Below are 67,464 nucleotides of genomic sequence, written 5' to 3'. Positions count from 1 at the left end.
TCAGAATTTTCTCTTTATCTTTGACATTTGGCAGTTGGAGTAGTCCTATTAGACCTACTATGAATATGAATAGGCCTATTGGAGTAGGTCTATTCACATTTATTCTGATTGGGGTGCACTCTGCTTCCTGAACATGCAAGGTCATTACTTTCATGAGGGTTGGGAAATTTTCAGCTCTTATTACCCCAGATACTCTTTCTGCCCCTTTTCCCTTCTCTTCCCCTTCTGGAACTGACATGACATGCTGTGGTTGTGTTTTCTGTTATCACTCAACTCCCTGAGCCCTTGCTCAATTTTTCACATTCTTTTCTCTTTCTGTTCTCTTCTCTCTTCCATTTCTGCTGTTCTGTCTTCTGCATCACTTATTGTTTCTTCTATCATTTCAAACTTGCTGTTGTATGCTTCTAATGTTTTTTTTTGTTTTTGATTGTTTCCTATTTGGGAGGTACTGGCAATTGAACCCAGGACCTTGTGCAGTGTAAGCAGGTGCCCAACCCCTGAGCTACATCTGCTCCACAGTGAGAGCTTATTTTTTCATTTGTTGCTTTTAGAAGGTGCCAGGGATCAAACCTGGGACCTTGTACATGGGAAGTAGATCCTCAACCACGTGAGCTACAACTGCTGCCCTCTAATTTGTTTTTTATCCCACTATTGTGTCTTTCATTCCCATGAGTTCTGTTACTTTTCTATTCAGGTTTTCAAATTCTTCTTTGTGCTCACTTGGTGTCTTCTTGATATCTTTTATTTTTTGATCCATATCATCTTTCAGTTCATTAATTTGATTTTGGAAGTTTGCGTGCATCTCCTTGGTTAGTTGTCTGAAATCCTGTGTCTCTTCTGGGGACTTTGATACATTCCTTTTCTTGGGACATTTCTTCTCTTTTCTCAGAGTGACTTGTAACTTTTGCTGATGTCTAGGCATCTGATTTGGATGGTGAATTTACTCAGATGCTCACTTTCCTTTCATAGGGATTTAGTGGCAGGAGGCTGTGTGTTACTGGTGTCCTTGATTCTTGTTTCAAATTGTTCTGGGTCTTTAGGATTGCCCCTGTTAGTTGCTCAGATCTGGGCCCTGAGCAGAGTAATGTGTTGCAGACCTGCTTCCTAGCGCCTTGGGGAGGGAGACTGTAAAGACCAGAAAATGCCTCTCTTGCTTATTTATGTCTGTGTTCCCCACATGCTTTTCCTTGGTCCACCAGCAGATGGCACTCTTTGTCAGCCCTTCAGTTCAAAGTGTGGTCAGAGTGTGTTTGCAGGCATCAGACCAGATCACTTGTGATAGAGAATCCTGCCTGGAGGCTAAGAGCCTCCTAATTCTAACAATTCAGTCCTGGTCAATAGAGACGGCCATTGAGAGGGTTGGATCCCCTCAGTCCTGGATCTCTTTAGTCCCCTGCTGGCTCCCCAGGCAAACAATGGCCGGAGCTCAAGGGCACAGCAGAACAAAGGTGTCAGTCAAAAGCAGAGTCATCCTTAGGCTGTGGTGCTCTCTCCTCACTTCTCCTGGGAGGTGGGTCCCCCTTTGTAGCCAGTGGCCCTGAGGCCTGAGAATTTAAAGTGTCTTATGGTGGGGGGTAGATACTGGCAACTGCAGCATGTACTCACAGTTTTGACATCATAGTTCTTTTCCATTGCCCCTCTCTCTGCTGGGTGGTGTCCAGCCTTCCGCTGGGGTCCTGAACCCTAGAAGTTTCTTTCCAGGCCATTTCTGCCTGTCCTCTAGCTATTTTTCTGGAAGAAAAGAGAGTCCTCTCTCTTGCTAATCTGCCATCTTCCCAGAAGAATCATTGTAAAGTAATGGAAGCCATTTGAGTTCACAAGATTTTAATAAAGATAATAATAATGCATATGTATTCAGGCTATTTCTACCCCATCTTTCCATAATCATTTTTTAGTATAGGAACAAAATACATGTTTATAGAAATAATTAAGAAATTGTCTTGAAACTAAAGTACTAAAGAATTTAAAGCCATAAAGAAGACAAAAGTAAACATTCTCACAAAGAGAGTTAATACAATATTGTATTAAATTTGACTGAATTTCTTAGTTTTCAGAGCAAAGCGAGAATTGTGGACATTTGAAATACTGATTTCTAAAGTGATTTTTCACTTAATGATTTTTTGAATTGCTTTATGCGTCGCATTGGAAAGGTGAGTGGTCAGAGGGTATCACTGGTGTTGGGGATTGCATAATGTCCCCCACAAAAGGTATGTTCAGGTTCCAACCCCTGTTCTGTGGATGTGAACACTTTTGTAAATAGGACCTTTGAATATATGGGCCTTAATCCAGTGTGGCTGAAGTCCTTATAAGCAAAGGAAATTGGATGTGGAAAGGAAGCTGTGGGAGCAGCCAAAGCTGGAAGACAAGGGAACCCAGAAGAGAAAGAAGATGCAGCCATCTGCATCAGCACATGACAGAAAAGCCAAGGAGCACCAAGATTGCTGGTGAGTTCTAAGTACTGACTCTGGGAGGAAACACGCCTTCTAGCCTCTGAAACCTTGAGTCTGTAAATCCCTGTTGGTAAGCCAACCCATTATTTGGAATCTGTTAGAGCAGGTAGGAAATTAACACAGGAGTCACGGAGCAAACTGAGAGTACACAGTTCTGACCCTCGGCCCCTTCCATCATGGTAGCCCTGCTTTTCTCATTTTTGTTAAATAGTTTCTCAGGCCAAAAAGCAATTACGTATTTGTTTTTCACAGGGAAGAAAACATACCATTCTTAAGAAAAAGTTTTCCTGATGCAAGAATGCTGAAAGTAGTAGCTTTTACAGGGGTAATTAAATAACATATAACTGTTATTAGAGATAATGAATAAAAAAGAACAATAATAAAAAAGAAATTTTTTTTAGCAAATAAGAACCCTTTCTTGGTAAATAAAAAACAAAAGTATAATTATAAAGTATCACTTGATAAAGACATTTTGGCAGGAGGTTAAGCTGTGGTCCAAGTATGTAATATTTTAGTGGTCAGTGGAAAATGAAGAAGCCAATATATATGACTTATGTCAGGGATTCTGCACCTTTCAATTATTGAATTCATTATAGTCTCCCAACAGAAAGTGTCGATCTTTATTGTATATGAAAATCTTGTAGGAAACAGATTTAAAATACTATTTTCTATAACTTATACCCAGATATTTTTATCTGTGATTTGGTGTGGAGAACCAGAAATCTGCATTTTATTAAAATATATTAGTTTTCTTGATTAGGTACATGAACATAATGAAAAATATCTATCTAGGATAATCTCACGATCACTTCTGTCCCTTCAGCCTGGTTTACTCTGCCACTCTTACAAATTATTATTATTATACATTTCTTAACTCTATCCAGAAAGTTTTTCCTAATGTAACAAGTCATTTTAAACACAGCCCTTTTTTCCTATTATTATATGTATTGGATGTTTGAATTGTACCACATTGATTGCTTTCCTTTTCCCATATGGATATATTGTCATTTCCTTTTCCTGTGTTTTCCATGGGGTTAAAATGCAACATCCTAAATAATAAAATCATATTTCATTTGATACTAACTTAACTTTCATGACATGTACATATACTTTACCTATACCTCTACAAACAGAGAGGGAGATTTCATAACAATAAAAGGATCAACCTAAGGGAAAGATATGACACCTGTAAATATATGCTCATTTAACACCTAAGATTCAATTTAATACCTAAAGTTAAAAAAAAAAATGGATTCCTATCTGAGGGATAGCCCTGTCAAGGAGGAGGGGGAAAGCTTGCTGTTGATTGATCTCCCAAACTCAGGTCCTTGCACTATGCTCCAAAATTCAGAGCACTTACCCTGACTGTTTTAATCATATGTCTACAAAGTTTGGCTTTGTAGCGTGTTCTCCCCCTGAATGTAGAGAATATACTAGTTGATTTCCAATGATTGTTTTGGAGTGTATGAACAAATGAATGACTGAATGAATGGGTGGCTCACCAGGCAGAGGTGAAGAAATAGGAGAGTAGAGCATATTGTCGGAACTTTAGGTTTTTCCAAATGCTTTCAGTAACATTTCCTAAACTGAATGCCTTCAGATGTTAGTAGCTATTCGATGAAAAACAGGAGTTCAGTACTCAAACTTTATCTTCTCTGTTCCTTATTTGGATATCCCCAATGCCCATTACTGTGTTTATTTTTTTAAATATACTTTTAAATTTAAAAAAAGATACTTAGACTACATAAATGTTACAAAAATTATAGGGGGGATTCTGATATGTCCCACTTCCAACCCTTTCCACATTTTCCCACATTAACAACATCCTCCATTAGTATGGTATATTTGTTACAATTGATGAACACATTTTGGAGCATTGCCACTAATGTGTATTATAGTTTACATTGTAGTTTACACTCTCTGTCCATCACTATTTTTAAGTCCATTTCCCCATGTTCACAAACTTATTAGACCAGAATTTTATTAATATCTGGAAGAAGTGCTCCTTGGAACACTTTAGAATATGCTGACCTTTAGTGTAAGAGAATTCTGTTGGGTGATTCACAGATGAGTTGTAGAGGTGGATCATGGCCAGTTTGGAGATTTCTGTTCTAAAATGCTGGATGGATTTCATTTTTATTATGCAAACTATATAAATAACTGAATGGTTTTAGATAAGAAATATTTTGCATTTTATACATGTCATAGCCACAGTGTAGAAGATAAATTTGAAGGAGGCTGGACCAGAAGTGGAAAAAATATTTGGAAGCTTGGGACAATAATCCAGGCTATCAGTGATGCAATAATGGACTAAGTCTACAGTGAGAAATGGGGAACTGGGGTGGAATTGAGAAGATATATTTAGGAAGTAGTATTGACACATCTTCAGATTAATTGTATTTAAGAATGATAGAGTGGGAAATATAAAGGAAATCATCCAGTTTCTGTCTTAGAGAATTGGGCAGGGGGTGGTGACATTCATACTGAAAAAGAAAATGGTGTAGAATGGGGTAACAACCTTAGTTTGAGGGATCTATGAAAGACTAGTGTGAAATTCACATGTGTGACTCAGGAACGAGATCTGGGCTGGATATGAAAAGTTAAGAGTCCTTGGCATCCTGCTTGAAACAATAGGTTTGGGTGTGGCCACTGAAATAGACTATGGTGAATGAGAAGGAAAGTGAGAAGAAGATTGAACCTTGTGGAACATCAACATGTAAACAGTTAACAGAGGAAGAGGACACTGAGATGTATGAAAGAAAATTAGCAGGGAGCCCCACCAGGGAAATATGGTGAAGCCAAGATAGCAGAAGGGGAAGAACATAATTAAATCTGTAAAACTGCTGAAAACTCAGGAAGGAAAGTTCAAGAATGACCAAGAAAGTGGCATTTGCATGTGAGAATTTGAATGTAATTGGAATACCCATAGGAGAGTTGTTCCACTGGAATGGTTGGCTAGGGTTCAGCAAGTTGAAACACACAGAGGGCTGAAATAGAGATGAATAGGTCTGGAGAGGGACTGTATGGGACTGTTTCTAAGGAGCTTAGCCCTGAAAGGACAGCCAGAGGAGGCTGTATTGGGATCTGCAGAGAAACTGTCCTGATGTCACCAGGGAAGACTGTCATGGGGGAGACCAGCAAGGCTCTATACAACAGGGCTCTCTAGCTTTGCTCTTTGTATAAACAGAAAGTGCTAGTTGTCCTGTGTATTAATGAAAGGGCCTTGCTGATGGCAGGCAAAGGAGACCAGCCCCTGTGTTCTGGCCTCTCTGTGCCCCACCTGGGCCTACAGCAAGCCCAGAGGATCAAGCAGTGCCCTGACCTCACCCCTCCCCTGCACAGGAGCATGTCAGGGCACAATGGTGGCCGTCATGCCAATAGAGGGCCCCTGTGCCCACAGCCTGATGGGCTCATTCTCCTAAGTGTTTCTTTCTGCCCTTGGGAAGCAGGATCCTGCCGCAGGCATCAGAGGAAACCTCCCCCCATGGGTTCCCCTTTCCTCAAGGCAAGCAGGGGCACTGGACTTCTGCAACATCTCACCAAATTGACCTGCATGACAGTCATAGGATCTTGGGAGAAATCTGTTGGGACTGGCAGTGTCTGAGAATTTCATGGATTTTCTGTGGAGACATTGATCCCCCTCTAATACAAGTCTTCCTGGATGGGGTTCTCTCCTGGAGGTGGCTCATGACTGAGTCTCCTTCCCCATGTGGCCCTGCCCTCTCAGCACTTGCTTCCCAGGCCCGCTGTCAGAAGGGAGCCTCCACAGTGGGAGAGTCCTTCTTACAGCTGAAGTGGCCACCTCTTATTTTATTAAACCCCATGGGAATTACAAATGTTGGAGGGGATGTGGAGGAAAAGTAACCCTCATTCACTGCTGGTAGCAATGCAAAAGGGTGTAGCCACCGTGGACCACAGATTGATGACTCCTCTGAAAGCAAAGTATAGAATTATCAAATGATCTGGCAACTGGACTACTAGGTATATACCCCAAAGAATTGAAAGCAGCATCTCAAAAAGATATTTGAACACCAATGTTCATAGCAGCGCTATTCACAATTGCCAAATGATGGAAGCAACACAAGTTTCCCTCAATAGATGAATGGATAAATAAATGTATAACAGTATAGACATACAATGGAATATTATTCAGCTGTACAAAGGAATGAATTCATGATACATGGACAATATGGATGAACATGGAAGACATCCTATTGAGTGAAATAAACCAGACACAAAGAACAAGTATTGTAGTTTCACTTTTTTGAAATATATAGAATAAGTAATCTCATAGCATCAGAATGTAGAGTATTCATTCCTGCGGTGTGTATACAGAAGTAAAGGTTTAAAATCGACAGCATTCCTATTTGGAATGATGGAAACATTTTGGCAAGTTATGGTGTTCCATCAAGGTGACAGACCCTCCTTAAGAAAAAGACCCCCTACCAAGTTCATCTAACTTCTGGTACTATAACTAAAGTACAGGATGTTGAACTATGGATGCACATTTCTCAACTAAGAAAGGCCCAGCTGGAGTCCTGGAATTTTTCTAACTCTGGAAACTTGAAGAAACTCAAACTAGTTGCCACAGTGTTTTTTTTTTATTTCTTTATTGCAATAATGTAAGAGACAAGATGGCAAGAATATTTGTTTATTCAACTGTCTATTTATCTCTCTAGCAGATGGACCAGTACCTAACTCATTTTATGGTGCTGAGGTTTGAGTAACTACTTAATATCATCTCTTTTCCCCACTGCAATTCAGATCTTAAAGGAAGACAAAATGACAGTTCAGCAGATATCTGAATTTTTTAATTTGACAACTTTTGGAGCAAATTGTTTAATTGTATACAAAGAGGTCCCTAACACTGTACCCCATCAACAAGCAGACGTGACCTTATCATGCATTACGTAGCCCTAACTGAGCAGCTTCTTTCTCTTAATATGAATTTGTGATGCATCCATGTTCTTCTGTGGCAGGATAACACTTTCCTTTTTACTGCTGAGTAACTCTATGGGCATAGTTGTACCACAGTTTGGTTATCCATTCACCTAGTGAAGGACATCGTGGTTTCTCCTACCTTGTGGCTATTGTAACTAAAAATTGCTATAAATATATCAGTGCTGGTTTTTCTTATGTAGACATTAGTTGTCAACAAACTTGGGTGCATGCCTAGAGTGTGATTAATGAGTCACATGCTGAAATATGTTTACCTTAGTAAACCATGCTAAAATGCCCACAACAACACTCGTTCCCATCGTCATGACACATCCATTGGATTTCATAAGTACATCTTTGGGCACCTCTGCACCTCATAGACAATGGTTCACATCATGGCCCATACTCTCCTCCATTCCATCCAGTGGGCCCTGTGAGGATTTACAATGTCCGGTGATTACCTCTGAAGCACCATCCAGGGCAGCTCCATGTCCCAAAGACGCCTCCACCTCTCATCTCTTCCTGCCTTTCCCCATACCCATCGTCCACCATGTCCACTTTTCCCAATCCAATGCCACCTCTTCTATGTGGACATTGGATTGGTTGTGTCCATTGCACCTCTATGTCAAGAGGAGGCTCAGATTCCACATGGATGCTGGATGCAATCCTCCCATTTTCAGTTGTAATCACTCTAGGCTCCATGGTGTGGTGGTTGTCCTTCTTCAACTCCATCTTAGCTGAGTGTGGTAAGTCCAACAGATCAGATTGTAGGTGCTGGAGTCTGTTGAGGCTCAGGACCTGGCTATCACATTGTCAGTCCAGAGATTCAAATCCCCTAAATATATCTTAAACCCCTACAGTAACTGCACCTCCAGCACATTAGCATGAAAGTCTTATGAAGGGAGATCCCATCTGAGTCCAGATTCATCACACATAAACACCATTTCCAAAGAGGGGCCATCTGCCCTGGTAGTTAACCCCATCGGCCATGACCATAACTCCCATGGGTCTCTTTAGCCCTCAAAGGAACCAATATCTGGGGGTTGTATCTGCTTTATCTGTCTCTCTGACTCTGCTCAGTTGTGCATGAGGGCAATCCTTCTGCCAGCCTCCAGACTCTTTTTTAGAAACTCGTAGCCATATAAACTCATTTCTCCTTTCCATTTCCCCCTTACTTTAGGTCAAACAGCATTTTAAAGTCATGGTATTTTATGTAGACATGGATATTCTGCTGATCCGCATTGAACCTTCCGTATAAGGTCATTTTCCAGTTGCATCATCAGTTGGTAGTTGATAGTGGTCCCTCGTTGCCAGGGAGGCTCATCTCCAGGTGTCCTGTCCCACGCTGGGGGGAAGGCATTGCATTTACATGCTGAGTTTGGCTTCAAGACTGGCCACATTTGAGTAACACGAAGGGTGACAGGAGGAAATTCCCAGGCACAATGTTGCTCTAGGCCTTGTTCTTATTTTAGGTTTATCAGCTCACAAGCATAGTCATTAGCATCAGGGGCTCACTGTTGAACCCTCACTCCCTCCCGGTCCCCGCCGCTGTACCTGGGAGACTGTTGCTGCTCCCCTAGGGACCACGACAGAGCACCACTGGCCAGGAACCCAGTACCCCCCCTACTGTGGTTTTTAATTGTTGCCACTATGAGTATATCCAAACATTACCATGCACCCTGGACATATGTTCTGTACAGCTCCCCGTCAGCCATATATCACCTGTCATTGGTATCCCATACCAGTATCCCTCCATTGCCATTGTTGAAACACTCTGTGATCCAGAACTCCCCGAAATTTGAAGCCCAATATAATGTCATGGTCCCTTACTAGGGAATGGCATATAGCGATGGGTTTAAAGGATAGATAAAGAACTTGGATAAAGTTAGATAAAGAACTTAGATAAAGAATGTTGACTTGAAGAAATTCCACATCCTATCTTTTTCTTTTTTTTCCCCCCCCTAATTATTCAGCTTTTCTTCACAGGAGTCCTAGACCACAGCAATGTATATATATAATATACAGCACTCCCACACATCCACCAGAAAACCTTTTCCCTTCCACAGTGATACTCTTACGCCCTATTCATATCATATTTACTTAAAGTGATGTACAGAGTCTGAGACATTAGCTTTCTAACAAGGTGACATCTGTGCTTACATTATGGTGCATACTTTAGGATACACAGTTCTTTACATTTTTAGTTATCCTATGTTTTACATTATGGTTTACATTATCAGTCTGTCATCTCCTATATGTTATGGTGTAATATTGCATGTTTTATATCCATCCTTGTGTACTCTCAAGAAACTCCTCTCTTACGCCCCATTTACTTTGGTTCCACACATTTAACGTCCATTTTCCCTTCCACCTTGGTGCCCACAGTGACAGCCAACCTCCATTTCCTGAGGAGCCACTTCCAGAGACAGATGGAATAGTGTTCAGGGCCTAACTTGCTCAACTGCCCCAATGCCCTGGGAGCCACCCTTTCTCTCGAGGGATACAGTTCCCTCTATTTGATGGCATTAGTCCTCCCCAGGATGTGGGTCCACCCCCACTCTCACTACTTGGGTTTCTACCCCATGGTGTCACCCACTCTGGCAGAATGAGCATTTAGATATTCCCCAGGAGCCCGTCCTGCATTGGACCCTCCCCTCCGAGCATTCTAAACAGGTAACCCTCTTTATTATATTTTGATATGATTTTCTCGGCATTTTACTCTCCACCAACACCTGACCCTCTACTGTATTCGTATGCTACCCCTCCCTCCCCCCACTTTTGGGCAACGTTACCCATCCGTCCCTCCCCAGCCACCCTCAAACCCGCAAAGCCCCAACCAAAGGCACCCCCTTGCCCCCCTTTTATCTCTTCTTTGTGTTCATACTTACCACCATCTCGTCTTAAATTCCACCCCTGCAGACATCGGCTCATATCCTTCCTCCACCCTCCGATTTCCTGTAAGCCTATCGTTCAGTCTCTTGCTATCTAGGGCAGCTTGTTTATTTCATATCATTGAGGTCATGTAGTATTTGTCCTTCAATGTCTGGGTTGCTTCACTCAACATAAGGTTCTCAAGATTCATCCATGTTATCACATGTGTTTGTAGTGTGTTTGTTCTTACAGCCGAGTAGTATTCCATTGTGTGTATATACCACATTTTATTGATCCACTCATCTGTTGATGGGCATTTGGGTTGATTCCAACTTTTGGCAATAGTGAACAATGCTGCTATGAACATTGGTGTACATATATCGGTTTGTGTCCTTGTTTTCAGTTCTGCTGGGTATATACCCAGCAGTGGTATTGCTGGGTCATATGGCAAATCTATGGCTAGTTTTTTGAGAAACCGCCATACTGTCCTCCAGAATGGTTGGATCCTTCTGCATTCCCACCAGCAGTGGATGAGTGTTCCCCTTCCTTCACATCCTCTCCAGCACTTGTATTCTTCTGTTTTTTTCATAGCTGCCAATCTTATGGGTGTAAGTTGGTATCTCATTGTAGTTTTGATTTGCATTTCCCTGATAGCTAGAGATTTGGAACATTTTTTCATGTGCTTTCTTGCCATTTGTATTTCTTCTTCGGAGAAGTGCCTGTTTAAGTCTTTTTCCCATTTTTTAAATGGGTTGTTTATCTTTTTATTTTCAAGATATAGGAGTTCTTTATATATGCAAGTTATAAGTTTCTTATCAGATATATGATTGCCAAATATTTTCTCCCACTGTGTGGTCTCCCTTTTTACTTTCTTGACAAACTCCTTTGAGGTGCAGAAGGCTTTAATTTTGAGGAAGTCCCATTTATCTATTAGTTCTTTTGCTGCTCGTGCTTTTGGTGAGATATTCATAAATCCATTTCCTATTACAAGGTCCTGTAGGTGTTTCCCTACACTGCTTTCTAAGGTTTTTATGGTCTTGGCTCTTATATTTAGGTCTTTGATCCATCTTGAGTTGATCTTTGTATAAGGTGTGAGATGGTAATCCTCTTTCATTCTTCTACATATGGCTATCCAGTTCTCCAGACACCATTTGTTGAATAGGCCACTCTCTCCCAGTTGAGAGGGTTTGGTGGCTATATCGAATATTATGTGGTTGTATATGTGAGGTTCTATATCAGAGCTTTCCATTCGATTCCATTGGTCTATGTGTCTCTCCTTATGCCAATACCATGCTGTTTTCACCACCGTAGCTTTATAGTATGTTTTGAAGTCAGGTAGTGTGATTCCTCCAATTTCGTTTTTCTTTTTCAGTATGTCTTTGGCTATTCGGGGTCTCTTTCCTTTCCAAATAAATTTCATAGTTAGTTTTTCTAGTTCCTTAAAGAAGGCTGCGTTGATTTTTATTGGGATTGCATTGAATGTGTAGATCAGTTTTGGTAGGATAGACATCTTAATAATGTTCAGTCTTCCTATCCATGAACAAGGAATAGTCTTCCATTTATTTAGGTCTTCTTTGATTTCCTTGAACAATCTTGTATAGTTCTCGGTGTATAAGTTCTTTACCTCTTTAGTTAAATTTATTCCTAAGTATTTGATTTTTTTATTTACTATTGTGAATGGTATTTGTTTCTTGATTTCCTCCTGATATTGCTCATTATTGGTGTACAGAAATGCTACTGAATTTTTGCGCATTGATCTTATAACCTGCGACTTTACTAAACTCATTTATGAGTTCTAGAATCTTCGTTGTAGATCTCTCAGGGTTTTCTATGTATAGGATCATGTCATCTGCAAATAATGAAATTTTGACTTCTTCCTTTCCAATTTGAATGCCTTTTATTTCTGGTTCTTGCCTCAGTGCTCGAGCAAGTACTTCTAAGACAATGTTAAATAGGAGCGGAGACAGTGGGCATCCTTGTCTTGTTCCTGAGTTTAGAGGGAAGGAGTCTAGGATTTCTCCATTGTAAACAATATTGGCTTTAGGTTTTTCATATATACTCTTTATCATGTTCAAAAAATTCCCTTGTATTCCAATCTTTTGGAGTGTTTTTATCAAGAAAGGGTGCTGTATTTTGTCAAATGCTTTTTCTGCATCAATAGATATAATCATGTGATTTTTTTCCTTCAATCTGTTTATATGGTGTATTACGTTGATTGATTTTCTTATGTTGAACCATCCTTGCATACCTGGGATGAATCCCACTTGGTCGTGGTGTATAATATGTTTAATGTATTGTTGAATACGATTAGCAAGTATTTTGTTAAGTATTTTTGCGTCTAGGTTCATTAGAGAAATTGGTCTGTAATTTTCCTTTCTTGTGATGTCTTTGTTTGGCTTTGGTACTAGGGTAATGTTGGCATCATAGAAGGAGTTGGGTAATGTTCTATCTGTTTCGATGTTTTGGAATAGTTTCAGCAGGACTGGTGTCAGTTCTTTCTGGAATGTTTTGTAGAATTCACCTGTGAAGCCATCTGGCCCTGGGCTCTTCTTAGTTGGGAGATTTTTAATAACTGATTCTATCTCTCTGCTTGTGATTGGTTTGTTAAGATCATCAATTTCTTCTTTTGTCAATATGGGCTGCTTATGTGTTTCTAGGAATTTGTCCATTTCCTCTAGATTGTCATTTTTGTTGGAATATAGTTTTTCAAAATATCCTCTTATGATAGTCTTTATTTCTGTGGGGTCAGTGGTGATATCGCCTTTCTCATTTCTTATTTTGTGTATTTGCATCTTCTCTCTTTTTTTCTTTGTTAGTGTCGCTAAAGGTTTGTCAATTTTGTTAATCTTCTCAAAAAACCAGCTCTTGGTCTTGTTTATCTGTTCAAGTGCTTTCTTAATTTCTATTTCATTTAGTTCTGGTCTTATCTTTGTTATTTCCTTCCTTCTTCCTGTTGGGTTACTTTGTTGTTGTTTTTCTAATTCCTTCAAATGTGCTGTTCTTCACTTTTTGCTCTTTCTTCTTTTTTGATATATGAATTTATGGCTATAAACTTCCCTCTCTGTACCGCTTTTGCTGCATCCCATAGATTTTGGTATGTTGTGTTATCATTATCATTTGTTTCAAGGTAGTCATTGATTACTTTTGAGATTTCCTCTTTGACCCACCGTTTTTCTAAGAGTGTGCTGTTTAATTTCCAAATCGTGGTGTGAAATCTGGGCTTCTGTCCCTTGCAAATCTCCAGCTTGACTCCACTGTGGTCAGATATAATGTTTTGTATGATTTCAATCTTTCTGAATTCGTTCAGCCTTTCTTTGTGGCCTAGCATATGATCTATCTTGGAGAATGATCCATGTGTGCTTGAGAAAAATGTATATCCTGCTGTGTTTGGGTGTAGCGATCTATATATATCTATTAGATCCAGCTCCTCTAATATACTGTTCAGATGTTTTGTTTCTTTGGTGATTCTCTTTTGAGATGTTCTGTCCAGAGTTGATAGTGGTGTATTAAAATCCCCCACTATAATTGTAGATGTATCTATTGTTTCACTTAGTTTTTCCAGTGTTTGCCTGACATATTTAGAGGCACCCTTGTTAGGGGCATAAATATTTATGATTGTTCGATCGTCTTGACAGATTTTCCCTTTCACTAAAATGTAGTATCCTTCTTTGTCTCTCACAATTGTTTCACATTTAAAGTCTATTTTGTCTGATATTAATATAGCTACTCCTGCCTTTTTTTGATTATTGTTAGCTTGTATGATTGTTTTCCAGCCATTCCCTTTCAGTCTCCATGCGTCTCTGGGTCTAAGATGTGTCTCTTGTAGACAGCGTACGGATGGGTCATATTTCCTTATCCAATGTCCCAGTCTGAATCTTTTGATAGGTGAGTTTAATCCGTTGACATTCAGTGTTATTACTATCAAGGAATTATTTGTGTTAGCCATATTTTGATTGGATTTGTGTTTGTCATATTTTGTTTGTATATATATATGTTTTTGTCTTTTTTGTTGTTGTTGTTGGTCTTATACTCTCCTCCAACTCTGCCTTTCCTGTTTTTTCCTTTCTTCCTGCAGAATTCCCTTTAGAATTTCTTGAAGGGGAGGTTTCTTGTTGGTATACTCTTTCAGTTTCTGTTTGTCTGCGAATATTTTGAACTCTCCATCATGTTTGAATGCTAGTTTAGCTGGATAGAGTATTCTTGGTTGGAAATTTTTTTCCTTTAGTACCTTGACTATATTATACCACTGCCTCCTTGCCTCCATTGTTTCAGAAGAGAAATCAGCACTTAATCTTATGGAGCTTCCCTTGTATGTGATGGTTTTCTTTTCTCTTGCTGCTTTTAGGATTTTCTCTTTGTGTTGAGCATTGGATAATTTGACGAGTATATGTCTTGGGGTGGGTCTGTTGGGGTTTATGACCAGTGGAGTGCACTGTGCTTCTTGGATATGTACGTCTGTCTCTTTCAGTAGATTTGGGAAGTTTTCAGCCATTATTTCCTGCAACACTCCTTCTGACCCCTTTCCCTTCTCTTCTCCTTCTGGAATACCTATAATACATATATTTGAGTGTTTTGCATTGTCATTCAGGTCCCTAAATCCTAGCTGGATTTTTTCTATCTTTTTATCGACCCCTTCTACTATCTGTTTGATTTCTGATGTACTGTCTTCCACATCACTAATTCTCTGCTCTGTCTCTTCTAGTCTGTTGATATTTGCTGCAAGTGTATTTTTGATTTCTTGAACTGTGGTGTTCATTCCCATCATGTCTGTTATGTTTTTGCGTATGTCTGCAATTTCCCCTCCCAGTGTTGTCTTCATTTTGTTAACCTCTTTCATTACTTCATCAAATTTTTTGGTAATAAATGTTGTGAGATCTTTCATTGCTTGTGTGAAGTTCTGCTCCCCTTCCTGATTTTTCGTTTGTTGATTGGATTCAGCCATGTTTTCCTGATTACTGATTTGGTTTGTCAATTTTTGTTGCTTTCTGGTCATCCTTTTATCTTGATGGGTTTAATCAGTTCCTTAGCTTCTTTGTCTAGTCTTGGAGATTAATTAGCTGTTATTTTTGTGTAAGTGTTATATCTTCTTTTTGTCACTTTGTTCTTCTTATTCTAATTTCTTGTTGCTGGTTAAGTTCACTTTAAAGGAAAGTATTAGTGCCAGGGAAAGGCAATTGTGTAAGCAAGGAAAAAGTGTAGAATTGTATTGGTGATATATGTTAACAAAGCAAGAATATGAAATCTGGGAGGATGGAGGTTAGATTCATGTAGATTGTGTAGAGTTATAGCTGTAGGTAGAGTACCTTTTATGAGGTAGATGACTGAATATGGGAGGAATATGGTATGAACTACAAAGCTATTGTTTTCGTGAGAGAGGGAAAAAGAAAAGAAAGGTAATAGTTTCAAGAGTGGATACCAGACAGAAAACAGAACAAGGGTATTAGAAATTAAGAGTTAGACACTTTGTGGATCAAAGAACGGGAGGTGGGGGGTGGAATATAGGAGAGACAGTAGATGATAGTGGATATCAAGATGCAGGGGAAGGGGGATAGTGTAGGTAGCCTAAATCAGTTCACACAGAAATGAGGCAGTGGAGGATGGGAAAACCCAGCAAATGTGAGGTGTTCCCTGTAGCACCTATTGTATACTTGAATTAAAATAAAATAAGTGGAAAATGAGGGACAAGAGGGAAAGAGAAAACCGAAAAAGAAAAACTAATTATAATAAAGAAAAAAAGGAAGACAAGAAGAAAGGAAGAAAGAAAAAGAGGATAGCAAACGGTGGGGAACAGATAGGGGGAAGAGAGATACAGGTATACACGTGTCACAATTGCAACACTATCTAAAACAACGAAAAAAACCCCTAAATAACTGTATAAAAAAAAAGGACTTTGGGGGACACGCTAGGAGAAAAGACTAGGGGATAATGCAATATTAGCAATCAGGGCATCAAAAAGAGTAAGAAATAAGATAAAGTGAAAATAAAAACAAAACAATATGAACCAATAAAGATAAAATGCAAACGTTAAGGTCCAGGGCACTCAAGGACCCCAGGTAGACCCCAGAGCGTGATGGATTCAGGGGTGGAAAGTCTGAGACACTGAAGACTCAAGAGGTGTGAGTCTGGGGTGTGGACTGCCAGAGTCCAGGGGACCCAGACCTGGCAACCTCAAATCTGGTCCACAGGAAGCTTAGGAGCCCCGCAGTGCAACACAGCCCTCAGGGATCCCTGTAGCTGGGTGCCAGCCCCGTGGGGGAAGCCAGGTCCGCTAACTCTATATTAAATGTCTGATCCCTGCAATTCACCTACTCCTCAGGGTTTCAGCCTTTGGACAGCTCCCTCCCTGTGCTCCCACAAAACGGCCACTTGAGAGCGCCTCTACACCACAGCCAGTTCAATGACCCAGATCCCAAGCCCCGCTGGGTGGGCTGGGCTTCAGCTGGAAACGCCAAAAACAGACTCTGAGACCGGAAACCCCAAACTTTGCAAAATATTCCCCAATCGGCTTCCAAACGTGTCCCCCTCCCTCACTGCACCCTACAACAGTCTCCCAATTGTGTCCCTTTATTGCCAAAAATCCAATTCCGTTGCAGATCGGCAGCCAGACATGTGGGGATGGAGCTCCAGGCGGAAGCGCAACCCCCCCTGTCTGGCGACCAAAACGTCCCCCGCTTCACAACAAAACACCGTCTGTCTCCCCAAATCGATCTGCAAAGGAGTCTTGTCCCATCAACCCCTCACCAGCCGGCCCAGTATCCGCGAATTCCTCAGCACCGCAAAGCCTCCAGAAAAAGGAAAAACAAACAAACAAACAAAAAAAACCCTGGCCGTGGAGGCTCCCGAGCTGCAGCAGCGCCCGATACCGCGGCTCTGCCCACCCAAGGAGGGAACTTCCCGCGCCCAGCTGGGACCTCCGTTTATATATTATAGACGTATCCTCTCTGTTACCTTCCCACCAAATTGACGTCCAGACACCTTCCAACCAGCAAAAATCCCCGAAACAGCGCGGTCCCAAAGAGCCTTCAACGCTGCCCAGCCGCCCCCTGCAGAGACATTACCAGGCAAGCTCACTCAGCCACCATCTTCTCCCCCGGCCTACTCTGAATTTAAATACCACAGTGGAAACTGAAGCAGAGGCACAAATGGTTTCTGACTCCTGAAATCCTGTTTGCTTTTTAAAGCTTCCAACTGACTGGATAAGGAGGCTCCCTACATTGATGAAGACAATCCCCTTTGCTGTGTGTAGATGCATTAAGTCAAATATAGAATCAATTAATTACAGATGCAAATCCATTTATGAAATACCTTCACAGTAACTATCAGGCTAGTGCTTGCTCCAACTAATGCTAGGAAACCATAACCTTGTAAAATTGATACATTTTACATCATAATGGTCAATATTTTAAGTACACTTACATCTGGTTCTTTTTCTACATTTCATTCTCCTAATAATATTCTACCAGTTTAATTTTTTAAACAAATGAATTTTATTGATACATATTAATGCATAGGATCCAATTTATCCAAAGTGTACAATCAATGGTATTGGTTCTAATCACATAGTAGTATGTTCATCACTTCAATCATTATTAAAGTATTTTCATAATAAGAATAAACAAAAAACCAGACAAGAATGTTGAAAAATCAAAGAACCTAGATTGATTACATATTATTAAATTAAATTGAAATTGGGAAGCGGACTTGGGCCAATGGATAGGATGTCCGTCTACCACATGGGAGGTCTGTGATTCAAACCTGGGCCTCCTTGACCCATGTGGAGCTGGCCCATGTGCGGTGCTGATGCATGCAAGGAATGCCATGCCATGCAGTGGTGCTCCCATGTAGGGGAGCCCCATGCACAAGGAGTGCGCCCAGTAAGGAGAGCCGCCCAGTGCAAAAGAAAGTTCAGCCTGCCCAAGAATGGAACTGCACACCCGGAGAGCTGACACAGCAAGATGATGCAACAAAAAGAAACACAGATTCCCAGACTGCTGACAACAACAGAAGCAGACAAAGAAGATGCAGCAAATAGACACAGAAAACAGACAACTTGGGGGGGCAGGGAAGGGGAGAGAAATAAATAAATATAAATATTTTTTAAAAATTGAAATTGTTTCCTATCTATTTTTTGTTGGGTTTTAATTGTATTTCATATTCAAAACCAAGCCACAGTCTCAGTTTTCAATAGGATTACCTATAATATAAATAGAACAGACAAAGCTAAGTAAAAATAGTACCTGGTTGTATCATGTGTTTACACATTGTCCTGGGAGGACAAAATGGAGAATAGATTTGTCTTGGGATGACACGTGATCATCTCAATACATGCACAAGAGGGTTTTGATAAAATACAACATCATTTCCTGATAAAAACCTTCCAAAAGATAGGAATAGCAGGAAACATTCTTAATACAATAAAGCCCATATACGAAAAAGTGAAAACTTTCCAGCTAAGATGAGGAATAAGAGACGGGTGTCCACTGTTATTCAATATTGTGCTACAAGTTCTAGATAGAACAATTAGGCAAGAAAAAAAATAGGAAAGGAAGATGTAAAACTTTCACTATTCACTGATAATATAATCTTATAACTAGTAAATCCCAAAAAAATCCACAACTACACTACTAGAACTAATTGACAACTTCACCAAAGTGGCTGGATACAAGGCTAATTGACAAAAATCAAGTGTTTATATAAGTTTTTAAAAAATTTCTCTCCCCTTCCTCGACTCCCCCAACTGTCTGCTCTTTGTGTCCATTCACTGTGTGTTCTGTGCCACTTGTATTCTTGTCAGTGGCAGCCAGAATCTGTGTCTCATTTTATTGCTTCATCTTGCTGCATTAGCTCTCCGTGTGTGCAGTGCCATTCCTGGGCAGGCTGCGCTTTTTTCATGCTGGGCGGCTCTCCTTACAGGATGCACTTCTTGTGTGTGGGACTCCTCCTTGTGGGGGACACCCCTGCATGGCACAGCACTCCTTGCATGCACCAGCACTGCACATCGGCCAGCTCATCACATGGGTCAGGAGGCCCTGGGTTTGAACCTTGGAACTTCCATGTGATAGGAGGATGCCCTAACTGTTCGGCCAAATCCGCTTCACTATATATACATTATTAATGACAAATCTGAGGAGAAAGTCAGAGAAAAAATGTCATTTACCATAATGTTTAAAATAGTCAAATACTTAGGAATAAATTTAACCAAGACCATAAACTACCTATATTCAGAATACTATAAAACATAACTAAAAGAAAGGAAGATGATATAAATAAAAGGAAGAATATTCTGGGTGCATATACTCCTGACACCATTCTGTCTGGTTTGGCTTTGAGGATTTTTGTTATTCCAGTAAGCAAAACTGAGAAGGTTTGGTTAATATTCATCAGGGAACCAGGTGCAAAGAGTAAACTTCTAAAATTAGATGAATAGAAAACTAGCTCAGTTATGTCTGGGCAGACCCAGGGCTGCTTAAGTGAAGAAATTTTTAGGAAGTATATATTCTAGCTATCACTCTCACTTAAGGAATCCAGTAGCAGTAGATCCATTCTAGGAGTGATCCTTTCACAACCTGCATGGATTGCTCTAAGTCTCAGGCATGCCCCAATTTTCATTTCCAAATTCCAGGTGCACTGCTCTATCCTGTGATGCTGGCCCTTCTCCTGACCCCACACTGCCTACTGAGCTTCACTCCTCACCTGCAGGGCTGTCTACCTCCAGGACACAGATGGAAATTGTCTATATCTTCCCAGATGCGAGAAGAAATTTCCAACATTACTTGATGACTGCCTTCCATCAACATACTGTGTAGGACCCTATATGTCAAATCCCTGGCTAGGTCTCTATTTAGAAAAACTGTAATTCAGACAAAAATGCTTGCAGCTTCAAGGAGGTTTGGTTATGGCTTTGGGGGAGGCAACAGAGTAGGAAGGACACCATGAATATTTGTGCATTCTGTTTGCAAGTCTACACAAAATGAATTATTTTTCGGAAAATATAAGCTTCTTTCTCAACTGTCATTCATTTTCCTCTGTGGAAGATGACATCTGAGATGGATCACTTGGCCCTTTGCCCAGAGACCTGAAGATCACTGGACCACTGAGTCATGTTTAGGGCATGCTCATGGAGAAGCTTCTGGAGACAAGAAGACATAAACTTGAGTGCAAGGGTCACCTGGTCCTGCCAGAGGTCCCACGATCCCCAGCAGACTCTTGCAGCCACCAGTTGACTAGCCAGTGTCTCTGTTTCTCTGGGATTCCTCTTTGCACCTGGTCTTTTTAAGCACCAGGACACACTCCAACTGCTCCAAACAGCAACAGCAGCAGTTGCATTAGTTGCTGTATCCTTTCAGAAAGCAGCTGTGTGTGTTTGTGTGTGTGCACACCTATGTGTCTGAGTGTGGGTAAGAGAGAGACAGAGAGACAGAGAGAGAAGGGGAGAGAGAGAGTATGCGTACATGACAGTAAACATCCTCAATTTGCTCTGACTCCTATTGTGATAATAAAAGCAGCATCAACAACTCGCTGATTGCCTGGACCCAATTAGGAAATTCATATGCATGTCCTCATAAACACAGGTAATTATTCCCCTGGATGGCCACAGGAGCCGTGCAGGCAGAGGACCCGCGGGAGAGGGCCCATCCCCAGGGAAGGAGCTGTGAGATGGGGGGGGGGGTGGTTCTTATTGGAGGTGGGGGCTCAAAGGACTCGAGAAGACCCCCTCATTCCATGGCAGTCTCCCAGGGGAGCATGAGAAGTCAGTGCATCCCCCCCTCCACCTAGCCCCGCCTGGAGCTTCGGAGCCCCGTGCTTAGTGCTGACCACCCTAAAGGCCTTCTGGCTGCTGCTCTTGAGGGAGCGGGCTCCAAGGCCAAGTCCTGATGGCCTGTCCTCTGACACTCCCCAGCTGACCTGCCAAGATAGGGCTCCAGCTGTGATCCACCGGGCCATGGAGAAACACAATCTGAAGGACAGCCCAGAGGACTACAAGCTTGTGCAACTTATTTCACAGGATTGAAGTACATCAGGGGGATCATTGGAGAGGGCAGTGGGGAGGTGACCCCCACACTATATCCCAGCCCCGAGGACCAAGGCCTTCTGCCACAGTGAACCTCCAGAAGGGTGGTGGCCAGCATCCTACACACACCTCCACCTGTCCTCAGAAGCCTTTAGTGCCACAGTGAACTCCCCTTTCAGATGCCCTCTGCCAGTCTTGTACCCTCCCTCGACATGACCCAGGCAGTGGGGAACTAGGAGAGAACCATCATTTCAGGAGCCAAGAATAAGGTCCTCTCCACTTGGCCATTGACCATGAGGCCAAGTGCACAAGCTCCTCTCGCAGGACATCCTCTGGCCAGGATATGATGTGTTGTGCATCTGTTAATGGTCATTACTACCGTGGGCACAGATACTAAAATCCATGATGAATGACACTAAAAATGAAGCAAAACCACCTCAATCCCCTTTGGGGCCTCTGGGGAGCCAAGTCTGTTCCCAGGACACACAGAGCCAGGCAGGCTGGGGTCTGAGCCCCTGGGGAGCTCAGTGAGGACCTCTCTGCCTGGGCCTCAGCCCCAGTGGGTGAGGACAGTGGTCAGTGTGGGGCAAATCACATGTCCCTGTGCCTGAAGGGTAACTTCATTTATCTTTGGTGAGCTGATCACACTCTTTCAAGCATTGACCTTGGGTACCATTCCTTACTCCTGGCAAGTTGTTTTTTAAATTTTCTCTTTTCTTCCATCACCATGATGATGAGATGGCTAGGGTGTATGGGACCATATCCTACAGGAAAGAAAGACTGAGGCTAGAGGGGATAGGGGATAGGAAAAGAGGCCCGCATTTGAGCAGGAGCAGGAATTCCAGTCCAGCAGGGCCTCACAGCAGGCTTTAGGCCAGAGGACACAGGTGAAAATAGGATGAGGGAGGAAGTCCTTGCTTGCTGTGAGGTGCCCAGGTGGGGAGGCCTCACTGACTCCCTGCTCAAGAGGCCTGGCCTTGGCCACCATTTCCTGGGTCCCACTAGCCTTGGACCAAGGAGTGTGGGACTCGGGGGCCATGTCTGCCTTCTGTAAGGCTTGCTCCAGCTCCAAGGTCACCTTTAGTTGAAGGCCTCGGGGCATGGGGTGCCCAGAATGGGGGGCCCTCTGACAGTGCTAGGTCAAGGCTGCCAGGGTTGGGCCTGTTTTTTTCTGGAAAACATCCCTTGGGATCAAAACTTCTTGATTCTTACCTTTGGGCAGGTGTCCAACAGAGGCATCATTGGTGGTCCTGGATCTGGACTGGGTGACTCATCTGTCTGGCTCACACTGACCCTCATGGGGACCAGAAGGGGTGGGGTGGCTGGTGGCCCCCAGTAGCTCACCTGACCACCCCTCTGCCCATCTCCCCAGAGCTGTGGATCCCTGACGATGCCAACGTCTTTTATGCAATGGTGTCATCAGGAAACTATCATTTCCTCCTGACCAAGGAGAACTTTCCCATGGGGAAAACACCAAAAAAGGAGCCTTCTCCACCATTCTTTGAAGGAATAAGAAGGGACTCAAGTTCCCAAAGAGTAAGTACTAAGAGGCTACCAACAACAGGGTCAGCCTTGGTCTCCTGGTCAGCAAGGGTTAGCCCTCCCAAAACTGAACATGCCAAGCCAGAGGAGTGCTGGTTGGTGGAAGGGTATATCCGAGGGGATAAGAGGATAACTGAATTTTTTTGTGTGTATAAATACAAAAAATTAGCTATCTTATGGATATATTTATTTTTTTGTAAATAGCAAATCCTATAATTGAACACCATATTAAATCCTTTTTTCTAATGCAGCCAGGGAGTTGAGTTTTGCTTTTTTCTTGTACTGTGATGGTTTGAATGCTCTACCTGCTCTCTCATGGTCCTTCAAGTGAGAAATCCTGCAGGGCGGCAGTGCCTTGTACACAGGAGCAGTGAGCAGGGCCAGGGAACCTTTCCTGTTTTACTGAAGCAAACACACAAGCCACCTTCCTGGACTGACTTAGTGTTCTCTAAGAAAAGAGAACAGATAGGAAATATCTATAAATATTAGGACTTTTTATAAGATTATCACACACAACTATGGGGTTGCCCAAGTCCAAATTCCATAGGGCAGGCTGCAAAACAGGAACTCCCATGGCGGCCAAGATGAATTCCCCTGTGGGCACTGGCTGGCTGAACTAGTGATTATAATTCCCTCTTTTGACTGCAGAAATCATCACTTCTCCATTTAATGCCTTCATCTGACTGAATGAGACATCTCTCATTGCTTAAGAAAATCTTTCTCAACTGTAATGGAAACAGCCATAAATGCAATCAACTTATTAATGATTTGAGTGCACAAACTGTCCTCACAGTAACAAGCCTGTATGTGTGGCCAAGCTCACAAGCACCATTCCCAGGCCCATCTGACACCTGCGTGTGAGCACTGCACAGGGCAAATGTGCACTTCAGCAGCAGCAGTGTGGCTACGAGCTGAGGCTGACCAGCTGACCTCCCTGGTATTAGAGCTACAGGACCTTCCTCAAGGCACAGGAATTTGGTTGCCATTCCACAATACATTTGGAAGGGCAGATCCCTGACCCAGCACAATGGCTGCCTGTATACACAAGTATATATAAAAGTAACACTGTTTTCAAATAACTATCTGGTTTTGGGAAACATCTAAAAATGATTCTGAAGTGTTGGGGATGGTAGGGAAGCAGGTGGGAGATTCTAGGCAGCAGAAAACAAAGTGTGAGCTTCCAGATGGCAGCGAGTGTAGACCCCATGGGAAAGATTGTGGAGCCTGGCAGGTTGGGGCAGGGGCTGTTGGGGGGATGGGGTGGGTGAGAAGTAGAGTGCAGGAGAATGGCAGCCTGCAGGATTCCTACCAGGTCCTGTGGACTGGAGGCCTGGAGAATGAAGATTTAAGGAAAGCAGAGTTTCCATCACACTTTTGGAATATTCTTGCAAGGTAATAGGTAAGTGGGAGGAAGAAACACACAAAAAGACAAGGCTTAAGGTAAGGAGACCTGGTTCCTTTCTCTGAGTTCATTATAGAGTAAGGTTAAGGAAAGAGGAGCATGTCTTCCATGTGGATTGAGATGATGTTTTCCTCTCTGCTCACCTTTTGTTTTTTTTCTTATCTTACTGCTATCACTTCTTGAGAAAAGGATCTTTTGTCAGGTTGAAAGAACAATCCTCCTTTACCTAAGATAACACTTGTGCCCAAGGTCACATCTCCATCAGTGTCAGAGAAACAACTAGAGGCCAGAACATCACCAATAAATTTTAGGGTCCTTTTAGAAAGCCAGAGTCCCAAGACTCTCACACTGTGTTAGCTGTGTTACTGGATTTTGTCTAGGTTCTTGGCTATGCTGCAGAAATGAATTTCAAGAGCACATCAGGTGAGTTAGGCCAGTCATTTATTCAGTGAGGGAGGGAAGAGAAATGGGAGAAAATAACAGATTATGGGTCCCAGGTAGAAAGGAAGGTGTTGAAAAGTGATAAAGCAGACTGTTTTATAGACTACAATTCTCCATTAGAGATTATCAAAACCCAGGTTTACTTGCATGGCCATCATAGTAGAGGAAAAAGGGCGAGAGCAGGGCGCAGAAGGTAGGAACAGGGGACCAAAGGTGAGGGTGAGCTCAGGCCTCGTGCCTTCTTTTTGAGCCTTTAATTACCCCACCCCTTTGCTAATGGCCAGCTGTTTACTGTTTTGATTAATTACCCCCCATCAATCCCCCATAAGTGTCCAATGATAAAGTCCTTGGGGAATATCCAGGGCTTCTCCTGTCTTCCTGAGGAAATCTTGTTCTGGATGGCAGAATCTTGGGAAGGGTCTGCCAGCAGCCATCTTGGGGGTTATTGATGTCCCTGTGGACTTACCAGGTTCCAGATCAATCTATTGATTCCCTATCTTACTAACCAGCTTCAGTTGGATAGCAAACCTGTAAAGACATTTTTCAGTGGAATCATAATGCATCATCAGTGAATATTTGATGACTATATGCATCGATTGGAAAAATTACATTGTTATTAGAACCAACAATTTTATTATATATTCATGTACCTTGACTGATGAAAATAAGTGCACATCTACAAGGAAGCATGTAAAGTTATACAAGGGTAAATGGCTTGTATTAGCAAAATAGAAGATAGGTGTGTACATGCAATCAACTAGGAACATTTTAATAAAGCACAGTCAGACATTATATGGAATATTATGTGATAACTAAAATTAATGGGAAAACATAATATGAGATGGATGTACATTTACCTACCTGAAGATATCTCTAAACCTTACAAGTTAATAAAATGTGTGGAAGAACAATACCCGTGTTATATACTATAATACTCATGTGTGTGTGTGTGTGTATACTGGCTTATTTCATTCAACATGATATCTTTAAGGTTCATCCATTCTGCTGCATGAATGAGAACTCCATTCCTTTTCCTGGCTGAGTAATATTCCATTTTATGTATGTACCATGTTTTATTTATCCTTTCATCAGCTGATGGACACTTGGGTTGCTTCCATCTTTTAGTAATTCTAAATTGTGCTGCTATGAACTTTGTGTCCAAATAACTATATGAGCCCCTGCTTTCAATTTTTTGGGGAATATACCTAGAAGTGGGATTGCCAGGTGTTTTAGTTTGCCAAAACTGCCAATGCAAAAGTACCAGAAAGAGGTTGGCTTTGTTAGTGGGGATTTATTAGGGTAAAAGCTTACAGTTCTGCAGCTGTGAAAATGTCCAATCAATGAAGATCCTGAAATCATGCCACCTGCACAATGGCAGCTCTAACAGTCTCTATCTGTCTTCTTCTCCAGGCCCAGCTTATCTTCAGCTTTGAGCTGATCCATCGGCCTTGACTCTTGGGTGCCACAATTTCCAGCTTCTCCACTGATTCCAGCCTCTGGAGTCTCTCTCAGCTGCTCAGGGCTGCTCTTTCTGCAGCTGTCGGCAGTTCTGGAGTCCTTTCTCTCACATGGCAGGGGCAAAATCCTGTCTTTCTCTGTGTTTTCCTGTTTTCAGTTCTCAGTTTATGTAAGACCCAGCAAGAGGGCAGAGATCTTACTTGGGTAATGCCTCACTGGTAGAGTCCAAAGACCCCAAAGGAATTCAATCAAGGTTCCTTAACTAAATCTAATAAAATAGGTCCCACATAGTGTAGGTTTCCATGCACAAGAATGGGTTAGCTTCAGAGCATAATTTTCTAGGATTCACAAAAGACTCAAACCAGGACTGTGGATAATACAATAATTCTATACTTCTGGGGAACCACCAAATGTTTTCAACAACAGCTGTACCTTTTTACAGTTCCACCAACAATGAATGAATGCCCCTGTTCCCCACATTCTAACATCTGCTATTTTCTTTTTTCCCCAATTGTAGTTGTTCTAGTGGTTGTGAATTGGTATCATTGAGTTTTGCTTTGCATCACACAAATGGGTAATGATGGTAGCCATCTGCTCCTGTGTTTATTGGCTGTTTGGATACCATCTTTGGAGAACTGTCTATTCATGTTTTGCCCTGTTTTTGATTGGATTGTTTGTCTTTTTGTTGCTGAGTTGTAGGTTTTTGTTTTATTTTTATTTTTTCTCTCCCCATCCCCCCCCTCCAGTTGTCTGCTTTCTGTGTCCCTTTGCTGTGTGTTCTGTGGTCACAGAACTTCTATCCTTATCAGCAGCATCGGGAATCTGTGTTTTTTTTGTTGTATAATTTTGTTGTGTCAGCTCTCCGTGTGTGCAGCGCCATTCTTGGGCAGGCTGCACTTTCTTTTGCACTGGGCGGCTCTCCTTACAGGGCACACTCCTTGCATGTGGAGCTCCCCTATGAGGGGGACACCCCTGCATGGCAGGGCACTCCTTGTGCACAAGTACTGCGCATGGGCCAGCTCCACACGGGTCAAGGAGGCCCGGGGTTTGAACCTTGGACCTCCCATGTGGTAAGCGGATGCCCTATCCATTGGGCCAAGTCTGCTTCCCAGGTTTTTGTTTTAAATTCCAGATATTAAACCTTGTTTTAGTTTCCTTGGCTGCTCAAGCAAATACCATTCAATGGATTGGCTTAAGCAATGGGAATTTGTTAGCTCCCATATTGAGGCTACAAAATAGTCCAAATCAAGGTGTCATCAAGGTGATTCTTCCTTTTTAACGATGGGAATTCCAGGGCTTGCTGCCATGACTCTTGGTCCTGGGTTTCTCTGTCACATGGCAATGTGCATGGACACCTCCCCTGGGCTCTCCAGTTCCTTTCAGGTTCCAGAGACCTTCAACTTCTTGGTTCCTGTGGCTATCTACTGAATCTCACTCTGAATATAAAGGACTCTCCTAATAGGATAAGGCCCATCCTGATTACTTTGGGTCACATCTTAACTGTAGTAACTGCATCAAAATATCCTGTTAATTGGTTCACACTCACAGGAATGGATTCAGTGTAAGAACATGCGTGACTGGGATACACGGCTGAAAACCACCACACTTCACCCTTTGGACCAAAAGACATGTTTTCTCTCCACCATGTGCACAATACATTCACTCCACCATACCATACCAAAGACTTTAAGTCGTTTCAGAATCAATGGAAAGTATAGTCACATGAAAACCAGTTATAAGTGTGGTCTGTCCTGGAGCAAAATTCCCCTTGGTCTGTTAACCTGTGAAATCTAGAAAACAAGTTTTCTTCCAATGTTCAATGGACAGATGAGCATAGGATAGATATAACCATTTTAACAGGGAGAAATTGGAAGGAAACAGACATCACTGCTCCCAAACAATATGCAATCCAGCAGGGCAAACTCCATTACATTTCACAGTCTGAGAGTTTTTTGTAGATCCATGTTCTTTACTCCAGGCCTGGTGGAGTCTCACCCCATTTAAGTGCTTGTATGATGGCCACAGTATCCCCCAAAACTAGGGTGAAATCTCCACCCTTTATGAACATCAGGATATTGGCAAGGCTCTCTACAAACCCTGTAGCACAGTCCTCACAATCTCTGAGCACTGGAGTGGCAGCACTGTACCCGAACAATGGGGCAGAAGTCATGCCACCTCTGAGCGCATGGGAGGGTCAACTGCCCCCTCCAAGTGATGGGGTTTATGCACCCTTTTTGAATACATGTGTAGGTGCCCTCTCTTGTCCAGAGGATATATCTTTGGTCCAGACTTGGCTTCCATGTTTCTGCCCATTCTTCCTTCAATTTGTCCATTCTTTGTGCCTTTCTGTTCTTGCTGGCAGTAGTCCGCTGAAAGAAATTTCACAAAAATTACTTGTCAGCTTTGCATATAGTTCAATGGATCCAAAACATCAGACAACAGAACTTTCCACAGATCTTTCATGCATAACTACATTTCCAATCTTGACTTCCATTGAAATGGCTGACTGGTTCTATGTTCAGTGAAACCATCACAGGGAGCCATCTTCTCTGAGAACGTGCTTTCTGAAAGCTCAAGAAGACCTCTCATAAGCTACTTTTGGCCCGAATCATGGAGTATACAATGTGGATAGGCTCAGAAATTTCCAAAACTTCAATTTCTGGTTTCTTTGTTCTTATGAATCAATTTCAGCTTATTGCTTTCCTCTCACATTTTACTATAAGCTACAATGAAAATCCAGGCTGTACTTTCCATACTTAGCTTGACAAAGTCTTCAGCTAAATAGTCAAGCTCATTGCTTCCAAGTTCTGCCTTCTGTCTGACATCAGAACTCAATTTATCCAAGTTCTCTCCATTTTAAAACAAGGAATACCTTTCCTTCAGATTCCAATAACACATTCACCATTTCTTTCTAAGGCTCTTTGGAAGTGTCTTTAGCATTCTGATTTTTACCAACAGTCATTTGAAAGCAGTCTAACCTTTTTCTATACAGCACCTTATAATTCTCCCAGCATCTAGTTATTACCCAGTTCCAAAGCTGTTTCTCCATTTTGGTATTTGCTTCAGCAGGACTCTACTTTTCTGGTACCAAAATCTGTTTTGGATTTCTTCATTGCTCAAGCAAATACCATGCATTGGGTTGGCTTCAACAATGGGAATTTGTTGGCTCTTAGTATTGAGGCTAGGGAAAAGTCCAAACCAAGGTGCCATCAAAGGACCTCCTCTGATCTGCAGAGAGATCCAAGAATTTACATCTTGCTGATTTGCGGAACAATGCCCTGTATATTTCTTTTATTTTTAAACATTGTTAAAAAACTGAGTTTATATCATACATATATTTTGTGTCCCCACCATTTCCATTTGACTGACCACTACTACTACTATGTCCTATCATAACCCTCCATACATACTTAAAACCAAGAAAAGGGTGCAGTTCCATATTTAAAAACTAAATAGGCATTTTGAACTCCTTATTTTTTTTTAAATAGGAATTTTGGATAACACATTCTTGGAAAGGAATCTGGACAACATTTATCAGACATAGCAGGGAAAGTGCTCACTCTGCATCATGAAAAGGACAGCCAGATATCAACTGTTACAGAAATGAAATAAGACAGAAATTTTTAACCAACAGTTTAAGCTATTTTCTGAAAGAGATTTCCTCCACTACCAGCGATCTTGAATAGCATCCTGCTCAGTCATCCAGAAGCACTTCTTCATGTAATTGATGAATTTGACTTCCACTTTCATAAGAGAACCACCTTTTCCTATCCTTGCTTGCATTTTTGCTTTAATATCTTCTACAGAACTAGATTCCTTCAGTGATTTTGGAACTTTTTCCTGTTTCTTGAAGGATTCTGGACGTTTTTTTAAAAAAATTATTTATTTATTTATTTATTTATTTATTTATGTATGTATGTATGTATGTATGTATTTCTCTCCCCTTTCCCACCTCCCCCCCCCACCACCCAGTTGTCTGCTCTCTGTGTCCATTTGCTGTGTGTTGACCTTTTGATTTTGATATTGATTGCTTTGAGTCTTTTCCATTCTGGTTTGACTTTTGTGCATTTTTGGCTGGGGGTTCTCTGATAGATTTTTTTTCACTGAAGATTTTCTTCTGTTTCCTCCTCATCAAAATCATCATCATCATCATGTTAACCATCATCTTCATCTTCATCATCATTGTCATCATCTTTAGCAGCAAGTTCTACCTGTTTTTGTGGAATCTTGCTACCACTTCCAGGGGCAGATCGCTTTCAAGGTATGCTTAAGAGTTTCACATCCTCCTCTTCATGTTCTTTCTCTGCATCTTCCTCCACAGCTACTAAGTGCTGTCCACTAATATGCACTGGCCCGGAACCACACTTCAAACAAAAGACAACAGGATTTATTTTCATGCCTCCAAGGGAAACCGTTAGCTGTACAGACATTTTCAAAGTTGCAAGTGTTACTGTAATTGGACTGCCTTCATAATTCATTGTCTCTGCTTCAACATGCAATTCATCCTTTGTACCAGCCCCTAAACTGACCACTCTTAAAGATAACTGGTGCTCATTTTCATCATTATCCACCCTAAAGTGATAATCTTGGTCAGCCTTTAGTTTCTAATAAAAAAAATAGTTCTGGGGCCTCAGGGAGCTCATGTCCATGTCCATCAAATCTTCCATGGGGTGCTAACATGCACTTAGGTGGGAGAGAAGTCAGACAGAGATAGAAAACCGCTGTTCCAGAAAACAGCTCTACAGGATGGAATCACACCAGGGATATAAGTGTTTTTAGGTCTAGTTAGTTAATTATCTTTTTTCTCCCTTCAGTTTTGCAAGGGTTTGCCTCAGGTGTCTTGTAGCACTCTTGTTACATGCACAGATATTTATGATTACTATTTCTTCCTGGTGGATTATTCCTTTTGGTAATAGGTAATGACCTTCAGCATATTTTATAACATTTGCATTTAAAGTGTGTTTTGTCTAATATTAGTATAGCTACCCCTGCTCTTTTTGGCTTTCTGCTTTCATGAAATATCTTTTCCCAACCTTTCACTTTCATCTTATTTGAATCCTTGGGTCTAAGGTGAGTCTCTTCTAGATAGCATTCGGATGGATTCTATTTTTAATCCATGCTATCAGGCAGTATTCTTTTGATTGGGAAGTTTAATCCACTAACATTTAATATTATTTCTTTAAAGGCATCACTTACCTTGACCATTTTGTCCTTTGACTTTCATATGCCATATCTTATTTTAATAATTTTACTCTTGATTTCCCTTTCTGATAGTCTTCATTTCTACACTCTCCACCAAGCCTCTATCTCATGTCTTTTTCTTTCATCCAGCAGAACTCCCTTTATTATTTCTTTTAGAGCCAGCCTCTTGTTTAATAACTCTTTTAGTTTCTTTTTATCTGGGAATATTTTAAGCTCACCCTCATTATAGCAGTACAATTTGGCTGGATAAGGAATTCTTGGCTGGCAGTTTTTCTCATTCAGCATCTTAAATACATTGTACCACTGTCTTTTTGCCTCCATGGTTTCTGATGAGAAATCTGCACTAAGTCTTTTTGAATCTCCCTTGTATTTGATGAATCATTTTCTCTTGCTTTCAGAATTCTCAATTTAACTCTTGCATTTTCATACACTCAATGTAGGAGTCTCTAAGTAGGTCTCTTTTGAATACATTGTGCTTCTTGGATACATATATTTATATCTCATAAGACTTGGGAAATGATTATCCATTATTTCCTCAAATATTCTTTCTTTCCCTTTTCCCTACTCTTCTCTTTCTGAAACTCACATGACACATGTGTTGGTGCACTTCGTGCTATCATTCAATTCCCTGAGCCCCTGCTCAAATTTTTTGCCATCATATTCTCTCTGTTCTTCTGTTCTTTTCAATTTCACCTATTCTGTCTTTCAATTCATTTATTCTTTCTTCTGGCATTTAAAACACATTGCTGTATGCCTCTAATGTATTTTTAATCTCCATTGTGCCTTTCATCCCCATAAACACACTTATGTTTCTATTCAAGCTTTCAAATTCTTTGAGCATACCCAATGTCTTCTTTTTTTTCCTTTATTTTCTTTTAAATGTTACATTCAAAAAATATGAGGACAAATGAGTTTATATGGCTATGAGACTCCAAAAAAGAGTTGGGAGGGCATCAGAGGGGTGATGCTTATGCACACCTCAGCAGGGTACCAGAGACAGCCAAGGTAGATGGAAACCCAGGTGCTGGTTCTCCTGAGAGCTGCAGAGACCCACAGGTTTCTATGCTTATGGCTGATGGCCCAGTGTCTTCTTAATGTCATTTATCTCTTTACCCACATTTTCCTTCAGCTCCTTGAATTGATTTAGATTTAGATTGGTTTGAACATCATGTATTAGTTGTTTCAAATCTAGTGTGTAATCTGGTGTTTTCATTTATTCCTTTGACTGGGCCAAATTTTCCTGTTTCTTAGTATGGCTCATAGCTCTTTGCTGATGTCTAGGCATCTAATTATGATGCAGAGTTTACTCTGACATCCAGTTTCTTTATCTTGCCTAGGATATAATTGTTGTTTCCAATCTTTGTGTGATGGCTCCTCTTTGATTCTTGATTCAACTTATTCTAGCACCTCAAAGGGCTTTGTAAAAGAGTGAAAAGGCAGCCAAATCAATGTGAGGAAGTATTTGGAAATCATATATCTGATAATGATTTAATATGCATGATACATAGGGAGGTTCTACTACTCAACAATAAAAAGGCAAATGACCCAATTAAAAAATAGGCAAAACACTTGTGTAGACATTTGTATAAAGAAGAAACACAAGTGGCAAAAAGTGTTCAACATCTCTGGCAATTAGGGAAATTCAAATCAAAACTACAATGAGATATTACTTCGCACCTATTAGAACGACCATTATTAATAAGACAGAAAACTATAAGTGTTGGAAAGAATGTGCAGGGGTAGGAATGCTTATTCATTGTCGGTGGGAATGTAGAATGGTACAGTCACTATGGAGGACTGTTTGACTGTTCTCAAGGAAGTTGCATATATATTTGCCACATGACCAAGCAATACAACTACTAGGTATATCAATGGAAGATGACAGCAGTGACACAGACTTCTGCAAAGTGATGTTCATAGCAGCCTTATTCATATTGCCAAAATAACGAAAACACAGGTGTCCAAAAACTGGTAAATGAATAAACAAACTATGGTGCATACATATGGTGGAATATTAGACAGTTGTTAAGAATAAATGAAGTCATAAATCATAGGACAACATGATGAACCTGGAGAACATTAAGTTGAGTGAAGCAAGCCAGACACAGAAGGACAAATATTGTATGACTGTGCTATTATGAGCTAAATATATTGTATAAACTCATGGATTTAATAATCAAATATAGGTCATTAGAAAATAGAATGAGGTTAGAGAATGGAAAGCTGAGGGTTAGTCTGGGCAGAATTGGTAAAAACATTGTTTTTAAATCTTTGAAAATGAATAGAAATGATAAAAGCATGTCTTCCTGTTTGTAACTATAGTGCTAATCTATGGGTATGATAGTAGTTGAAAAGGAAAGTCCTAGGGAATATATATGGCCAGAAGGAAAGTTAACTAATGTAACATGGTAATGAATATCATAGTGAAGCAAGATCATGCGAAATATGAGTATGTGTAATATTCCATATATTAAACTATTTTTTGAAACTGAACACAGGTATGTTAATGTTAAAATATTTAACTATCATGCAAAAATACAAACAAAGCAAACTATGGGCAGTAGAGTACAGTAATACATTAATAATCTTACACTAATTATAAAAACATGAACTGTACTAAATGAAAGAAACTAGAGAAAGGTACAACATGTTGTTTGACTCCATCAGTATGAAATATATGTACAAACAGAGAGACAGAAACAGAACACCAACTATGGATGGCAGATGAAGGATAGAGAGATTGAGAAGTGTTTATTAAGGGATAGAGTTTTTTGTTTGTTTATTATTATTTTATTATTGGAATAATGCTTTAATAAGAAATGAAGTGATAAATGCACAACTATGTGATCATACCAAATACCATTGATTGTACACTTTGAATGGATTTTATGATTTATGAATATGTATCAATAAAAATGATTTCAAAAGAACTGTGGGTGGAGGACTTGGCCCAGTGGTTAGGGCATCCATCTACCACATGGGAGGTCCATGGTTCAAACCCTGGGCCTCCTTGACCCGTGCAGAGCTGGCCCATGCACAGTGCTGATGCATGCAAGGAGTGCCGTGCCACGCAGGGGTGCCCCCGTGTAGGGAAGCACCATGCACAAGGAGTGCACCCTGTAAGGAGAGCCACCCAGTGTGAAAGAAAGTGCAGCCTGCCCAGAAATGGTGCCACACACATGGAGAGCTGACACAAGAAGACACAACAAAAAGAAACACAGATTCCCGTGCCGCTGACTATAACAGAAGCAGACAAAGAAGACACAGCAAATAGACACAGAGAACAGACAACCGGGGTCGGGGGGGGAGGGGAGAGAAATAAATAAATAAATAAATAAATAAATAAATAAATCTTTTTAAAAAATGAACTGTGAAGAATTAAAAGCTGCCTGCAACCTGCACAAAATAGTCCTCTGAAAATAAGGGCCCAAGTAGAATATACAATGTTTCCTCTTGATAACTGAGTTTAAGCCCCAGATAAAATGGCATAATCCAAAAATGTAAAGAGCTAAAGTTAAAAATAATAAGAAGAAAGAGCTAAAGATTAGGAGTTTCCATGCTCTGAGGAAGAACTAAAGGCATCAGAAATGGAGATCTCCTAATTTTTTGAGTTAGGGCTCTGGTTGGTTGGCATCAGATCTTTGACCAGAGTATTTGAGAAAAATATAACACCAAGAAAAGAACACATAAGTAGCTGAATGTTGGAAGAAGGCATACTTATGCTGGTTCTGCCAAGGGAAGGGAAGCACAACATTTTTTTGACACCTGGAAACACACCCTAGTTATCAATCAACTGATTATTTTTTATTATTTATTCTATAACATGTTCAATAAACTTAACTGGGGTTATGACCTATAAACAGAAATGTGCATAAATCATAAGTCTGCAGATCCAGGAATTTCCACAAAGAGAAGAGCCCCATGAAATCACTCCCCAATCAACAATGAGAACATGGCCAGCACCCCAAGACTCTCCCAATCACGAGGCCCATGTCTCCCCAGAGGAAACTGGGATAAAGACTTCCCAAACCTTAGTAGAGTTTTGTCTCTTTTGAATTTGACATAAATAGAAACATAGTGTATGAGAAAAAACCCTGGCCAGGGACCCACTTATGTGGTGCAGACCAGTTCCCAAGGGCTTGGAGTAGAGGACTGGGAAGACACCAAGAACCCTCTTACTTTTTCCTGGTATGCACTTTCCTGGTCCGACAGCAGATGGAGCTCTTTGACAAGCAAACCTCTGCTCAAGCCCAGTGGAGAATGCATTCAATGAAACCATGAGCTGTCAGGTGGTGCCTAAGCAATGTCTGGGAAAGGTCCCCTCTGGGTGGACCAAGCCTCACATACCAATACACCCATTACTTCTCAGCTGCCCCCTCAGCTTTCCCAGGGAGGAAACAAATCTCTCTCCTCTGTATCAACAGCAGCCAGTCCTGGTCAATAAGGACGGACTTTGAGAAGTTAGGCTATCTTTAGGTCTCTGCCAGCACCCAGGTGGGAACAGTGGCACGGCCATGCCCCGTCTGGATGGGTGGAAAGTGTGGCACCCAGCAGACCAGATTTGTCAGCCAGAAGCTGGACCGGCAGTAGGCTTGTGCCTGCCCCTCCCCTTTCCTGGGGGCATGGACCTGGCAGCCCTCTCCATAGCCATCCACCAGGGTCAGGACGGCCCAGAGCTGTGTGCTCTGTGAGTGGGGTCGGCTGTCTCCAGCAGCAGTGGCCTGAGTTACTCAAGGATCCTCTCTGCAGAGTCTCCTTCTCCTCACTCCTCTTTTCTGGGGGCTGCCTAGCCCTCTCTTGATCTCCAGATCCCTAGAACTGTTCTTCCAGAGAGTTGCTGCCTGTTCTCTCACCATTTTTCAGGGGAGAAGTAATTCCTGTAACTGTGTAGTCTTCTATATTCTCACATTCAGATGAATGTGTTGAATTCATGACTTACCCCTATTTGGATGATCAGCTCTCATAAGTATGAAGCTTTTCATTGATGTCGTGGTGGGTGTGTTCTTGTAGATATGCTGCATGGATATCATCTCTTGTTTATCAAGGCCTTCTTCCTTGCCTGAAATAATGACAAAAATTAAATTGGTAGAGGGTGATGGACTAACAGGCAGAGCTGAACTCTCTCACAAAAACAATGGAGAAAGAGCCAAAAGCTGGCTGAGGGACCTGCTTTGGGGAATCAGCAGACCAAGACAGTGCTACACAAGTGCAACACCAAGAAGGGTGAGGGACAGAGATGAAGAAGCTGAAAAGACAAACATGAGACATCAAGCCCTGTGGTGGCCAGGAAGGGCTCCTACCTCCAAGCACAAGATACTGAGCTTTGTTAAAACCCCTAGCTCACTACAGCCAGCTGAAGGGGAATAGATATCTTCCTCCCTGTCAGCTGTTTCAAGGGAAAAGGGAGGGGAGGTGGGGTGCTTTTCTTCAGTGAATTCTGCCTGCAGAGCCTGCTTTGAACCTCCAATCTGGAATTCAACACAGGAACACAGGCAAGTTGAGACTGACACTGGAAAGGTCTGAGGAGTAGCACCAAGGAAATAGCCAGTGACAAGTGGAGAAGTAAGACAGAGCTTGACTCACTGGATAACCTCCAAGGAAGGTGGGCATGGCAAACAAACCCATTAATAATGGGCAAAGTAGGGAAGCAGCTGACAATCAGTTGGGCTCCCATCTACCATATGGGAGGCCCTGGGTTGGCATCCCAAGGCCTCCTTGTGAAGGCAGGCTCACCCGCATGCTGTGGAGTGCTGCCTGGCCTGCAAGCACCACAGAGAGTTGCTCAGCAAGGTAATGCAATAAAAAGAGGGAAACAGGGAAACGGACTTTGGCCCAGTGGTTAGGGTGTCTGTCTACCACATGGGAGGCCTGCGGTTCAAGCCCCGGGCCTCCTTGACCCACGTGGAGCTGGCCCATGCGCAGTGCTGATGCACGCAAGGAGTGCCGTGCCACGCAGGGGTGTCCCCCGCATAGGGGAGCCCCACGCACAAGGAGTGCACCCATAAGGAGAGCCGCCCAGTGCGGAGGGAGCAGCCTGCGGAGGAATGGCACCACCCACACTTCCCGTGCCACTGACGACAACAGAAGCGGACAAAGAAACAAGATGCAGCAAAAAGACACAGAAAACAGACAACCGGGGGAGGGGAGGGAAATTAAATAAATAAAAATAAATCTTTAAAAAAAAAAAAAGAGGGAAACAAGCAAGAACACAGAGGAGCATGCAGCGAATGGACACAGAGAGCAAGGGGGTAGGGGAATAAAGAAATACAGACACAGAAGAACACACAGCAAATGGACACAGAGCAGATAGCACACACACAGAAAGTCACAAGTGGGGGTGGAATGGGCAAAGTAGTAGACATTCCTACAAAGAAGACATACACATGGAAAATAAGCATATGAAAAGATGCTCAAGTCCATTAGCCATTAGGGAAAGGCACATCAAAAACAAGATGAGGGAAGCAGATATGGCTCAATGGATAGAGCATCAGCCTACAACATGGGAGGTCCTGGGTTCAAACCCAAGGGCTCCTAACCCATGTGGTGAGCTGGCCAAGTGCAGTGCTGATGCATGCAAGGAGTGCTGTGCCACACAGGGGTGTCCCCTTCATAGGGGAGCCCCATGCACAAGGAGTGTGCCCAATAAAGAGAGCTGCCCAGCATGAAAAAAGCACAGCATGCCCAGGAATGGTGCCACACACACGGAGAGCTGACACAGCAAGATGAGGCAACAAAATGAGACAGATTTCAGGTGCTGCTGACAAGAATACAAGCAGATGCAGAAAAACACACAGCGAATGGACACACAGAGAAGACAACAGGCAGCGCAAGGAAGGGGAGAAAAATTTTTTTTTAAATAAACAAAATAAAAAATTTTTCAAAAGGCAGATCAGTTAGGAAGCTATCTCAGTAGTCCAGGCAAGTGATACAGTGGATTAGACAGAGCAGCAGCAGTTAGGGAAACCAGGTGGACAGGTTTTGCACATATTTGAAGGAGTTGATGCTGGATTGCTGTGGGGTAAGAAAGTGACATAATCACAACTCCAAAAGATAGAGGAATGAACAAACAGGAGGAATGCAACTATGGACTAAAGTAGACTATTATTATTCTAATAATGGAAGAACTTGTAACACTGATATAAAGACAGTGGATACAGGAGGTTCTGAGGGGAGGGAGAGGGATGAATAGGTGTAACATGGGGCATTTTTGAAACACTGGAAAAATTTTGCATTATACTGCAATAACAGATACAAGTCATTATACATTTTCTCAAAACTTATAAAAATGAGCTGTGCTAAGTGTGAAACAATGCAAGCTACAGACCATGCTTAGCAGCAATGCTTCAATATGTGTTAATCACATGAAACTAAGGGACCACACTAATGAAAGATGATGTTTGCGGGGAAAAGTGTGTTAGGGGGAGGAAGGAGAGTATATGGAAATCCCCTATATTTTTGATGGAACATCTATGGCATATAAACCTCCTTTAAAAATAAATGAAATAATTTTTTGTTAAAATTCTGACTCTGAAGCAGAAGTATCAATGGAGTTGTGATGCTAGGCAAGAGGAAGACTGGGGTTTCATCAAAACTATTTGATATTTGAAAACATAGAAACAGATTCTGAAGGGAGGGTACACTGAATGAGATCCATAAAAAATAAAAATGATACATTACTCATCAAATTCTAAAACTACATATCTAAAAAAGACAAACTATAAAGGGAAAAATTTTGTAAATTTAACTATGACAAAAAAAGGACAGATACCTAGACTATCTGGAGCTGATATCTGGAACAAGTATCTAGAATATTGGGAGTGGATACAGCTCAAGCAGTTGAGCGCCTGCTTCCCACATGGGAGGTTCTGGGTTCAGTTACACGTACTTGCTAAAACAAACAAAAACAAAAAACAAGCCAACAAAAAAATTTCAGGGAAGCCAATGTGGCTTAGTGGTAGAGCACTGGCTTCCCACTTATGAGGTCCTGGGTTCAAGCCCTGGCCCTAATACCAAAAAAAACAAAACAAAACAAAACACACACACATAAAAAAACCACACAGATATCTAGAAAAAAATCAAAAGAATTTCCAAAATTCTGAAAATTCAACCATGAAAAAATCCTATTAGAGAATGGGCAATATATATGAACAAGCATTTCACCATAGTAGATAAATGGATGGGAAATAAGTACAGGAAGAGAAGCCATTAGGGAAATGCAAACTACATTAGGGAAATGCAAACTACACCATTATGGTATATAACTACACACTATTAAAACAAGTAAAACAATACCAAATGCTGGTGAGAACGGAGAAAAACCGAATCTCTCATACATTGCATAAGGGAATGTAAAATGGTACAGTCACTCTGAAAACTAGTTAGCAGTTTCTTATAAAACTAAATATATACTTATGATACAGCCCAGCAAGTGCACTCCTGCACAGTTATTACATAGAAATGAAAACTTATACCCAAACTTGCAGTCACCGCTCGGGCTGAAGTGTGGTTTGCTGGCCTGGCAGGGGAGCGGCCGCGGTAAGCCTAATTCCAAGCTGCTGCCCCCATAATAGGGTGGCTGGTCGGACTCACCGCCACCCCTGAAGGGAGCTCGGCACGGGCGCAGAGTGCCCTCAGGTCTCCCCTTCTCGGCAACCATGCTTCCGCGGCCGCCCCTCCTCCCAGATAGCGCCACACGATGCCTTATGAGGCAACATCCTTCTTCTTCTTTCTCCCTGCGCAGGCGCAGGGTGGAAAATTCCAGTCTGCCCTTTCTCCCCCCCCACCCCCGACAGCAGCAATAGCCCGGCGCAAGGTGGGAAACTCAAGTCTGCCCTCTACCCCAGCAACAGCAGCCCCCAATCCCTAAACCCTGCCACTTCCCCCAGCAACAGCAACAGCCAATCCCTAACCACCACCCCTCCCCCTTCCAGTACCTCCCACCGACCTTTCTCCCCAGTAACTGCTTGCGGCAACCAATCAGAACATGGCATAAGCTTCGACCAATCAGCCTTCCCCAGCCCCTATAAGACTGTAGCCACTTCCTCAATAAAATGGGACCTGCGTGTTTACCTCATCTCCGCGGTAGTTCTTCTGCCATGCGCCCTCCAGTCCTGAAAGCCCCCAACAAGGGCCTGGCCTCCCTTGTCCCCAGTTCGTCACCTGCTTCTCCGGGCGACCCCTTCGTCTCCGGCTTCGCCGGGCGACCCCGTCAGCCGAACTGCGCAACCCCTGTGAGACCGACCCCTCGTCTGCTGCCAGACCGACCCCTCATCCCAAGCCGGACCGACCCCTCGTCCCAAGCTGGACCAACCCCTCGTCCGCAGCCAGACCCCACCACCACCGACCGAGCAAGCCGCTGCACAAACTAAAGGATTAGTTTGTTGTTTGAAAAGATTTAAGCAAACTGATAACCCTCTAGCTAGGCTAACCAAACATAAAATAGAGAAGATAAAAATTACCAATACCAGGAATGGAAGAAGGGTCCTCACTATTGGTTCCACAGACATTAAAAGGATAATCAAACAAGATTATGAACATCCCTATGTCCAATAATTTGATAACTTAAGATGTAATAACTGAAAAGTACTAGAGATGCAAATTATCAAAACTCACACAAGAACAAATATATCATCAGAATAGCCCAAAGCTAGTAAAAATTTGAAATCAATGATTAATAACATTCCAAAAAAGAAAGGACCTGGTTCAGATAATTCACTGGCAAATTTTACCAAAAACTTAAGGAAAAATGAGACCAATTCTCCACAATCTCTTTCAAAAAACAAAGCAGAAGTGAAATTTCCTAACTCACTTGATGAGGCAAGCATTACCCTAATGGAAAAACCAAAAAAAGATATTAAAAGAATGGACAACCATATACCAATATTTCTCATGAACATAAAACCAAAATTTTGTCCCATTGTCTGGGACTGTCCAGCTGACTATTGGTCTCCTGGAAGGAAAACTCACATAACAGGACATATTTCAAATGCCTGTAATGATTCCTTCCCGGAATCTTATTAGTGTGTATTTTGTAGGAAAAACATCATTTTAATAAAAATCAAATGTTGAAAAGGCTACACAATTAAAGGTAAGCCTCCCTCTCATCCAGCTTCTGTTTCCTCAGTTCTATCCCTGCCCAGACACCCACTTACCAATTTCACACATCTCTTTGCTGGATAGGCCATCTGGGCACAAGGATATATGCCTGTGTCTCATTGTACACTCTATGTTTTGCAAGTATTTTTTAAGTTATTCAGTCATTAAGTCAATCTTTCTTAAAGAAATGTCCACAATAGACCTAATAGCCTGACCATGTAACATAAAGTCCCATCGGGATACTCTTAGTGAGAGGGGGTGACATGAAAAGGCAGGACAATGGACATAAACCAGGACTGCCCTCAACAAGGGGGAGCACACAGTCATTCTGGAGCTCATCCTTCTGTTTATTGGCTCTGTGGAAATCCAGTTCATGGACTTACTTTAATTGACAAATCAGTGATCTGGAGTCCCCCAGGTCCACAGACAAATGAGAAATGCACCACCTCCCGCTCCAGCATTAGGAGGTCCAGGATTAAAGGATAAGAGACTCAGCACAGGTCTGCACCCTCCCCAGTGCACAGGACTAACACCTCCCAGAAACACCCCCAGGGTGCACAGCTCTAGGAGGCCTAGCACTTGAGGAGCCACAGCCATCGCCAAAGGCCGGCTGAAGGAGCCTGGACACCACCTGCCAAGGCCTGCAGCCTGGAGCTGAGCATCATGGGAGGGAGGGGCGGTGCAGCTTCCAGCACTGCCCACTGAAGGCCCCACCCACACCTCAGGGCCCCCCCAGGCCTCAGGACTAGGGATGGCCCCACCCACTTCCTGCTTCAGGCACCCAGGGTCCACCTATTGGATCATCTGAACAATTCCTCAACTTTTGAGTGTTTTTCTTTAATCTTTAACATTCTCCATTTAATTTTTCAACCCTTTCAGCTTTTCACCTTCTCTTTCTACTTTGTCACCCTATTTCTTAGAGATTACATTTCAATTTTGAAGTATATTTCCATTTTTATTTCTTCTCATTCACTTTTTGAGTTTTTAAAATTTATATCTTATCATGTATTAGTTCATTTTCTTAATGCCTGTTATCTACTTTTCAGAAAGTATATTTCAGTAGATAATATAGATCACAATGAAGAGCTTTCATTCATTTGTTGTGGATTACTCTGTACTTACTCCTTTTCTCCCTCTCTTCCTTTTATACTTGAAAATAATATGAATTTTCTTTCTGTTGGTTTTCTTATTATTAAAAAAAAATTTAGACAGAAGTGAGACTGAAAATAGCTTTCCAGCAACACAGATCTGTTTCTCCTTCTACATGTTTTATGAAATGTTTCAAAGTATAGAAGCTTTCTTCCTGATATTTCCAGACTCTATACTTCTACCACTCTTCAAAAAAGGGTCTTCACTCAGCCTATTACCTATATTGCACCCTTTGTTGCTATTTTCTTTCTCCATCCGACGACAGAATGTTCCTTTTACATGTACTCATGTCTTGAGAAATATTACCATGTTTCAAAATCTAGTCACTCTCTATAGATGTCTATAGATTTTCAAAATCAATCATCTACAAAAGTCTATATATATTCAAAAGCAATATCTACAAGTTACTTCAATAAGTTACACTTTATTTCATTTCTGAACTATCTTGTTTTTGTATATTTAATGTATTCTATTCCTACAATCATTCGATTTTACTTTCTTATATTTACTTTATGACTACAGTTCTTAATTCTCAATTTAGTTTTAAATCAATCTATTTTCATACATATTTGGTGTTAGCAGTCATGTTAGCAGTCACAGTTCATATTCAGCAAATTTTGAAATATTTCCATTGCTTTACATTCATAATCAAATATGTTCAGGGTCATTTATATCTGGACTACAAGATTATCACCATATGGCTTTATACCTATCATGAGGCACACACATGGTCCTCAAGGATTCTGGTTAATACTTGTTTTTACTCCAGTTAAAGTACTATTTAAAAAATAACCTCTAGAAAGAAAAATGCATTTAATAGAGTTTACTGAATTTTTAAAATTTAACAACACAACACAATATTTCAGGCATAGTCTACCATGATCTTATTATTAAACTTTGAACATGTGGATACTGGTAAGATTTAAGTTCATCAAAACCACAAAAATGTAGATATCCTATAATTAACTCACTTTCCAGGTTATCAGAAATGCACTCACAGGATGCCTATTATCTGGGGACTTTCTGCTGCTCACTGTGTGGATGGTCATTTGTGGAAGTCATTCTACTCTGTTCACAGCTGTGTCTAAAAAATCCATGGCTAACATTACACTCAATAGTGAAAGACTGAAAATTTTTCCCAAGAGTTCATAAACAAGATAAGTTAATTCACTTTCATCGCTGCTTTGCAACATTGTACTAGAAGTTATAGCCAGAGCAACTAAGAAGAATAAAGTCATCCATATTGGAATGGAAGAAGGAAAGCTATCCCTATACATAGATGATAGAATCCTTTAAATACATAATTCCAAAGAAGTCACAACAATACTAATGCAACAATAAAGACATTAAGCAAACTTGCATTGTATGAGATAAATGCACAAAACTCAGTTTTGTTTATATAGCACAACAAAAAAATAAGTCCATTCAATTAGCCACTAACAAAATAGCTAAGAATGAATTGAATGAAAGGATGAAACACATGAACACTAGCAACATAACTGAATGAAACTGAAGAAGACCTAAACATATGGCAAGACATCCATTGTTCAAGGATGATAAGACTATATAGTTCTTTTTTCTCTTTTTTTTTTAATTTTATTCATTTTGTAAAAATATCACATTCAAAAAATATGAGGTCCCATTCAACCCCACCACCCCCACCCCACCACTCCCCCCCCAGCAACACTCACTCCCTTCATCATGACACATCCATTGCATTTGGTAAGTACATCTCTGGGCATCTCTGCACCTCATGGTCAATGGGCCACATCATAGCCCATAAGACTATATAGTTTTAATATCAATACTACCCACGGGGAACTACAGATTCAATATAATAATTGCCCAGCAGCCATTTTTGTTTACAGAAATGGAAAAACCGATTCTTAAATTTAAATGGCTTCAATAAGTGTTTTTAATAGAGAAAACAATCACCTTTCTCCCTTGTGAGACTAGGATAGATTAATTTAGATAACATGAGGGCTGTCACTGAGATCTGGTTGACTTAGGTAGGTATATTGGGGATTCTCTGAGGGATATTGGGGTTCACAGAAATTTGAATTGTAATTCTCCCTGTTACTAGAGGGCAATATTTTCCTGTAAATCTCATGGGGATCCAGAGGCAAGGATGTGAAATCTCTCTGAGTACAGTGGTGTTTTTCCACTGGTGGATTTTCATTCATGCTGGGTGCAGTCTTTGGTTCTCAGAAGGAAGTAGAGGTTTCTGAAAAAAACAATAACTGACCAAGTCCCCTCCTCTTTGTACCCTAAATCACATTATCTGCAATGAGTTAAGGATGAGAAGGCATAGGAAAATTCAATCAATATCACTAGTGATCAGTAAAATTAACATGAAACTTGGAAGGACTCACTGCTACATCCTTTGGAGTAGACATGATCTGGGTGAAGAAGGACTGAAATAGAAGGTGCACACTCCAGGATGCTGAGAGTTGTTTAGAACTTTAGACAGAGAAACACCTGTTGTTGACCACCTCAACAGAAGTTCTCATATCATCATACTTTTCAACTCCAGAAGTTCTATTTCCACTAATTTTATACTTTCTAGCCCTTTATTGATATTCCCTATTTGGGGAGATATCATTCTCATGTTTTCCTTTTGCTCATTGAGCACATTAAAAATTGTTGCTGTAGATACACTAATCTGGGAAAATGGTGTTGATGTAGGTGGGCACTGCTCATCTCTTCTGTAAACCAATGGCAGAGGGGCCAGGGGCCTAACTGGAGTGAGCTGTTTTGAGAATCCACAGAGCAGGAGGCTGCAGGCATGCCAGCATCATTCAGGAGAAAGCTGGACAAACAGATAGAGAGCCCAAGGGAAAACCATGAGCTACTCACCCCTGTAGCTGGAAAAGGTGGTGGGCAAGCCCCACCTTCAAGGAAAATAGCCTCCATGGACCCCATGGCTCTCAAAGGCCAGTTGAGAGGGAGGGAACATTCCCTAGAGGAATGGGGTCTGGTGAAGGGTGGAGAGTGGTTTCCTTTCTGTGGGTTTGGAAACCTCCGCCCCTTTTGAATCTCAGGGAGGACACCAGCCAGCACTGAGGTGGCCCTGGGGAGAGGGGAGAGGGAATCTGCTCAGGCAGGCTGTCACACCCAGCCACACTGAGAGAGAGGAACTTGGTCAAGGAGGGGCAGGGACAGGCACCCATCTAGCCCAGCCCCTGAGAGCTATTAGAAGTCCAACTCCTTAAGGGAAACAGGGCCAGGAAGAGTCAGACTAGCTTCCAAAAGCCTATTCAGCTCATACAGCTGCAGCAGCACAAGAGGGAAGGGCCTGCCTTGCATGCAGGTGCCTGGTTGGAGCCCTGGTACCTCCTGAATGAAGGGATCGAGAGAGAGTATGCACACAATGAGCACCTCATGATAGAGACATATAGGCTGAGTTTCTCTTGTTTTTTTAATGGTTTTTTGGATTTTTCTTTATTTTCCCTTTATTTTACATGATAAAACTGGATTCATCACCTGGAAGGCAGACTATAGAGTGATTGATGAGCACCAGCAGCCTATGAGGTCTCTAGGGGCCTAAGAGGGAAGGCTGCTCTTCCCGGATGGTTCCTTTGTTACTATTTTTTCTTGTTTGTTCTTTTCCCTTTCATTGTCCCTTTTTCTAATTTTTAAATTTTTACTTATTTTTCAACCTATTTTATTTCTCTTCCTTCAGTTTTGTCTTCTGACTTCTATTGCTTTTCTTTCATTCCACCAGTTCTTGTTTGGTTTTCATTTTTTCTTTTTCTCTCCTTTTTCTTTCCTTCTATTTTCCTCTGGTCTCTTTAGCATTTTAATTCATTCTAATTCTTTTCTATTTTCATTCTTGTTTAATTTTTTCTTTTCCAACTCTTTTTATTCTTCTTCCTTTGTATTTTTTTAATTGATTTTTTTACTTACATTCCTTAGTTTCCTAGCTCTTACACAGTTCCCCTTCTACTTTCTTTGCATTATTATTGCTATTATTCTCCTCATCTCTTTCCTTTCCTCTGGTCCTAATATTATTTATCAAGGGAACAGAGACAACTGCAAGGATATTCTAGAGGAAATAAATATCAAAAAACAACTTTGAGGACTTTGAGGAAATATGACAAAGAAGGTAGGTAGAGACTGACATGCTCACACAAAAAAAGGACAGAGAAGTCAGGTACCTATCTAAAGGAGGGGCTCTGGATGCTTATAGAACAGGAAGGTGCTCTGAGTCATCTGGAAGGTACTGGAAAGATAAAGAAGAAAACCAGGAGTTGCTCGCCTCTGTGGCTGGAAATCACACATGTACCCCGCAATCCTGGCAAGTAGCCGCATGGTCCCTGGCTTGCTGCTGCCAAGGGATTGGGAAGGGGTGGTCCCTGGGAGAAAGAGGGGACTAGCAGATGCTGCACAGTGGTTTCCTTGTGGTGAGTTTGACCAGCTCAGGTCCCTTTGAATCTTGGAAGAGACCCAGACCTATCTGGGAGAGGGGAGGGGTGATCCCTTCAGGCAGGTGGTCACACCCAGATGCCCTCCTGAGGAGAGAAAGCCATTAGACTAGAAAGGGGCTGGGCACACTACCTCATCAGCAGGACTCTAGCAGGTACAGAAGTCTACAAACACCTGGAAAGGTGGCACTTAGCTCTCTAAAGTCTGATTAACCTAAGGAGACAATTTAGCTCAGTGGAGGGAGTCCTGCCTTGCCAATAGGAGGCTCCTGGTCAAAGTTGTGACCCAACACATATCAGGCATCAGCCTGTAGTTTATGACAAGGAATGTACAGGTGTTCTTTTGGATTTAGGTGTTCTTGGACCTGTTATTTCCTTGCTTTAAAAAAAGACCCCTTTCTTTAACTTTAAATTTTAATCACTAGAACTGGATACATCACCTGCCTGCAGATGGAAGGCTGCAGAGTGATGGATGAACACCAGCAGCCTGAGAAGCTCCTTAGGAGCCTAAAGGGAAAACTCTTTCCTAAGTTGTTTTCTCATTGTTGCTGCTACTGTTTCCTTTCTCTTTGTTGTGTTTCCCCTTTCTTTGTTCCCTTTTATATTTTTACCATTTTTTTCTGCCTACATAATTTCTTTCTTTCCTTAATTTTTCTATCTTCTGCTTCTCATTCATCCTGCCTATTTTTGTTTGGCCTTCAATTTTTAAAAAAATTTTTCTTTTTTTTCACATTCTGTTTTTCTCCACCTTCTTTCATTATTTTTTTACACTTTCTTTTTCTTTTCTTTCTTTTCTTTTCTCTTTATCTCATCATTCCAGGCTTTTAATTCATTATTTTTCTCTATTTTTTCTCATTTCATATTTTCGATTCCACTATTCCTCTCTCCTTCTTAAGATTTTTTACTCACGTGGACTATTTATTTTCCTAGGTCTTGTATGACTCCTCTTCTACCTTTTATTATTATTATTGCTCTTATTATTCTTTATCTCTTATCTCTGGTCACATTTTTTTCAAAAGAACAGAGATGACAAGGAAATAGAATAAGAGGAATGAAGTGTCAGAGTGAAAACTTACAATATGTAAAAACAATAACAAAATAAAACACTAGAGCAGAAAGAGAAGCTAACCAATTGAATAAACCCATCAAGATAAACAGATGCCTAAACACCAACCAAAAATTATAAGCCATACAAGAAACAGGAAGACATGGCCCAATCTAATGAACAAATTGAAAAAAAGAAGGAGATACAGAACTTGGAACTAATCAAAGATATCCAAATAGCATGAATCAACTTAATGAAGAAAAGGAAGAGATTAAGGATATTTAAAAGACACTGGGGGAAGTGGACATGGCTCAACTGTTAGAGCATCTATCTACCATATAGAGTGTCCAGGGTTCAATCCCCAGATCCTCCTGACCCATCTGGTAAGCTGGCCCATGCATAGTGCTGCCACGTACAAGAAGTGCCATGTCACATAGAGGTGCCCCGGCATAGGGGTGCCCTACACACAGGTGTGTGCCCGCAAGGAGAGCAGCCCTGCAAGAAAAAAGTGCAGCCTGCCCAGGAGTGGCTCTGTACACTCAGAGAGCTGACATATTCTTGAAAAATTGTCCAACCCTCATGACAAACAGAGAATACTGAAAGTAGCAAGAGAAAAGAGATCCATCATACACAAGAGAAGTTCAGAAAGATTAACTGCTGTGTTCTCATCTGAAACCATGCAGGCAGGAAGACACTGGTATGACAGAGTTAAGGTACTAAAAGAAAAAACTTCTAGCCAATAATTCTGTATCCAGCAAACCTGGATTTTGAAAAATAAAGGAGAATTCAATATATTAACAGATAAAGAGAAAGTAACAGAGTTTGTCACTAAGAAACCTGCCCTTCAAGAAATACTAAAGGGAGTTTTGCAGGATGAAAGGGGGCAAAAAACAAAGCAGTGGAGGATAGTGCAAGAATAAAAAGATAAAAAGATAAAAACAACAGATGGCATATATAAGCCTAAAAAAATATATATATATGTATATATATATATGGCTAATATAAGTAATTCCCTGAAAGTAATAACATTGAATGTTAAAGGCTTAAACTCTTCAATCAAGAGATACAGATTGGCAGAATGGATAAGGAAATATGACCCATCCATATGCTGCCTACAATAAACTCATCAAGGACCCAGGGATTCAAGGGGAATGAAAGTGAGTGGTTGGAAAACAATTTTACATGGAAACAATAATCAGAAGAGGGTGAGAGTAGCTATATTAAAATCAGACAAAACAGGCTTCAAATGCGAATCTATTATAAGAGACAAAAAATGACACTATGTATTTTTAAAAAAGAAATTTATCAAGAACAAAGAAAAATCATAAACATTTATGCACCAAACCAGGGCACCTCAAAATACATGAGGCAAACAAAGGAAAAAACTAAGTGGGGAAGCACATACTTCTACAATTACTCTGGGGGACTTTAATACACCATTATCTCCATTAGGCAGAACATCTCAACAAGAACCAATAAAGAAGCAAAGACCCTGAATAATACATTAGAGGATCAAGACCTAATAGACATATACATAACATTACACTCAAATACTGCACGATATACATTCTTCCTGAGAGCACGTGGATCATTCTCCAGTACAGACCATATGCTAGGCCTCAGAGCAGCTCTCAAATGAATTCAGAAAGACTGAATTACAGAAAGTAATTTATCTGACTATAATCGACTGAAGCTGGAAATCAGCAAGGGGCAGAGAAGCAGATCAGGCACAAAGATATGGAAGTTAAACAATACATGCTTAGACAACCAGCGGGTCAAGGACAAAATTACAAAGAAATCAGTAACTACCTTGAAAGGAATGAAAAAAACAACACAATATAACATAACCTATGGGATGCAGCAAAAGCTGTACTGAGAGGAAAATTCACACCCTTAAATGCTGATATGAAAAATCAAAGACCTAACTGCACACCCAGAGGAACCAGAAAAAGAACAAACTAACCCCAAAGGAAGTAAAATGGAGGAAATAACCGAGATTAGTGCAGAACTAAGTGAAATTGAAAATAAGGACTAGAAAATATAAAACCAAAAGTTGGTTCTTGGAGATCAATAAAATTGACGAACACTTAACTATGTTAAAAAGAAAAAAGAAAGAAGATGCAAATACATAAAATAATAAATGAGGAAAGGGATATGACCACTGACCCCACAGAAATCAAGTTATCATAAGAGGATCCATTGAAAAATTATAAGCCAACAAGAATATTTTAGAGGAAATGGGCAAATTCCTAGAAACACACAAGCAGCCCACATTGATGAAAGAAAAAGATGAACTCAACAGACAAATCACAAATTAAGAGGCAGAGTCAGTCATCAAAAACCTCCCAACTAAGAAGAGCCCAGGACCAGACAGTTTCATGTGTGAATTCTACCAAACATTCCAGAAAGAACTAACACCAATCCTGCTTAAACTCTGTGAAAAAATAGAAGTAGAAGAAACATTGCCTAACTCATTCTATGATGCCAACATTACCCCAACACCAAACCCAAAGATGCTACAAGAAAGGAAAATTACAGACTAATCTCTCTAATGAACCTAGATGCTAAAATCCTCAACAAAATACTTGCTAATCATATTCAACAACACATCAAGCAAATTACACACCATGACTAAGTGGGTTTCATCCTGGGTATGCAAGGAACAAGGAACATTAAACATAAGAAAATCAACCAATCTAATATACCACATAATGAAATCAAAGGAAAAAACACACATGATCACCTCTACAGATACAGAAAAAGCATTTGACAAAATACAGCAACTTTCCTGACAAAAACATTCCAAAAGATATGAATAGAAGGAAACTTCCTCACATAATATAAGATATATATGAAAAACCCACAGTCAAATCATATACAATGGTGAAATCCTAAAGCTTTCCCTCTAAGACTGGACACAAAACAAGGATGTCTACTCTCACCACTCCTATTTAACATTATGTTAGAAGTACTTGCAGAGCACTGACGCCAGAAAAAGATGTAAAAGGCATCAAAATTGGAAAGGAAGAAGTAAAACTTTCACTATTTATAGACGACATGATCTTATACATAAACAGCCCTGAGAAACAAAGCTTCCAGGACTTAGAAATGAGTTCAGTAAAGTTACAGGTTATAAGAACAATGCGAAAAATCATACCATTCCTGTACACCAATAATGAACAATCTGATGAGGAAATCAAGCAAAAAAAAAAAAAAACCATTTACAATAGAAACTAAAAATCAAATAACTAGGAAAAGTTTAAGTAAAGAAGTAAATGACTTATACGCAGACAACTACAAAGGACTGTTAAAGGAAATCTCAGACTTAGAAAAATGGAAGAATATTCCCTGGTCATGGACAGAAAGACTAAATACCATTAAGAAGTCGATCCTACTCAAACTATCCAAGATTTAATGCAATCCCAATAAAAATCAACACAGCATTTATTAATGAACTGGAAAGACTAAGAAATTTATTTGGAAGGGCAAGAGTCCCTGAATATTCAAAGACATATTGAAAAAGTAAAATGAAATTGAAGCAATCACACTACCTGGCTTACAACATACTACAAAGCTACAGTGGTCAAAACTGCATGGTATTGTCACAAGAACAGACATACTAACCACTGGAACTGAACTGAGAGTTCTGATAAACATCATCACATATACATTCATTTGATATTCAACAAGGCCACCAAGCCCACTCAACTGGGAGAGAATGGCCTCTTCAACAAATGGTGCTTGCAGACTGGATATAAATATCCAAAAGACTATCCATCTCACACCTTATACAAAAACTAACTAAAGATGGATCAAAGGTCTAATTGTAAGAGCCAAGACCAAAAAGACCTTGGAAGATAAGTAGGGAAGCTTCTATAGGACCTTGTAATAGGAAATGTCTTCATGAACTTCAAACCCAAAGCACGAGAAGCAAAAGAAAAAAATAGATAAATGGGACCTCTTCAAAATTAAAACCTTTTGCAACTGAAAGGAGTTTATGAAGAAAGTGAAAAGACAGCCTAACCAATGGTAGAAAATATTTGGTAACCAAATATCTGATAGGAGCTTAATATCCAGTATATATAAAGAAACCCTATATCTCATAAATAAAAAGACAACCCATTTAAAAAATGAACAAGAGATTTGAACAAACACTTCTCCAAAGAAGATATGAAAAGATGCTCAACATCACTAGCTATTAAGGAAAAGCAAATCAAAACTACAACAAGATACCATCTTACTTCCATTAGACTGGTGGACATTAAAAAATCAGAGGACTAAGGTGTTGGAGAGGATGTGCAGTAATGGACACCCTCATCCATGGCTGTTGGGAATGTAGGAAGGCCCAGCCACTGTGGATGACAGTTTGGCATTTCCTCACAAAACTAATTATAGTTCTGCCATACGACCCATCAATTCCACTCCTGGGTATATACCCAGAAGAACTGAAAACAAGGACACAAACCAATTAAGCACAACAATGTTCATAGTAGCATTATTCACTATTGCCAAATTTGGAATCAACCCAAAATGCCCATTAACAGATGAATGGATAATCAAAATGTAGTATATACATACAATGAAATATTACTCAACTGGAAAAAGGTATACAGTACAACACATGGGATAACATGAATGAATCTGAAGGACCTTATGTTGAGTGAAGCAAGCCAGGCATTGAAGGACAAATATTACATGACCTCTCTGATAAGAATTAAACTAATTGAGCCAACTCAGGGAGCTAGAGTCTGGAAGATAGGTTTCCGGGAAATAGAAAGGGAGAAGTTTGTGAGCCAATGCCCATAGGGGTGAAATCTATGATTAGGTGTAAGTGAGAAGTTGTGCAGTGAAGGGATATGACAGGGGTGTAGGGATACTATTGGGTTGGGTGGTGCAAGCTTGACAGGGGCCAAGGTAGGGAGGATGGGTTGGATGGTCCATGGAAATAGGGGAAGGGTTGGGGGAGGTAGCAGCTGAACACTGGGGATTGGCAGGTATGTGGCTGAAACTACAATGTTGAGAAAATTGTTTTGGCAATATGACAAGGAAGGGCTACTTGTTTAGGGTGTTGGATTGGGGTATATTTGGGACAGGGCACACCTGGGGCAGTCTTCTAGAGAAGGTACAAGTGATCATTTTGTCATAGTGTGTTGTATCAGTGGAGGGAGACCCACATAATGAGTGGAAAGGAGTTGAACTCCCATACAGGGGAGGCCTGATATGTTCTCAAACAGAGAGGAGGGTGTCTCCAGAGAGTATAGGTGGTTCCTAACAGGGGAGGACAGACTAGTGTGTCAAGTCTTCAGCACTGTTCCAAGTATCTACAAATCTTGTCCTTCAAGGAGTGAAGCCTGGTGGTCACAGTCGGTCCTGAGGGGAGGGAGAGGGAGGAATGGGATCAACACAAGAGTGGATATTTAGGGGGCAAACGAAGTGTTCTGCATGATCTTGCAATGATGGATACAGGCCATGTTAAATTTCATCAAAAATTTATAAAAGTATATGGTCTAAAATGTAAACCATAATATAAACCACTGATCATAATTTGCACCGATGTTTTAATATTTGTACATCAGTTCTAACAATTGTACCATCCACATGTAAGAAGGTGATTAACAGGGTAAGGGGGGAAAGGGAAGGCTGTTGCGTATATGGGAGTCCCCTTTATTCTCTATGTGACTCTACTGTGACCTAAAATTTCTTGGAAGACAAAAAGAAAAAAGTAAAATATTAGGGAAGTAATGGAAGGAAATGCAACTGTACATATAGAACAATATATATTACAGTGATGAATGGCAAAACTACTTTCCAGTTCATTGAACTCACCCAGGACAACTAACAAGGAAGTCAGAATGGACAACCACCACACCAAGAAACTAAGAAAGTCTACAACTGCAAGCAAGAAAGTCCAATCTATCAGCCAAATAGGATCAAAGCCCCCTCTCTGGAAGAGTAGGCATCACCATTCCAAAATGCTCAGGAATGGGGAATAAAATATAGACAATGTGGACTTACTGGTGTTCTTCTATAGACTTACTTTGGTTCTATCAATGGAAAAACTATCATCGATGTGGACATAATGCCCACTGGAAGTGATGAAGTCAGGGAGAGGGAAAAAAGTGTAATAGGGGGGCATTTTCAGGACTTGGAATAGACCTGAATGACATTGTAATTACAGATACCAGCGCTAGAGTTTGATATTACTGATGAATTCCAGAAAGAAATATTAGATTATATGTGTAAGCTTATCTTTTCCTCTGGGCATACTAGAATTCACAGATTTACTTGATTAGGTAATTATGTCAATCACTTGTGCCAGAAGAGCATTGAGTCCCCACCATTTCATGGGCAAGGACACACAGATAAAAGGCATGGCAAAGGACAGAATTAAGAGTTCTTAATGTTGGAGTTTTGAGGTTGGAGTTTGATGCTGAAGCTGGAGCCCTGGGAAGCAAGGAACTCTGAACCCATAGAGAAGCAAGATCCTGGAAGGGAGGAAACCCAGGAAGCCTGAACCTCACAGACATCGGCAGACATCTTGCTCCAAGATGTGAAAACAGACGTTGTTGAGGGAAGTAACTTATGCTTTATGGTCTAGTATCTGTAAGCTCCCACCACAAACAAATACCCTTTATAAAAAACCAACCAATCTCTGGTATTTTGCAACAGTACCCCTTTGGCTGACCAATACACAGGCCCTTATATATTCTGCCATAACCTAGAGAATTGAGTGCGAGAGAGTATAAACTACAATATAAACTAAAAACAATGCTTAGTTGCAATGCTCCAAAATCTGTTCATCAGTTGTGATGGATATAGCACACTAATGAAAGAAGTTAATGTTGGGAACAAGTAGGAGTTGTGGGGCATATGAGAATCTCCTATTTTTTTATGTAACATTTTATGTAACCTAAGTATCTTTTAAAAATAATTTAAAAAAGGGTACAAAGGCCTCTGATCTGACTACAAAGGTGTACACAGGGATCTGTCATCCCCAGAAAGGGGAGCAAGAGGGACAGCTTAAGGCTGACAGCTTCTCACCTACAATTCTGGTCTGCGGTGTCCCACCAGCCTTTCAGGGCTAAGTGGGATCACACTGTTGTCTACCTTGGGACACTAAGCAGGACTGGAGAAATCCAACACTCTCAATCTCCCTCTCTTATAGGTGGGACTGATTGTTGAGGATGCACCTTCCCAGGAAACAGGAGAGAGAGGGACACAATCTAAGGCTGACTCAGCTTTGGACCCACACATTTGGTCTGTTGTGTCCCAAGGGCCTTCCAGGTCAGGTAGCCCTTGCCATTGTTTGCCTTTGGAGGCTACAAGGGAGTAAAGAAATCTGACCCTCTCAATCTCCTCTATAAACTGGGACTGACTGTGGAGGATGCAGAAGGAAGTGGAATTATTTCCTACCCAGGAAATGGGAGGGGGCTGCCAGAGAAGGCTAGAGAATTTTTCATAAGAAAGTTCAAATCACAAAGCTCTTAGCCTCTAGGCAGGACTCATTCACATTGATCCAGGCTATGTTACAGCAAAAACACTCTAAACAGGCACTGAACTGAGAGGGCTGTCAAACAGTGCCATCTGCTGGCAGAACTAGGAAGTACATATGAGATAATTAAAAATAAATGAGGCTTTTTCTGACCTTTATAGCTTTCCTCCCACACCACTAGGAAGTAGGTCTGCAACTCATTACTGGGTGCAGAGCACACTTTTGAGCAACCCTAATGATCCAGGTTGAATCAAGAATCAAAGAGCAACAATAACACACAGCCTCTTGCCACTAAATCTCAAACAAAAGACAAAGAAATTGAGCATCTGAGTAAACTACATACTAATCACCAAAAATTTACAAGCCAGAATAAGAAAATGGAAGACATAGCCCAGGAAAAGGAATATCTCAAAGCCCCAGAAGAGATGCAAGATTTGAGAGAACTAATTAATGAGATGCATAAATTAAATTCATAAGATGAAAGACAATATGGCTAAAGGGATGAATGACATCAAGACAACACTGAGCAAGCACAAAGAGAATTTAAAATGTGGAATAGAAAAGCGACAGAGATCATGGGAAAGAAAGACACAATAGGTGAAATCAAAAACACATTAAAGGTATACAACAATCTCAAGCAGACTTGAAAGGATAGAAGAAAGACTAACTGACACTGAAGACAGAACAGCTGAAATTGAAGAGAGAAAAGAACAGAGAGAGAAAAATTGGAAAAAAGTTGAGCAGAGGCTCAGGGAGATGAATGACAACAGAAAACACAACACCATGCATGTCAGGGGAGTTCCAGAAGGAGATAAGAAGGGAAAAGGGTTAAAAAGAGTATTTAAGGGAACAGCTAAAAATTTCCAAACTCTCACAAAAGAAATGACCCCACATGTCCAAGAAGCCCACCATATCCTAATTGTAATAAATCCAAATAGATGTACTCCAAAACATATATTATTCAGAATGTCAAACGTCAAAGATAAAAGAGAAAATTCTGAGAGCAGTAAGGGAGGCAAACCATCACACACAAGGGATGCCCAGTAATAGTGCCGATTTCTCATCAGAAACTATGGGGCGAGAAGACAGTGGTATGATGCATTTAAGAGACTGAAAGAGAAAAACTGCCAGCAAAGAATTCTGCACCCAGCAAAACTGTCCTCAAAATATGAAGGTGAGTATAAAATATTCACAAACAAACAGAAACTAAGAGAGTTTGCAAAAAAGAATCCAAATTGCAGAAAATAAGAAGGAAGCCTTAGAGCCTGAAAGAAAAGGACAGAAGAGAGAGGCTTAGAGGAGAGTATGAAAGAAAAAGACAGAAGAGAGAGGCCTGGAGGACAGTATAGAGAAAAGAATAGAGAAAAGGGAAGCGGACCTGGCCCAGCAGTTAGGGCATCCATCTATCGCATGAGAGGTCTGCGGTTCAAACCCTGGGCCTCCTTGACCCATGTGGAGCTGGCCCATGAGCAGTGATGATGTGCACAAGGAGTACCGTGCCACACAGGGGTGTCCCCACATAGGGGAGCCCCACACACAAGGAGTGTGCCCCAAAAGGAGAGCTGCCTAGCGTGAAAGAAAGTTCAGCCTGCCCATGAATGGCGCCACCCACATGGAGAGCTGACACAAGATGACGCAACAAAAAGACACAGAGATTCCCATGCCCCTGACGACAACAGAAGCGGACAAAGAACACGCAGCAAATAGACACAGAGAACAGACAACTGGGGTGGGGGTGGGGGGGAGAAGAGGAGAGAAATAAATTAATTAATTCATTAAAAAAAAAAAAAGAATAGCAGAAAGGATAATCCAGAGTAAAAAGACAGACCAAAATATGATATGACACATGAAAAGCAAAGAATAAAATGTTGGAAGTATATAATGCCTTTACAGTAATATCATTGATTGTGAATAGAAAAAAATGCACCAAACAAAAGATACAGCTTGACAGAATGGATAATAAAACATGAGCCATCCATATTCTGCGTACAAGAGACCCACTTTAGACTCAGTGATACAAACTGGCTCAAAGTAAAAGGTTGGAAAAAGATACTCCATGCAAATAGTAACCAAAAAAGAGCAGCAATAGCTATACGACTATTGGACAAAACAGACTTGAAGTGAAAAAAAGTTAGAAGACAGAGAAGGCCATTATATATTAATAAAAAGTACGACTCACCAGGAAGATATATTTATGCACCTAACCACAGTGCCCCAAAATATGTAAGACAAACTCTGGCAGAACTGAAGGGGGAAACAGGCATCTCTACAATAATAGTTGGAGACTCTAATATAGCACTCACATCATGAGACAGAACAACTCAACAAAGATCAACAAGGAAACAGAGAACTTAAAGAATAAATAAGTTAGACCTAACAGACACACAGAATGCTGCATCCACACGTAGCAGGTTATACATTCTTCTCACGTGCCCATGGATCCTTCAACAGGATACATCACATGTAGGGCACAATGCATGTCTCAATAAATACAAAAACACTGAAATTATATAAAGCACCTTCTTAGATCATAAAGAAATGAAACTGGAAATCAACATACACAGGAAAAAGGTAACTTCACAACTGTGTGGAATCTAAAGAACACACTCCTAAATGATCAGTGGGTCAAAGAAGAAATAGCAAGTGAAATCAGTAAATGTATTGACACAAATGAAAACAAGAACACGAATTACCAAAACTTATGGGATACAGCAAAGCAAGTCTTGGTAGGGAAATTTATACCCCTAAATGCCTATATTAAAAAAGGAAGAAAGAGCTAAACTCAAAGACTTAACTCAAAACCTAGAGAAATTAGGAAAAAAACCACTAAACCAATCCTCAAAGCAAGCAGTAGGAAAGAAACAATAAAGATAAGAGCAGAAATAAATGAACCACCACAACAACAAAAAAATAGGGAATATCAAAACCAAAAGCTAGGTCTTTGAGAAAATCTGTAAAATTGACAAATTGCTAGCAAGCTTAACAAAGGAGAAAAAAGAAGCAAATACATACAATCAGAAATGAAAGGAGGAAAGTAATGACTGACCCCACAGAAATAAAAGATTCAAAAGAGGATATTACTGGGAAGCGGATTTGGCTTAACTGATAGAGCATTCACCTACCACATGGGAGTTTCAGGGTTCGAACTCCACTTCGATCCCCAAGGCCTCCTGACCCATGTGGTGAGCCGGCCCATGTGCACTGCTGATGTGTGCAAGGAGTGCCATGCCATGCAGGGGTGTCCCACACACAGGGGAGCCCCACATGCAAGGAGTGCACCCCATAATGGGAGCTGCCTGGGGTAAAAAAAAGTGCAGCCTGCCCAGCAGTGGCGCCACACACATGGAATCCTGACACAGCAAGATGGCTCAACAAAAAGAGACACAGATTCCCAGGGCCATGGGCAAGAATACAAGCAGACACAGAAGAACACATGGCAAATAGACACAGAGAGCGGACAACTGAGGGGGGCGGAGGGGGAAGGGGAGAGAAATAAATTAAAAATAAATCTTTAAAAAACAAAAGAGGATATTATGAGAAACTGTATGCCAACAATCTAGACAACCTAACAATGTGAAAATTCCTAGACATGCACAAACAACCTACATTGACACTACAAGATATACAAGAACTTAACAAATCAATCACATTAAAGGAGACTGAATCCATCATCAAAAATCTCCCAACAAAGAAAAGCGCAGGACCAGATGACTTCAGAGATGAATTCTACCAAGCATCTCAAAAAGAATTAACATCAATCCTGTTTAAACACTTCCAAAATGATGAAGAGGAGGGAAAATTACCCAACACTTTTCATGAAGCCAACATCACCCTAACACCAAAGCCAGATAAAGACACTATAAGGAAAGAAAATTATAGACCAATCTCTCTAATGAAGAGAGAGAGGCAAAAATTCTCAACAAAATATTGACAAATTGAATCCAGGAGCATTATCAAAGACTTACATACATCACAACCAAGTTGACTTATTCCTGGTATGCAAGGCTAGGTAAACATAAGAAAATCAATCAACATGATTTACCACATTAACAAACTGAAGGGAAAAAAACACATGATCATCACCATAGACACAGAAAAGGCATTTGACAAAATCCAGCATTCTTTCTTGATAAAAAAACACTTCAAAAGATATGAGTAGAAGGAAAATGCACAATATGATAAAAGGCATATATGAAAAACCAACAGCCAACATTGTACTCAGTGGGGAAATGGTCAAAGATTTCAATCTAAGATCAGAAACAAGACAAGGATGCCCACTTATCACCATTGTTGTCCAACATTGTACTAGAAGTTCTAGTTAGAGCAATTAGAGAAGAAAAAAAAAATATCAAGGCATCCAAATAGGAAAAGAGGAAGTAAAACACACTATTTGCAGATGACATGATCCAATATTGAGAAAATTCTGAAATGTCTACAACAAAACTACTCGAGCTAATAAATGAGCTCAGCAAAGCAGTAGACTACAAGATCAACGTGCAGAAATCACTGTTTTTGTACACTAGTACGGCACAGTCTTAGGAGGAATCAGTGGGAAAATTCCATTTACAACAGCAACAAAAAGACTCAAAGACATAGGGATCAATTTAACCAAAGAAGTACAGGACCTATACATGGAAAACTACAAAACAGTGGTAAAAGAAATTTAAAATGACATAAACAAATGGAATGACATTCTGTGTTCACGTCCTGAAAGACTAAATACCATAAAGAGGTCACCCAACCTAAACTGATTTATAGACTCAATGTAATGCCAATCAAAATTCCGACAGCCTACTTTACAGAAATAGAAAAGGCAATTACCAAATTCCTTTGAAAGGGAAAGTGCACCCAAATAGCCAAAAGCATTCTAAAAAAGAATAGCAACGTGGGAGGAATTTCACTGCCAGAACTTGAAACATATTACAAAGGTACAGTGGTCAAAACAGCATGATACTGGCATAAAGAGATACTCGTCTATCAGTGGAATAGAATTTAGAGTCCAGAAATAAACCCTCGACTCCATGGTCAACTAGTTTTTGACACACCAACCAAGTCCATGTTAACAGGAAAAAAGTCTCTTCAATAAATGGTGCTCGGAGAACTAGATATCTATAAGCAAAAGAATGAACCAGGACCCCTACCTCACATCCTATACAAGAATCAACTTAAAATGGATCAGAGACCTAAATATAAAAGTAACAACTATAAAACTACTTGAAGAAAATGTAGGGAAACATCATAAAGACCTTGTCATACATGCTGGTTTCTTGGATCTTACACTCAAAGCACACAAAACGAAAGAAAAAACAGATAAATGGGAACTCCTCAAAATTAAAAACTTGTGCACCTCACAGGTCTTTGTCAAAAGGGTGAAAAGGTAGCTGCCTCAGTGGAAGGAGATAACTGGAAATCACAGGTCTGATAAGGATTTAATATCCATGATATATAAAGAGAGATTACAACTCAACAATAAAAAAACAAATGATTCAATTAAAAAATGGGCAAAAGACATGAACAGACATTTGTCCGAAGAAGAGATACAAATGACAAGAAAACACAGGAAAAAATGTTCAATATGAGTAATGACTAGGGAAATGCAAATCATAACTAAGAGACATCATTTTAGACCTATCAGAATGGCCACTAACTAAAAAGTCAGAGAAGTACAAATGTTGGAGAGGAGGATGCAGAGAGATAGGAACACTTATTCACTATTAGTGGGAATGCACTGTGGAGGACTGTTGGCAGTTCCTAAAGAAGGTGAATATAGACTTGCCAGTGACCCAAGAATATCACTATTGGGTCTACAGCCAGAACTGAAAGCACTGATACAAATAGACATCTGCACACCTATGTTCATAGCAGTGCGAGTCACAATTGTCAAAAGCTGGAAAGAACCCAGGTGTCCATCAACTGAGGAATGGATAAAGAGTAGTATATTCCCATGATGGAATATTATGCAGCTGTAAGAAGAAATGAAGTTGTAAAACATTTGACAACATGGATGAACCTGGAGGACATTATGTTGAGTGAAGTAAGCCAGACACAAAAGGACAAAAACAGTAAGAGTGCATTAGTATGAACTAAATACATTGCATAACATACTATATGATTCCATTTATATAAAATGTAAAGATAAGTCAATTTATAGAGGGGAAAATAAAGGATTCATGCAAGAGTAGCCAAACCGGGAGCTGTGAACAGTAGGGGAAGCACAGATGGAAAAGTGATGAATTTTCTTGTTTTTTCATTATTATTATTGAAATATGAAAATGATCTAATAATGATTGAGGTGATGAATGCACAACTATATGATGGTACCAAATACCAGTGACTGTGCACCTTGGATGAATTGTATGCTTTGTTGATATGTATGGATAAAATTGATTTGTTAAAAAAAAAGGACAAACAGCACTTCAAAATGGGAAAATACATAAAAACACTTTCACCAAAGAAGAAACATTCACTTCTTTTCATCATTAGGGAAATACAAATTAAAATCTGCTTTGCATTACCATATAGACATACTAAAATGGCTAAAATCAAGAAAGATAATACCAACTGTTAAAGAAGATGTGGAAAATCTGGAACCCTCATACATTTCTGGTGAGAATGCCAAATGGTCCTGTCACTTTGGCAAACATTTTGTCAGTTTCTTAAAAATATAAACTTACATCATTGTTGCTAATTCCACTCCGAGAAATCGATCCAAGACAAACTGCTGTACAATGAATTCTACAGCAAGTTCATGGCAGCCAAAACTGGAAAAAAATACAAATACCTATCAACTGAGGCTTGCATAACAAAAGGCGGTACATGGTAAATAGCTGTGCAGCTCTAACTAGGTAAGTTCATTAAATTAACTTTCACAGAAAGTTATCCGTGTCTGCAAAAATGCCAAAGATTGAAGCAGGCCCCGGGCCCCCCGCCCCCCGCGAAGGCAGCCCCCCAACACCTCGGCCCCAAACCGCAGAGAGAGGGGAGGCCCGGCGGGGCGCGCGCACAGCCGTCCAGCGAGCAGGAGCCTCGGCGGCGGCGCGGGCCCGCGCTCCCAGAACGCAGCACGGGCAGAGCCGCTCGCCGCTTTTCGCGCTTCCGGGGCCCCCGCAGCCCGCGCCCGCCGCCGCCAGGTTGGGTCCCACACGCACCGCGCACGGAGCCGGGGCAGGCGGGCGTCTGAGGGGGCGCCGCGCGCTCCCCCTGAGGGTTCCGGTCCCGCGCTCGCTGTCCGCCCGCCCGCGGGCCAGACGCGCCCCTCACCGCGCACCTGGAGGCCCGCGCGGCGTCTCGGCCTGGCCCGAGCACCAGCTCACGGCGACCGGATCCCGAACACCCCCAGCTGCGAGAAGTGCAGCCGCGGCAGCCGCGCCGCGGGCAGGACGGGGCTCAGGGGGCGGGGCTGAGTGGGAGCGGGGCTGAACGGCCAGGGGCGGGGCTGAGCCCGGGGGCAGGGCTGAACGCCGGGGGGCGGCGCTAAGAGTGTAGCTGAGGGGGCGGGGCTGAAAGGCGAGGGGCGGGACTGAGCCCAGGGGGCGGGGCTGAACACCGGGGGCGGTGCTAAGAGTGGGGCTGAGGGATGGGGCTGTAATTGGGGCTGAGGGGGCGGAACTGAACGGCCAGGGGCGGGGCTGAGCGGTGGGGGCGGGGCTAAGGCCGGGCTGCACCCCTGCAGCATCCCCGCCCCCGCGCGGCCACAGGAGATCCTGGGGGCCCTCAGCCTCCGTGGCGCCCCCGTCCCATGCTCCTCCGGGGGTCCCTACCTACGTCCTCCCTGCAGAGCGTCTTCCCGCCCCCGAGACCCAACCGGCGCCTGGCTTCCACGTGGACCCCCTGGCCTGGAGTGGGGACTCCTCCCTGGAGGAGCTGGTGGTCCCTCCTGCTGTGAGATAAATATTCTACATCACAGAAGACCTAAGCTAAGATTGTAGAGCAATAAAATGCAGTGCATCATTGTAAGCCGATGGTTACTGATTCCTTTTCAAATAACAGGTCATGATTCTAGGACCCAAATTATAAAAATAGTTAAAATGGACAGAATTATTATAGTTTCTAAAATTATTATAGTTTCTAAAGACAGGAATTTTAAAGCGGAAAATCTTAAAGGCAAATTAAGACCTATGAAATGCTATGGTTGTAAATGAATCAACACTTGGAATATTATAGAGCAGTACTTGGGACAAACTGCCAGTAATTCATCTTTTAGGACTTGTGTAATCACTCCAAACAGATTATTCCTGTGATGTCCAAAACTATCATATAAATGGAACCTTTAAAAAACAAAAATTTTAAAGCTACATAGTTCACAAAAAATGTTACATTAAAAAATATAAGTGGCTCCCACGCACCCCACCCCACCCCCAAAATATGCAAATAAAGAGAGACAGAAAGATAATTAATGGTTGACAGGGTTGAGGGGAGTGGGGAAGGTGGAGTAACTCCTTTTCAGTCTATGAGGTTTCCTTTGGAGTGGATAAAAATGTTCTGAAATTAGATAAATTTGATGCACAACATAGTAAAGGTACTAAATGCCACTGAATGTACTGTTAAAATTGTTAGTTTTATGTTATGTGAATTTCACCTACCGAAAAAATATACAGATAATGTGAAGTGGAGGAATAAAAGCTATTATAATAATGCTCTTTGGTGCTTGGACAGTTTCTTTCTACTATATCTCTCACCTACCAAGTTCTGAGTTGTCACCTGCTGATGGTACAGTTCCATGCCATCCAAAAGGAGAAGGTGTGCCTACATAGGAAAGGAGCCATAAAAATCCTTATTGGTTCCTGTTCAAGGAATAAGTTTCTCTAGTTCTAAACATGGCTAAAAGCTGGGGTATTAAGTTAAACAAACATTATCAACACAGACATACTCAAGAGTGAATTAGGAGGAAAAAGGAATTTTTCAATTGAGCAAGTCTCTTGCTAGTCTTCATTACTAGAACCAATTAAAGCATTTTTCTTTTCTGCTCTAGTACAGAACCTGGTCAGAAGGTTTTTCTCTTAGCTCACTTAAGCTTCCCCTGTTCTATTAGTGCCTTTGCAGGGTCCTCTCTGACCACATGAACCTTCCCTGCCATTCGTTTTTTATTTTTGTTTCTGTTTTTGTTTTCATACTTTTTTCTTTAATTTTTTAATTAATTAATTTATTAATTTTTTATTACATTCAGAAAATATGAGGTCCCCATATACCCCATACCCCCCTCGCCCCACCCCTCCCCCCACAGCAACAATATCCTCCATCATCATGAGACATTCATTGCATTTGGTGAATACATCTCTGAGCACCGCTGCACCACATGGTCAGTGGTCCACATCATAGCCCACACTCTCCTATGTTCCATCCAGTGAGCCATGGGAGGATATACAATTTCTGACAATTGTCCCTGCAGCACCACCCAGGACAACTCCAAGTCCCGAAAACGCCCCCACATCTCATCTCTTTCTCCCATTCCCCACAACCAGCAGCCACCATGGCCACTTTCTCCACACCAATGCCACATTTTCTTCGATTACTAATCACAATAGTTCATGAAGAGAATATCATTAAGTCCACTCTAATCCATATTCTATTCCTCCATCCTATGGACCTTGTATTGGTTGTGTCCACTCCACATCTATATCAAGAGGGGGCTTAGATTCCACCTGGATGGTGGATGCAATCATCCTGCTTTCACTTGTAGGCACTCTTGGCGCTATGGTGTGGTTGTTGACTTTCTTCAACTCCATGTTGGCTGAGTGGGGTAAGTCCAATAAATCAGAGTGTAGGAACTGAAGTCTGTTGAGGTCAGGGCCTGGCTATCATATGGTCAGTCCAGAGATTCAGATCCTCTGGGTATATATTAAACCCCAGCACTAACTAAAATTCTGGTAAACGTAACAGGAGAGGATTGTGAAAAAAGATCACATCTGAGTCCAGCTCCATTACACAGAAACACAAACTCCAAAGAAGGGCCAACTGACATGGCAATGAACTCCATCTGCCATGACCATAGAACCTGTGGGTCTCTGTAGCCCTCAGAAGAACCAATACCTGGGGTTGTATCTACTTTATCTGTCTCTGGGACTCTGCTTAGGGGTGCATAAGGGTGACCCCTCTGATAACCTCCTGCCTCTTTTGTGGAAACTCATAGCCATATAAACTCATTTGTCCTTTCCAATTCCCCCTTGATTCAGGTCAAAAAGCATTTTTAACTCCTGGTATTATATGTAGACTGAGATATTCTGATGGTCCAAGTTGACCCTTGTATTCAAGGTCATTTTCTAGTTACATCATCAGCTGGTACTTGGTATTAATCCCTCGGCACCAGGGAGGCTCATCCCCAGGAGTCATGTCCCATGCTGGGGGAAAGACAACACATTTACATGCTGACTTTGGCTTCGAGCCTGGCCACATTTGAGCAACACAGAAGCTCTCAGGAGGTAACACTTAGGCACCCTGCAGCTCTAGGCCTTGTTCTTATTTCAGGTGCACAGGCTCACAAGCATAGTCATTAGTATCAAGGGCTCATTGTTGGACCTTCATTCTCTTTTGGTCTTTGCCATTGCACTTGGGGGATTGCTGTTGTTCCTTTAGGGACTGTGATAGAGCTTCTCTGGCTAGGAACTCAGCACTCCCTCAGTTGTTTTTAATTGTATACACTATGGAAATATCCAAACATTTTTATGTACCCTGGATATATGCCCTATAGAACTCCCTCCCAAACATGTGTCCCCTGTCAATAACATCCCACACCAATATTCCTCCGCTGCCATTGTTGAATCTCTCTGTGATCCAAAACCTCCTGAAAAGTGAAGCCCAATATACTGCCAGGTTCCCTTATTACTAAAATGCAATATAGCAATGAGTTTAAAGATTAGATATAGAATACATATTAACTTGGAAACATTAAGGTAAAAATAAATTGGGGTATCAAAAAATTTTAAAATGTAAAAGCTTTGTTTTTGATGTTTTGCCCTCCATCACTGCAATAAGTGTTGCTCTGTATGTGAATTGGCAAGGCAACTTCTTCCGTCTTTTCCTCAGTGTCTACGCCCCATCCTTTTCCTTTCTTTTTTCTAATTATTAAGCTTATCTTCACAAGAGTTTTAGATTAAAGTAATTCACATATACAATATACAGTACTCCCACATATCCAAAATAAAACCTTTTCCCTTCCACAGCAATAATCTTTTTTACATATTCATACTATATTTACTGAAACTGATGTACAGATATTGAGACAATAGCTTTCAAACAAAGCAACATTTGTGTTTACATTGTGGTTTATATTTTAGACTATACAATTTTCTAAATTTTTAGTTATCTTATGTTTTACATTATGATTTACATTTTAGCCTATCAGCCCCTATATATTTTGGTGTAATTTTACATGTCTTATATCCATCCTTGCATACTCTTGTGAAACACTTCTATTGCCCACACAGTTACAATGGTTCCCTCTATTCAATACCTCTTTCCCCCTCCCCTTAGGGCCCACAGTGACAGTCAATCTTCATGGCTTGAAGGGCCATGTTCAGAGATACTTGCAACAGTGCTGAGGGCCTGACCCGCTCAACTGCCCTAATGCCCTGGGAGCCACCATTTCTCTCGAGAGATACAGTTCCCTCTATTTGATGGGATCAGTCCTCCCCAGAATGTGGGTATACCTTCACTCTCGTTATATGGGTCTCTATCCAAAGATATAACCCACTATGGCAAAATGAGCATTCACATATTCCCTAGGAGCCTGTCCTGCATCAGATTATCCCCTTTAAGCATCATAAACAGGTAACTTTCCTAATTATATTTTTGAAAAGGTTTTCTCAGCATTATACTCTCAACCAAATACCTGACAATCTCGTATGTTCATACGTTGCCCCAAACTCCCTCCAATTTCTTGGGCAATATTACCCATCCTCCCATTGTAGCCCCCCTCAAGCCTGCATAGCACCACCCATTTTATCTC

General features: G+C 41.2%; 1 long non-coding RNA gene and 1 pseudogene across 2 annotated transcripts; both read right to left on the bottom strand.

The window, feature by feature from the left end:
* Positions 1 to 24,643: 24,643 nt before the first annotated feature.
* Positions 24,644 to 62,269, bottom strand: LOC139437627 (uncharacterized). Of its 2 annotated transcripts, none has more exons than XR_011647498.1 (3): positions 62,195 to 62,269; positions 36,255 to 36,374; positions 24,644 to 25,183 (listed from the first exon to the last, which is right to left on the bottom strand). It is a non-coding gene; the product is annotated as an uncharacterized lncRNA (long non-coding RNA). The 2 variants fall into 2 exon arrangements; XR_011647497.1 differs by lacking the exon at positions 24,644 to 25,183 and adding an exon at positions 28,398 to 28,482.
* Positions 29,702 to 30,780, bottom strand: LOC139437694 (nucleophosmin-like; annotated as a pseudogene).
* Positions 62,270 to 67,464: the final 5,195 nt, after the last annotated feature.

The sequence above is a fragment of the Dasypus novemcinctus genome, chromosome 26 (genome assembly GCF_030445035.2).
Source record: "Dasypus novemcinctus isolate mDasNov1 chromosome 26, mDasNov1.1.hap2, whole genome shotgun sequence".
Lineage (NCBI taxonomy): Eukaryota > Metazoa > Chordata > Mammalia > Cingulata > Dasypodidae > Dasypus > Dasypus novemcinctus.
This window is presented reverse-complemented; position numbering and strand designations above follow the sequence as displayed.